Source organism: Panthera leo, chromosome A2 (assembly GCF_018350215.1).
Source record: "Panthera leo isolate Ple1 chromosome A2, P.leo_Ple1_pat1.1, whole genome shotgun sequence".
Lineage (NCBI taxonomy): Eukaryota > Metazoa > Chordata > Mammalia > Carnivora > Felidae > Panthera > Panthera leo.
In genome coordinates, this window is record NC_056680.1 from 11737975 (window position 1) to 11809457 (window position 71483).

At 46.1% G+C, this 71483-nt stretch overlaps 4 protein-coding genes and 1 pseudogene across 4 annotated transcripts; 3 read left to right on the forward strand and 2 right to left on the reverse strand.

Moving 5' to 3' along the window:
* Positions 1-961: 961 nt before the first annotated feature.
* LOC122213351 (olfactory receptor 10H3-like) lies at positions 962-1906 on the forward strand. The gene has a single exon (XM_042927476.1). It carries the CDS (start codon positions 977-979, stop codon positions 1904-1906), a length of 930 nt encoding a protein of 309 aa, XP_042783410.1. The 5' UTR covers positions 962-976.
* An 8067-nt stretch (positions 1907-9973) lies between these two features.
* LOC122213352 (olfactory receptor 10H1-like) lies at positions 9974-10933 on the reverse strand. The gene has a single exon (XM_042927477.1). It carries the CDS (start codon positions 10931-10933, stop codon positions 9974-9976), a length of 960 nt encoding a protein of 319 aa, XP_042783411.1.
* A 10381-nt stretch (positions 10934-21314) lies between these two features.
* LOC122213354 (C-type lectin domain family 4 member G-like) lies at positions 21315-28702 on the reverse strand. The gene is made up of 7 exons (XM_042927479.1): positions 28476-28702; positions 28036-28143; positions 27476-27529; positions 27290-27379; positions 24887-25038; positions 23913-24016; positions 21315-22512 (listed from the first exon to the last, which is right to left on the reverse strand). Exons 1-7 carry the CDS (start codon positions 28555-28557, stop codon positions 22374-22376), a joined length of 729 nt encoding a protein of 242 aa, XP_042783413.1. The 5' UTR covers positions 28558-28702; the 3' UTR covers positions 21315-22373.
* Positions 28703-39230: 10528 nt separating this feature from the next.
* Positions 39231-40175, forward strand: LOC122213353 (olfactory receptor 2Z1-like). Its single transcript, XM_042927478.1, has one exon. The coding sequence runs from the start codon at positions 39231-39233 to the stop codon at positions 40173-40175; it is 945 nt and encodes a 314-aa protein (XP_042783412.1).
* Positions 40176-66437: 26262 nt separating this feature from the next.
* On the forward strand, positions 66438-67635 carry LOC122213355 (annotated as a pseudogene).
* Positions 67636-71483: the final 3848 nt, after the last annotated feature.

A 71483-nucleotide genomic window follows, 5' to 3' on the forward strand; every position in this document is an offset into this window, starting at 1 on the left:
CTAAATGTTAATTTTGTAAATGTACTTACTTTCCTAAAAATATGTTACTTATATTGACAGTTTGACTTATATTGCAGTTTGAACAGGTTGACCTTTCTTTCTTTCTTTCTTTTCTCTCTCCCACCTTCCCTCCCTACCGCCCTTCCTTCTTCCTTCCCTCTTTCCTTCCTTCCTTCCTTCTTTTTTTCTAGGGAGAAGAGAGAGAACATGTGCAAGTGGGGGTGGGTAGAGAGAGAGAGAGAGGATATCATAAGCAGACTCAATGCTCAGTATTGATGCCAACATGGGGCTTGATCTCACGACTGTGAGATCATGACCTGGGCAGAAATCAAGGGTCAGACCATTAACTGACTGAACCTTCAGGTGTCCCATGAATGTATCCATACTACATATTTTCAGACAATCTCAGTGTTAATTTCTAATATGGTGAAAACGGAGAGTTGTACTGCACCCAAACAGGAACCCATCAGAGTCTCACATTTTCTTGAGTGTTAAGAAATCACCAGACCACAATGTTGGCGAGCCGTGTCTTTATAGTTTGTGTCACCGTTGGGAATGTTATCTTAGTTTTGCTTAAAGCTTATGCTTTGAATGATTACTGCTGGAGTAATTCTGTGAGAAATACTGAGTGTTGCGAGCCGATCTTGTCTTCTGCAGACTGTGCTCTCTATTGCTGTGGTACCTTATGTCTTCATTCTTTACTTTTTCTGGGTGAAGGAGCATGTCTCTTTCCTTCCCATCCGTACATACCTTCTTTCTTGTTCTTATTTATAGCACCGCTCATGACTTTCAGTTCCATGCTAAAGAACAGCAGAACCAGTGAGTATCCGGGTCACTTTCCCAATCCTAACATACTGCATCTATAGTCTCCCCATTTCATATATTGTTGTATAGACTCATGATTGTCATGATGGTCACCTTCATTCCTCTTCTGATCTCACCAGATGCAGCACCCGTGCCTGGTCAGAACTATAGCATGGTGACTGAGTTCATCCTCGTGGGATTCTCTAACTTCCCACAGCATCTCCTGCCCGCTTTCTTCCTGCTGTACCTGCTCATGTACCTGTTCACGCTGCTGGGGAACCTGCTCATCATGGCCACAGTCTGGAGCGAGCGCAGCCTGCACACGCCCATGTACCTCTTCCTGTGCGCCCTGTCCACCTCCGAGATTCTGTTCACCGTTGCCATCACCCCTCGCATGCTGGTTGACATGCTCTTCACCCACCGCACCATCACCTGGACGGCCTGTGCCAGCCAGATGTTTTTCTCCTTCACGTTTGGCTTCACCCACTCCTTCCTGCTCATGATCATGGGCTACGACCGCTACGTGGCCATCTGCCACCCCCTGCGCTACCATGTGCTCATGAGCCCCCGTGGCTGTGCCCGCCTTGTGTCCTGGTCCTGGGCCGGTGGCTCAGTCATAGGGATGATGTCGACCCTGATAGTTTTTCACCTCACCTTCTGTGGGTCTAATGTGATCCACCATTTTCTATGCCATGTGTTTTCCCTCTTGAAATTGGCCTGTGGGAAAGAAACAGCCTCCGTCACCTTGGCTGTGATCCTGGTGTGTGTCTCAGCTCTGATGGGCTGTTTATTCCTCATCGTCCTCTCCTATGTCTTCATCGTGGCCGCCATATTGAGGATCCCCTCTGCTGAGGGGAGGCACAAGACCTTCTCCACATGTGTGTCCCACCTCACAGTGGTCATTGTGCACTACAGTTTTGCCTCCATTATCTACCTCAAGCCCAAGGGCCCCCATTCTATGGACAGTAACACCCTGATGGCCACCACCTATATAGTCTTCACCCCCTTTCTCAGCCCAATCATTTTCAGCCTCAGAAATAAGGAGCTCAAGAATGCCATAAAGAAACGCTTCCAGAGAAAATTCAGTCCCCTAAGCTCCTGATGGCCAGTTGGTGGTGGGGAAAATGACAGTAGGGCTGGGGATGATAAGGTCCATCTCCATAAGACTGATGTAGGGATTCAATGTAAGAAAATACTGAGAAAGTATTGTTGGATGGGTCAATAGGTGTTGTATACATGCTGCGTATTTGCTTTTTCCAAGCTGTTTGTGCCTTTCTTGCATAGGTTCTAACAATGATGATCTCTTGTTTAAGACCCCATGTGATGAACTCCATCCCATTCTGTTTAAGAATGTGCTATCTAGCTATGGTTTGGAGGGAGATTCACATGGATGTGTCGGGCACTGATGCCCATGGTTTTTCTTGAATGGAGGATCAGGGGAAGACTTTCCTTTCTCTATCATAAGGATAAACAAAAGTAAGCATAATAAAAAATGCCACCAGAATGGGGGCTTTTCTTTCAGACACTGGGTCCAGTGTTTTATATACCCCTTAATATAAAAATGTACAAAAAGTAAATAAACTATTTCTCTCCAAGGAGCTGGTTGACTGTGTATAATTGTTTCTGCCTTTGTAAGGGATAGAGTCTAAGGGATATTTTCTACCTTGATCTGTGTTGAGTGAAGGATGTCAGAATGTGAAGTGAAGGGAAAGAGGAAGAGACAGAGGAAGGGAGGAAGGGAGAGGAAGAGAGAGAGGGGAGGAGAGGGTTCAGTGCTTGGATAAGAACACACAAAATGTCAAAAGGGTGTTGCTATCTGGCATCTTATGGAAATCCTTTTCCATTTTTCCCCAATTACTTTCAATAAAACATAGATTTCTCATTCCCATATTTACTTGAATCTATCTGCGGGATGTGTTAGAGGGTACAGTGCTATCTCAAGATGGCACAAAGAAAGGCCAAGGGTGTGGGTACCCCTTCAGGCAGATGAGAAATGTTGGTGAAGGTCACACAACATGTGAAGGAAGGGGTTACATGCAACTTTAGGTCTGTCTGACTCCCATGCTGGGGTTTGGGAAATCATATGTCTGAGGATCCATAAGGGGGTCTTCTGTTGGTGTAAATTCTTACTTAAACTGTAGCCAGATATTTGAGTTGCAGGCAGAGGATGCTTCATAATAATAAACCTAAGGAGGGTTGTCGTCACATATGAGTGCCTGCTGTTTGCCCAATGTTGTGTGAAGGGTTTCTGACGCATTCATTCTTCAGACTCTCAAATTATTCTTTCTCCACATTTAGATATGACTCACGTCTATGCCTATTCATATTTTTGAAATGCAGAAAATGCAAATCTGATGGATAATTTGTCCCAGGCCACAATGTACACGTGTGTGAAGTTGGTGATCAGGAACCCACCTCTCAGGTGTCTGCAGAGAGAAGTGAGGTCGTGACCTAGAGGAGAAAGCTGTCATTAGAAGGAAGAGACCCCTTTCAGGGAAGGAGGGCAGGTGCAGCCCTAGGCACACACCCCTTTCACACAGCCAGAGGGAAACACGGACTCCAGAGGAGTTTATGAGACACTTTGTCTCATGAACACTGACAACGAGTGCTTGGCAAAACCAGCTATGGCCGTTTTGGGGTTCCATTCATTATTTTGCTCATTATCGGTGTTACTGACGGATGCCCCCACCATTCCTAAGATGTGCTTCTCCAGAGCCTGTGGCTGCGTTCCCTTACCCAGCAAGAGGGAGTGTGCAGATGAGATGCAGTTAAGATCTGAGACAGGGGGATTACCCTCATCACCCAGATGGGCTGCTATAATTGCAAGTGTCCTTAGACAAGGGGGCAGGAGGGGCCAGAGACAGGGAGCAGCAGGGGATGTGACACCAGAAGGAGGAATCGGAGTAGCTGAGGCAGGAACCACGAGCCAGGGGATGCGTGGTGCCCTCAAAGCTGGGAAAGCAGGAGACACATCCCTCCCCGGATCCCCCGAAGGACGCAGGCCTGCTCACACACCTCATTGTGCCCAGTGCTTGCAGACCTCTGGGCCTGGGGCGGGCGGGTGCAGGGGGAGCCCAGCTTTGTGTGTGGCTACGACTGTTCCTGTGTACAAGAGTCATTTATTTCCACAGAGTGTGCGGGATTTTGCTAAGTTTGCTGGGGGGGGGAGGTAAACCCTCGGCTCTTGATGCTCTTAGCACTGGCACGTGGTGCAGAGACCTTGTGTGTGCACTGCAGGGTAGTTTGTATGAGTTATTTGCACTTAGCAGGATTGCCATACAGGACAGCACACATTGGTTCTCCTTTCCCCGGTTAACCTCCCCACTAGGATGCAAGCTCCTGGGGGCAGGGACTCTGTCTGGACACCATCACAGCTCCACCATGCTTGGCACACAGTAGGTTCTAAATAAATATATGTTAACTGCCTGGAAAACTCAATCTTGTGAGTAACTAATGTTCTAGTGCGATTACAATACATTATAGATTATAGTATGCTATAATTGTGTTGTTCCATTTTATAAAATACAATATGTATTGAACTATATATATTTTATACTGTGATATTGTATATAATATATATAATATACAATATTATATGGCAAATGTCAACACAGTATATAATATACTATATTAATATGGCATATATTAACATAATATATAGTATAGTATATATTTCATATATTGTATAATATATATTATATTTCCATATATAAATATAATTAACATAATTACATGGCATGATAACATAAAAAATAAAAATATATTTGATGTAAGAATATATTAAATAATTTATTATGTATTTTATATATTATTATTATTTTATTATTTTTATATTATTACACACTTTTAATATTAATAAAGCATAGTATTTTTCATACATAATGTATATACTTATGTTATGTATAAAATTTAATATAATTTATAATTAATTATAATTAATTTATATATTATATATATATATTATAATTATAATTAATTTAATATAATATAATTTAATTATATTAAATTTTATAATTGTATATTATTATTACATGCTTTTAATATTAATAAATTATAGTATTTTTCATATGCAATGCATATACTTATGTTACATATAAAATGTAATATAAATTTAATTTTATAAGCAATGATAATATGTAATCATTAATATATCATATAATAAAAACACAGTATATATTTTTATAATATATATGATTATATATTAATGTGATATTATATATAATACATTATCTGTTATGTATATTATATAATGTTATATAATATATTGTACAATAATAATTTTTAAAAATGTAATGCAACATAACATATAATATCATATTACATTATGTTATTGATTCATATGAAGATATTTATTATAGGAAGAAATAAGGAACCAACCCAACATTGGTTTGGAGTTTTGGGGAAGTACTGTTCTTTTTTTAAGTTTATTTATTTATTTTCAAAGAGAGAGAGAGAGAGAGAGCAAGGTGGGAGGTGCAGAGAGAGAGGCAAAGAGAGAGAATCCCAAGCAGCCTCCACACTGTCAGCACAGAGCTGATGTGGGGCTCAAATTCACAAACTCTGATGTCACGACCTGAGCCAAAAATCAAGGGTCAGACACTTAACTGACTGAGCCACCCAGGCACCCCTAGGAGCACTGTTTTAAAAACTACACAAATTTATTTAACTCATGTGGATAACATGGTAGAGTTTTGTATAAAAAGTGGAAAGCCACCACACAATTCTTACTAAGCTTGCACACAGCTCAGAGTTGATGTAGCATACAGGACATAGTGATTGTAAGATTTACAATATCCTTTCAAAAATGGAACGTCAACCAGCACCAGATTGTTCCAGTTCAACTTTAAAAAAATTTTTTTTAACGTTTATTTATTTTTGAGAGACAGAGATAGAGCACGATCAGGGGAGGGGCAGAGAGAGAGGGAGACACAGGATCTGAAACAGGCTCCTGGCTCTGAGCTGTCAGCACAAAGCCCAACACGGGGCTTGAACTCATGGACTGCGAGATCATGACCTGAGCCGAAGTCGGATGCTTAACCGAGTGAGTCACCCAGGCACCCCCCAATTCAGATCCTAGCATAATTTTTTTTAACAAAAGACTAGACTTGGGTTTTTTCTTTATTTTTCCATTCCTACTTAGAAAAAGGACTATAGGTACTGACAAGCTCTGAAGTGGGACTCAACCCAGATGTGGCTGCACAGAGACCCTGAGCTCCTTCCACTTGGATTTTAAATAGTAGTCATGAGAATAATTATTATTATTTTGAATTCTTACTATGCACCAGGACCCGTCTACTAAGCACTTGAGGGGCATGATCTTACATAAACCCCAAGCAGCTCTGTGAAGCACAGACCATTATCATGAACAGCATGTGGCCAAGGGACTGGCCATGGCCTGGGGGGTTGAGGGAGCCCCTCGAGGAAGTCCTTCCAGGCTGGGCTCCATGGAGACCCTGAGTGATGTCCACTGAGCTTTCTTCCCTCCTTCCCCAGAGGGACGGCCGCCATGCTGGGGCTACACCACAGTTCCATGTCTGAATTCCTCCTCACGCATTTCCCAGTCCACTGTAGTGGAAAAATCCAACGGAATCAATATAAAGGGGGGTGAGCTGTCAACGAGATCACATGCCGCTAACCTTTGGCACATTACCAAGCCAACTAGACATTTCGCCAGTAAAAAATCAGGGAGAAATGGGTACCCTGCATGAAAGGAAAACAAAATGTTCAAAGTGCAGATAGAAAGTAAAATGTGAGAGAAGATTCATTTCAGGAAATGGGAACCAGAGAGATAGGTATTGCTGTGCTGATTTTTGAAGCTCCCTGAGTAAGAGTGGGTAGATCAGAGAGAGTGTCAGTGGCACGTTGGAAATACCATCTACGTATTTTCTCTCTTCCTTGGTTTCCTTGCCTGTAGCAAACAGCCAGCTCGTTAGAGGGAATTCTACCTGTCGCGTGGTGATGGCCCCTCGCGTTTGTTTGCTCCGCTCCACATCAGGGTGACCCAGGGGGAGGAACAATAGACTCCCAAGGCAGCAAGCCTGGTTCCTCCTGGGTCCACTTTGAAGTCAGATCTGACCAAGGTGCATTCAGCAGACCAGTGCAGCTCAGCAAGGTCATGACAATGCCACACATTCGTGGGCAGGTAAGGAAGAAGCCTTATAGTCGATGTCACGTGGAAACTGTCTAAAACCTAACACCTGTGTTCTCTGCACCACGTTCGTGTCCAGGCTCTGAGCCATCGGCTGTCTCTTTCCCCAAAGATACCATCACTACCAACAATAGGGTCTTCTCCTCTCTCCCACTCTTTTTCCCACCCAGCGGAGCCCACAGCCCCATCAGGTGAAGCCACCGCTTCTTTCCTTGCCTTGCCTGGCTTCCTCTCTCTGTTCCACTGCTAATGTACAGAAAGAAACCTCTCTCTCTCTCTGTCTCTCTCTCTCTCTCCCCTCCATTCCCCTCCCCTGCCCTCTCTTGCCCTGCATCTTCACACCTAGTGCTCCATTTAGAAATAAGTTTATTCCTATGACTTCAAAGGCAGCAGGAAATTATAAATAATAAGACATTTTTTGTTGGCACAAATTGCCTTCCTCCCCCCCCCCCCATTTTCAGGTTTTTAGGAGTAAAGAAATGCTATCTTAAAAGTACTCAATATAGGGGAATTAGAGTGGTTCAGTCGGTTGAGCGTCCAACTTTCGGCTCAGGTCATGATTTTCAAGGTTTTGTGAGTTCAAGCCCTGAAAAAAAGCTCTCTGTTGTCAGCACAGAGCCAACTTTGGATCCTCTGTCCCCCTGCCCTCTCTGCCCCTCTCCCACTCGCGGACATGCTCTCTCTCAAAAAAAAAAAAATTAAAAAAATACAAAAATAATGAATATAGCATAATGCTCAACACATAGTATATATTCATATAGTGACTATTACTGTTACCATTGCTAGACCAGCATCAGTGACAGCAGCCCAAGAGCCAGAAATAATGCTACTGTTTGCTAATTCAATCCCACACATATGCGTGGGGTGACTTCCCTTTCCCCACATCCTTATAGAACCACAGGTATGGACAACCGATGGAAGTTCACAGACATGGTCATTTTCAAGGAGATGAACCCAGCCAAAACTAACATTCACCCCTACTTCACACTATGTTCAAAAATTAACTCCACGTGGACCAAAGACTTAAATGTAAGAACTGAAATTATAATGTTCTTAGAGGGCAACATAGCTGTGAATCTCCGCGACCTTGGACTAAGCAATAGTTTCGTAGACATAACACCAAAAGCGTAAGCAACAAAAGAAAATGCATAGATTGGATGTCATCAGAATTAAAATCTTCCGTCCTGCAAAGAATACCAACAGGTTCGTGAAAAGACAAGTCAGAATGCGAGACAATATTCGAAACTCACAGATCTGCTAAGGGCCTTGTAACCAGAAACTCTAAACAATTAGCCACAACTTAACAAAGAGACAAACAACCCGATTTTAAAACTGGGTGAAGTATCAAGGGCATTTCTCCAAGAACACACAGAAATGGGCACCAAGCATGTGATGAGATGCACAACGTGATTAGTCATTAGGGAAATGCAAGTCAGAACCACCAAGAGATAAACTTCACAGCACAGAGATAGCTACGATGAACAGGACAGATAATAGCCAGTGCTGGCAAAGATGTGGAGACGTTTGAACCCTTCTGCACTGCTGGTGAGGATACAGAATGGTGCAGCCACTTTGGAAAAGAGTCTGGAACATTCTTCATAATTAAACATAGAGGTACCATTGCATCCAGAAAACCCACTCCTTGGTATATATGCAATAGTACGAAACTATATATTCAAGCAAAAACCTTGTACACAAACATTCATAGTGGCAATATTCAAAATAGCAAAAGTAGAAACCCTGAGATGTTCACCAAGCAATGAACAGACACATGAAGTCCAGTATGTCCACACAATGGAATAGTGTCTGGCAATAAAGAGGAATGAGGTTCTGGGGCGTCTGGGTGGCTCAGTTGGTTAAGGGTCCGACTTCAGCTCAGGTCATGATCTCCAAGTCCATGACTTCGAGCGCCGCGTTGGGCTCTGTGCTGATGGCTCAGAGCCTGGAGCCTCCTTCAGATTCTGTGTCTCCCTCTCTCTCTGCCCCTGCCCCACTCGCCCTCTGTCTTTCTCTCTCTCTCTCTGTCTCTCTATCTTTCTCTGTCAAAAAAATAAATAAATATAAAAAAAAAAGATGGGGCTCCTGGGTGGCTCAGTCAGTAAGCATATGACTTCGGCTCAGGTCACAATCTCATGGTTAGTGAGTTCAAGCCCTGTATGGAGTTCTGTGCTGACAGATCAGAGCCCGGAGCCTGCTTCAGATTCTGTGTCTCCCTCTCTCTCTGTCCCTCCCCAACTCGTACTCTCTCTGTCTCTCTCTCAAAAATAAACATTAAAAATTTTTTTATAAAAAGGAATGAGGTTCTGATACATTCTACAACATGGAAGAAACTTGACATTATGCCAAGTGAAAGAACTCAGTCAAAAACATCCCCTAACATATACTTCCATTTGTAAGAAATGTCCAGAACAGGCAAAGTAGATGAGTGAGTCCCGGGGATGAAAGGTACAACATAGGGAATGTGTCAATGGTGTTGTAACAGTATTGTGTGATGACAGATGTATACAGCTGGCTGAGCATATGTTGTATAATTGAAACCAAGGTAACACTGTGTGGCAACTCTACTGCAATTAAAAATTTTAAAAATACATATTTTTTTGAAAAAAAGTGGTTTCCTAGGGCTGGGGGTTAAGGGGGTTGGGGAGGAAATGGGGAGTGACTGAATGGGAATGAGTTTCTCTTTTGGGTGACAAAAAAATGTTTCTAATTAATCATGGTGAGGATCGCATAACTGTGAATATACTAAAACCAACTGAATCGAGTGCTTTAAATAGATGAATTATATGGCACATGGACTATATCTCAGTAATGCTGTTTAATTATAAAATAAAATTAATATCCAAGACACAAACCAAGGGAGGAAGAAGCGGAAAAGTTCACATTTATTAGTACCTGCTCTGCCATGGGTGTCATCACACAAATCTATACCATTCTCACTAGGTACGCATTGTTAAGCCCACTGTACAGATGAGGGTATGGTCATCCTTCCCCTTCTTCAAAAACTGCCTCCACACTGGCCACTTAGATGCTGGAGGGATGGAGTTTGCTGAGGAAGGTCTTGGTCATGGCAGTCTTCAGCTCCTTGTTCCTGAGACTGAAGATGATGGGGCTGAGGAAGGGGGTGAGGACCGTGTAGGTGATGGCCATCAGGGTGTCTCTTTCCAGAGACTGGGGACCCTTGGGCTTGAGGTAGATGACAGAGGCAAAGCCGTAGTGCACAATGACCACAGTGAGGTGGGACGCACAGGTGGAGAAGGCTTTGTGCCGGCCCTCAGCTGAGGGGATCCTCAAGATGGCGGCCACGATGAAGGCGTAGGAGAGGAGGATGAGGAGACAGCAGCCCAGCAGGGCCATGATGCACACCAGCCCCACGCCCTTGGCCACTACTGGTACATCAGTTCCACAGGCCAGCTTCAAGAGAGGGGGCACATGACATAAAAAATGGTGGATCTCATTGGGTCCACAGAAGGTGAGGTGGAAAACGGCCGTGGTCACCACCAGCCCCGTGACCGAGCCACCTACCCAGGACCAGGCCACCAGGCAGGCGCAGCCGCGGGGGCTCATGAGCACATTGTAGCGCAGGGGGTGGCAGATGGCCACGTAGCGGTCGTAGCCCATGACGGTGAGCAGGAAGGAGTGGGTGAAGCCGAACGTGAAGGAGAAAAACATCTGGCTGGCACAGGCCTTCCAGGTGATGGTGCGGCGGGTGGAGAGCAGGTCGGCCAGCAGGCGCGGGGTGATGGCCAAGGTGTAGAGGATCTCGGAGGTGGACAGGGCGCACAGGAAGAGGTACATGGGCGTGTGCAGGCTGCGCTCGCTCCAGACTGTGGCCATGATGAGCAGGTTCCCCAACAGCGTGAACAGGTACATGAGCAGGAACAGCAGGAAGAAGGGGGGCAGGAGATGCCTTGGGAAGGTGGAGAAGCCCACGAGGATGAATTCGGACACGGAGCTGTGGTTTCGGCCCAGCATGGCGGCCATCCCTGGGTGGGGAGAGAGCGAGGGCGGCCAGGTGGGCAGGAGCTACAGGTGTGTGCTGAGCCCAGCCTGGGAGGACTTCCCCGAGGAGGTACCCCCTCACCCCACAGGCCATGGCCGGTCCCTCGGCCACAGGCTGCTCGTGACGACGGTCAGCACTCCTCTGAGCTGCACGGGGTTCATGGAAGATTGTGGGCCTCAAGTGCTTAGCGCTGGTCCTGGTGCGTGGTAAAAACTCAGTAAAAAATAATACTGACAATTATTATGACTACTATTACCATTATTGACTCCATGTACAACCACCAGAATTTTCTGTCTTTGAGCATGCGGCTCACTCCATGTTCTCCCCAACTTGTGACTCTAAATCCTTCCTGATTTTAAGAGAGAGCTACTCCCTAACAGCCAGCTCAGCTGGAAGTCTCGTCTCCTACGTGTCTTGGAGAGGACGTAGGCTCTGGTTAAATCTCAGCAGTATCCCTTACTAGCTCACCTGGAACATGGAATAATAATGCTTATTCCACACAGCTGCCGTGGCACGTAGGTGAAGGGATGCACATTCGGCTCTTAGCTACTGTGGTTGTTGTGCGGCCTGACTTGCGCGAGTCCCTCACAAGGACATGGTCTGACTGGCATCACCAGAGTCGCATTCTCTGACCCCTGCTGTATCGCTGATCATCTCACGATGCCATTCTCTGAATCCCCGCCCCTCCTTGAGTCCTAGCCACGCCGCTATCCCCAACCTCCTGCTTCCTGGAGCAAGCAAGGCTCCCAGCTACAGGTTCTCCCGCATCCTTCCCCAAGTGACAACAGACTCACATCTGGCCCAGCTCCTCGTGAAGGTAGCTTTCCTTCCAAACACCTGCTCCATCTGGTGTCCCCTCTCTGTCTCTCTGCTTTCCTTTCTCTGCCACCAACAGGCTTGATGCAAAAATGCAACATTTTTTTTTTTAATCGCAGGATGGATCAACAGATGAGTAGATAAATGAAAAGTTGCATGCCCATGTAACAGGATACCAAAAGCACAACACGTGGCCCATGCTACGACACGGTTGAACCTCAAAGACATTATGCTGAGCGAAAGAGGCTAGCCACAAAGACCACACATTGTAGGATTTCGTTTATTAGAAATATCCAAAGGAGATAAATGCATCAAGACGGAAAGCAGACCAGTGGTTGCGGGGGGGATGGGCGCAGGATAAGCGGACGGTGACTGTTAATGGCTTGTAGATCTCCCTTTGTGCTGGTGACAGGTATGGAACCAAATAGAGGTGCGTGTGTCACGACTTTGTGAAAGTTTAAATGGCAAGGATGGAGGCACCTGGGTGGCTCAGTCAGTTGAGCATCAGACTCTAGATTTTGGCTCAGGTGATGATCTTGCGGTTCGTGAGCTCGAGCCCCACACTGGGCTCCACACGGAGGGCACAGAGCCTGCTTGGGATTCTCTCTCAGCCTCTCTCTCTGCCCCTCCCCCACTCGTGCTGTCTCTGTCTCTCTCAAAATAAATAAATACACTTAAAAAAAAGCCACCTTTAGAATTGCTAACTCTATATTATGTGATTTTTGCCCCATTGTTTTAGAAAGCAAAATGGGACTGGGGTGCCCGGTGCCTCAGCTGGTTGAGCGTCGGACTCTTGATTTTGGCTCAGGTCGTGACCCCAGGGTTGTGGGATGGAGTCCTGGGTCGAGCTCTGCGCTGAGTGTGGAGCCTGCTTGGGACCCTCTCCCTCTCTCTCTGCCCCCCGCCAAAATAAATAAATAAACATTGAAAAAAAGATTCTCTCTCCCTCTGCCCCTCTCCCCTACTTGTGCATGCACTCTCTCTCTCTAAAATAATAATAATAATAATAATAATAATAATAATAAAAGAAAGCAAAGTGGGCCTTCCTTGGCCCCCTTCTACTTCTGCGCTGTTGCTCCCCTGGTTCACAGCCCAGACTGTCCCCAGAGAGGGAGAGGGAGGGTCTGAGTGCCCAGGGCCAGTCAGGAGCAGAGGGAGGAAGAACCCACCACCCCCCTTATGCTTTCCTGTTCCTTCTGGCAGGAGACCCTGAGCCTCTGCCCAGGTGTGTGTGAGAGCAGAAGGGGAGGCCCTCAGGGCCGCTCTGCTCAGGGGTGGGTGGGGGCCTCCTGTTCCTACGGACCTGGACCCCGGTGCCCCCTGTGTCTCACCAACATCTACACGTGGGTGGGTGTGCCCCCCCATCTCCACGTACCTGTACTCCACCTCCCGTCCCCTCCCACCCCGCACAGCTGCTGTGAGCTCTCACACCAGATATGCACACAGGGGGCCCACATGTACCTGCTGCGATCAGACCCGGACAGTTACTCAGATCAGAGACCCCGCCTGGGGAAGGACTCACACACCCGCGGAGTTGCGGCTATAGGCAAGCCTGCAGGCACACACAGACAGACGCTCTCACAGTAGAAGCCGGAAGACGGTGACTGACGCCCGTGTCCCTGACAACCTTCACCCTAAGATCTACCGCCACAGCCAGGATGCGCATCGGATGTGCGTGCACTGTGCGTACGCGGCCAGCCTGGGTCAACAATTTGGGAATCAGAGGCCTCCGCTCAGATCCTGTTTGCCTTGGACTTCGTTCGGCTGGGCTCTGGGTCCCAAGATCCACCCCAACACTCTGATTACCCACAGTCCTTCCCCACAACCCGGGCTTGCATCACCTCCTCCGGGAGACACCCAGGGGCACACCCTCCGTTGGCGGCGGCGGGAGCGCTCTGAGTGGGTAGCAGAGGGAGCCCTGGGTCTCCCCACTGATGCTCAACACCAGAAGCCCCAAAGTGGGGTAGGCAGGGCGGGAGGTTGCTCCTGCAATTTTCAAGCTCTTCTCCAAAGGCATCCCAGAGGAGATCTGTGCTGGGGGCGGGGGGGGGGGGGGGGGGGGATGGGGAGGGCACCCTCAGGGCCCCAGAGTCAGGAGGGGGCCTCAGGGAGACAGCCAGAGGCTTCCCTGAGATTAGCCCACAGGGGTACATGTGGCCTCCAAACCTTCCCTGAGGCCCTCTGTGCCCAGTTGGGAGCTGGGCTGTTCTGAAACCCCACAGAAGAGGGTTAGGTGGGGACAAGGAGGTACGAAGACGACCTCTAAGGGGACAGGGCAGGGAACACAAAAGGAGGTGATGCCCCTCCCCTTCCCTCTCAGGGAGTGTGGAGTGTGGACACCCCATTCCCAGTGCCCGAGCTCCATCCACACCCCACCAACAGGCACCCCAGGGCCTCCAGAGAGGATGCCTCCCAGAGCAGGCTGGTGCCCACTTTGGTGAGGAAGCCCCGCGTCCCAGACGCTGGCAGTGGTCCAGAGGAGGGGCTGACGTCCGGCCTCTGCAGAGGCAGAGGCACCGGGACAGAGATGGGCTCTCCACAGCATGGCCCTGCTCTGGGCCCAGGCTGCCCCAGGCTGAAGGACTGAGGAGGGAGGAGACGGTGCCAGGCCGCCCCAGCCACCCGCAGCCGGGCTGGCCTCGCTCTCGGGCCGCAACGCAGCTCAGCCTCCACTCTCCTCCTGGATCCGTGTTGTCACTTCCGACACGCCCACCTGGGGCGGGCACGTGTTTCCTAGAACACGGCACCAGCCCGTGTATTCATTTCCTGGGGCCAAGGAGACAAATGGCCACAAACTGCGTGACTCAAAACAACAGCGGTGTGCTGCCTCACAGTTCTGGAGGCCAGGCTTGGGCAGGGGGAGCCCCTTCTGGAGTCTCTGAGGGAGTCAGTCTTACGCCTCTCTCCTGGCTTCTGGTGGTCACCAGCACCTTGACTGCATCACTCCGATCTCTGCCTGTGTCTTCCCATGAACTTCTCATGTCTGTATATCTTCTCTCCTTGTAAGGACACCAGTCATTAGACACCAGCCATATCGGGGACCACCACCCAGGATTTCATCTCGAGATCCTTATCTATTTACGTCTGTAAAGACCCTATTTCCAAACAAAGTCACAATTCTGAGGTTCCAAAGCAGACATGCATTTCTTCTTCTTTTTTTTTTAATACTGTAGTTGGGTTTTTCCTGTTTTTTTAAAAAAAAGTTTATTTCTTTATTTTGAGACAGAGAGAGAGAGATTGCATATGTAAACAGGGGAGGGGCAGAGAGAGAGGGAGAAATAGAGAACCCCAAGCAGGCCCCATGCTGTCAGCACAGAGCCCGACTTTATCTCATGACCGGGAGACATGACCTGAGTGGAAATCAAGAGTCAGACGCTTAACCGACTGAGCCACCCAGGTGCCAAGAACACACATTTCTGAGTGATACTATTTAAACCCACTATAGCATCCCCCCTGCCTCAGTTCTCTGCTTTGGCTCTGACTTCTGCACCTGCTTCCCACACAACACCAGAGGGATCCTGCTAAACAAATCAGATTCCATCCTTCCCCTTGCTTAGAACCATCCATGGCTCCCTAGTCCCAGATGCCTCCCTGCAGCCAAAAGTCTGCTCCTTGTTAGTCCCTCCAGTTTCCTCTCAGCCCCCCCTCTCTCTTCCAACACCCACTTTGCATCTCTAAGCTAAAATGAGATGGGAGCATTTTCAATTTCTTGAATGTACCAGACTCTCACCCCAGGTCCCACCACATCCCTCATGCCTCCCTCCCATCTGCCTCAACTAACTGGTCTCAGATCACCTGCCACCTCCTCCAGGAAGCCTTTCGTGATTACCCCACTCCTGGCTGGGTCTGGTGCCTCTCTGACTCCTCACTTCCCCGGAGATCCCCTATCATACAGTCTCGTCCTTACCTGGTTATGGGTCGCTGTCTCCCATGACACTGTGACATCATGAGGGCAGGGACAGTGCCTCACTGGTTCCATGCTGTGTTCCCAACATCAAAAATGATTCCTGCACATAGTAAATGTTCAATAAAAATGCATTAAAGAAAACAGTGAAGGAAGGCATGCAGTGAGTGTTGAGAGACCCCACAGTGCAGGCGGCAAAGGAGGGACGGGCCATCTGAGCTGAACTCGGAAGGATGAAAAGTCTCCCGCACACAGTGCCAGGGACGGAACGGCAGGCAGAGGAACCAGCAGAGCCAAGGCATGGAGAAGTGTCCAGAATGGGCTCAGAGGAGGCTGGGGACTCAGACTGGAGCCAAAATGTGAAGGGACGTGGAGGCACCGCAGGACCGACCCTCTAGGGCCCAGGAGGAGAGAGTGGGCTGGAAGGAGGTGCCAGCCTGGACTGAGGTCCAGCCAACACTCTCCTCTAAGCTCTATCCCACTGGGACAGCAGAAGAGCCAGAATGTGGGGGGAATCTGGGGGATTTTCTGGCACAACTCAAATCGGGAAAGGCATCAGAGAAACACACGGTCAACCTAGAAATGAGCTCAGGACGAAGAAGAAATCTCTTTTACTGCTGCTTCTGGATGGCCAGAGAGGTCAGGATACCAGGCTAACATCGCACCCGGGAGTCAATACCAAGCCCCAGGAGGAGTGGAGACCAAGGTCTCCGTTCAGCTGCATGTTGCAGCCCTGCCTGGAGAGGGCGCTGTGGCCCCGGACAAGTGGTTTGGCCTCTCTGGGCCTCACCTGCTCTTCTGTGAAATGGGGCTGAATGAGGATAACAGACAGCATGTGTGCAGAGCTTGGCACCCAGTAGGTGCTTGGTCGACATGAGCCCCTCTCCCCGCTCAGCGCCCATTTCAAATGTTTTCTTGAACGATGGGCACCCTGCTTTCGTTTGTCTCACAGGTATTTCCTGCGCACCTGCTGTGTGCCCGGCATGAGTGTGTGGCCACCGGAGATAAATGACCAGTAACCAAAGTCGCTTTGAGCCACAGCCTTGCAGCTCTGCTCAGCCGTTCTCCAGGACAGGCCCGTGCATTTCTGGGTCTCGCCACCGGGTCTGAGCAGGGGTGACCGAGGAGCATTGTTCAAGTGGCTCTGTCCCCCAGACGACCATCAGCCCTTGCTGGTGTCAGAGTCTTTGCTCGCAGCTGCAGACGGAGAGGTGGCTCAGACCCAGCCTGTCCCCAAGAGTAGCGCTCTGCACCTGCTTCCCTCCACCGCACCGCGCCCCTGTGTCTGCCACCTGAGCCCAGACACAAGTACAGGACGGCGCCCTCTAGTGTTGGTGGTGAGTTCACTGTCAGTGGCTTTCCTTCCTGGCTCTTGGTACCTCGATGGCTCTCAGGGAGGTCGGGGGGCTGTGGCGTCCTGGGAGTCGGTTGTATCATCATGGCATTTATCTCCCAGATTTGAATGACCTCAGCGCTCGCTTGTCTCTCCCTCTTGTCCAGTTGCTCTTAGAGGTGGAGCTCGGGTCCAGTCACTTTCCATCTGTAGCACAAACCAGGGACACCGTGAGTGTTTATAGGACAAAACTCCCACTGCGGATTGCCCAGTGAAGTCAAGCTGAAGAAGTCTTCAAATCCTTGGTCATCGTCTTGCTTAAGAAGTCCCCCCTCATCCCCTCACGGTGCATGGGGGGAGGAAGCCTCATGCTTGATCTGCTCTTTGATAACTGGGTAAAGTCGGAACAGGGCACACCAGCTGCTTAGTTTGATAAGCATGTCCGGCCTCGGTACCCAAAGACTGTGCACGAGGTAACTCTTATCTCCAGCTCAGAGGAAGTCCAGCCCCAGCCAGCATGTGTCCAACAGCTGTGTATGCAATGCCTGAGCCCTTCGCCAGGGAGCCCACCGTGACTGACATACCTGCTCCTGTGAACGTTACAGTAGAAGGGCGAGGGTGGATGATGGATAACTGAATGGAGATGAGAGGGTGAGGAGTTTGAGGGAAGGAAGGCGGTTGGCTGTAGGAGCCCAAAAACCAATCCACAGAGCGTAGGGAGGGTAGAGGTGGGCATAGGGGAGCGGGTTCGTGGATAAAGTGACATTTCAGCTGCGACATTTGTTCCAGGGGCAGAATGAGAGGAAAGGGTACACCAGGCAGAAGGAGCAGCATGTCCAAAGGACCTGAGGCAAAAAGATGATTGTCCATCCAAGGAACAGAGTAAGGCCAACATGACATCGTCTTGGGCAGCAAGAGGGGTGAGTGGCTCAAAATGGCCTAAAATGGCAGGTGGGGATCAGATTACAGAGTACGTTACCCCATAACCCCAACAGGCATTAGACGACACACAGTTTACAAGAGGGAGACTGGCTGTGATGTCAGTGAATTTCAGATAAATTGGGGAATAGCCATTCACACCTCAGGGGGACCTTGCAGCACACGGACTTCCCATAGGGTTGTAGTGAGAGGCTAGTTTGTTCTCTCAGCCAGTTTTATTGAACACCTATTAGGTGCCCGGCTGGGGGGACACAATGCTAAGCAAGTTCAGATTGGTCCTGCCTCTCAGGGCTGCCAGTATAGTGGGGAAGGAGGGGCGGTGTTGGCCAGGTAATACCCATAACTACAGTGAGCCTGCTGCAGAAGTAGAATTGTCAGCCGCCCTCGGAGCTCTGGACACCCCCACCCGCATAGTCAGCAGCGCGGAGCGATCACAGCGGCCACGCTAGGCAGCAGGTGCTTTGCACGCTTGGGTTCTGCTGCCCGGGGCCCCAGTGTGCATGTTGTAGCATTCGGCTGTTTGCAGCTCTGGGAATCCTGTGGCTTGGGGGAAGAGAATGTCACCTCAGTTGCCACTTCTGTCTTTGATGTTAATCAAATGGCCAGCTTTGGGCTTGAGTCTAAGTCGGAAAACTATCTGGGGACCAGTTCTTCAGAGGGGGGTGAATCCCTGGCCTGTCTCCACCTTAGCCCTGGGCTGTGCATCAGATCTCATCTGCCTGCAGTGCTGTGGCTGATCCACAGGGACTCTTTAATTTCCACAAATGAAGTGGAGGGTGGGGAATTGTGAGCCAACTTTTAATGAGTCCCCAGTTGTCACTTGAAGTCCTGTGACTCTTTCAGTAATGAGCCCTATCTTGGCTTCCAGGGATTGGTATGCCAGGGGGTTTGGCAGGCTGTGCAGGGAAGGGGTCCCAGCGTGTTCTTTAATGCCATCGACCGACTCCTGATGACCCTAATTCTGTTCACCTCTCTGCGTCCTCCAGGAAGTGTGTCCAGGGGCCTTGGCTGATGAGGTCTAAACGCATGGGATGAGGCTAGGGTTGGTGGGTTGAGACAATGCTTCTAATCGCCTGCTACCCCAAGACATGGCTTCCAGCAAATTCCTGGGGCTTGTCGTTTACTTCTTTCAACAAAGACTAGCTGGCCACCAGTGCGAACTGTTCAGTTGTCTTCAGGTTCTTAAACACAGATTAATAGGCAAGGACAGATCTTGTGTGTGGTAACTTTGGTAGCCCTTGTGCCTCAGGGCACTGACTCACATCAGACCGACTCAGGTGGAAATCCTGGGAATGACCTCACCTCTCCGATTCTCTGTCTGAAGACGGGGAAGCTAATAGTAATAGCATCTACCTAACGTATAAACTGTCTGGCACTTAGCACATGTTATTATTTTGTCACTCAGGGGAGCCCTGTAGGACTGTGGCCAGAGGGAACGGAGGCAGCTCACTGTTGGCCTACCTTGCCCCATGCCTTTGGAACTTATCCATCCGTTCATTCACCAAACGTTATTGAGAGATTTCTGCGTTCCAGGCTCTAGAAATTCAAACACAGAGCAAGCAAGATGCGGTTCCTTCTGGTGTTTACCTTCTCAGGGGGAGAAACTAGTTTATGCAAATATGAGTTAAAGAGTCCACACGAGCAAAATGCTACTTTCTTGGGCTGGCTGTAGCATCGGAGTCAACAAATAAACGGATGTTCTCTCAGAGTCAGGGGGGGCTGCGATGAAATTATTTTCCTGGATTTGGATCCTTCCCCAGTGAGGATCAGGTCCCACTGTTGCTTGTTCAGACCCCCCCGTCGCGAGCACTCTATGGAGGCACGTACACACGTTGTGTGTGTCCCCACGGGGTCTGCTTTGTTCAGCCATACGGCAAGGTTAACGTAATTGTAAAGCAGGCTCAGGATTCCAAACTCGGTGACATTTTACTACGTGTTTAACTTGGCTTCACTCACGTCACATGAAGCAAAGTGCAAGACAAAGTCACACAACTAACAAGGCACCGCAAGGGGTAAGAAGTCAACAAAGCAAATGCGAGGTCAGTCCGTGAGTGCACAGCTGGGATGAGGCTTCAGTCTGGTCTGGGTCCGCTCCCGGCACATGTTATGTTATTATGTTCAAGTGCTGGAGGATGATCTCTGAACATCGGGCAGACCTTTTGTGGGCAGTCGCCTTTTCAATGCGGTTAGATGTGAAAGGGGCAGCATCTGGAGACTCTGACAGTTTGCTGCAAAGATACTCCCCCCCCTTTTTTTTTAAGAAATACCTAGAGTATTTCTTTTTTTTTATGTTTATTTATTTCTGAGACAGAGAGAGACAGAGCATGAGCAGGGAAGGGGCAGAGAGAGAGAGGGAAACACAGAATCCGAAGCAGGCTCCAGGCTCTGAGCTGTCAGCACAGAGCCCGACCCGGGGCCCGAACTCACGGACTGTGAGATCATGACCTGAGCCGAAGTCGGACGCTTAACCGACTGAGCCACCCAGGCGCCCCGGATACTCCCTTTTGAAAAAGAGCTGCATCAGTCTTGGGCCTCAGCAGACCTCTTTTGGCTCTGCAGGTTACCAGTTCTGGATGCCATCAGCTTGTGCTGGTTTCGGTGTAGGTCTTTGGCTGCATGTGTTCCTGCTTGACATAAGTTACTGCTTGACATGAGTGACTCCGTCTTGCTCTCTACCCCTGTTCTATCAGCTCCCCCTCTGCCATAAACTACAAAGCCCCATCAAGGCAACCTGGTGACAGGTGTGTCCACCCTGGTTCTTAATCACTGTCTCTGGCATATTATAGGTACTTGTGAGTTTTTACTGAATGAATCAGTTGCAAAATGCATCCAGAGAGAGCACATGGTTTGGTCCCCTTCGCCAAATCATTTTGAGACATCTGGTCAACGTGGCGACTGCATTTTTCTAATAGCTGAACTTCAGCTACACTTTCTGAAGAACAAGAGGCCACTCCTATTTTCTGACCACTCATCTCCATGGTCCTGGAAGAGAATCACATTTTATCTTTCTCTTCTCTGCAGCAGGGATACAGGCATGTATCTCATCCCCATACAGTTTCAGATTCTGACGAGAGAGATGGCAGGGACCAGACCAAATTGCTATTTTGGCCAATTCAAAATGAAACTTGTTGGAGAACAATTATTCTGACAGATCTTAACTTTCTTGTGCCATGACTATCTAGCCATGAGTGACACACGTATAAGGAAGAGAGCCTGGGCCAGGTGCAGGGAATGGCCATGCCTAATCCTAATGCCTGATGCCTGTACTTTCTGACAGATCTTGGTCTCAAGAATCCAGGCTTACAAATGTGGAGGAAACTGACATAGGTTTTGGAATTAACAGAAATGGCAAGACACAGTTAAGGGATTGAAGGATTTTTTTTTAATGGGTTAAGAATCCACTGCATTGTACAACGTAAATCATAATCACAAAGTTAATAAAGGTCTCTGAGAGGAAAGCAAGAGTCAGACTCTTGAGTAGCCCATGCAGATGGTACCAGTTGATTTGGGCCCAGTGAAGGATGAGGAAATGTCCCACAGGAAGCCAGGGGCAGGGAGCATTCCAGGCAAAGAAAACTACAAGAGCAAACACATGGAGGTGTGAGGGACATGAAGAAAGGGAAGTGGCCAGATGGTGAAGGGGCTTTGGAGATGTCTTAGAACAATCTCACTGGGAACCAGAGAGGAGACTGGCCTGGAGGGAGATGCTGAAGAGGAAGCTGGAGAGGCTGGCTGAGGTAATGGTAATGTTGAATGAATGTGAGGGACCCAATCGCCCTGTATCCACAAGCTTTAGGCTTTTTGTGTTGGAAGAAAGCCCTAGATCTTGGGGTTTTATGAAATGGAACTTCATCCCCTGTATCAGTCAGCATAAGTTTAGTATGCTGGCGGTAACAACTGGTGACCTCAAAATCTTAGTGGCCAATAACCACAAAAAAATTCACTTCTTGGTCATGTTTATGGGTCAGCAGAAGCTCTGCCTGAAGGGGATCTTCTTCACTGCAGGACCATATTTGAAGGAGCTGTCCTTTGTAGGGAGAGGTGGTCTTCCGACAAGGGCAAAATGAAGATGGCAGAACCACACAAGGCTCTTAAGATTCCTGCTTAACGTGGCACATGTCAATTCCCATCACATTTCATTGGCTCAAGCAAGATCGTGGCCAAGCCTGGATTTAATGGAAGTTAAGAATTATCATTCTCCTCCAGGGATGGGCCCAGGACTGCTTCTGGAACATTCCACTCAGCAGAAATCGGGAAAGGAAATAAAGGGTGAGCAAGCCCAATGCCAAGAAAAGGACACTAGGCTTTGGAGAAATGTCCTCTATTGTTGCCTCTGTGAACTCAGAACCCAGAGAAGGCAGGGATAGGGCTTGAGGCTGTATATCAAGGGTTCTGCGTCAGTCCCAGGAAGTGCGGTATAAGGGCTTGGTTAGCAGTTCTGTCGCCTCTCACAAATGAAAGCAAATCTCCCTGATTCACAAGAGAAGTTGCTCCAGTATCCATGGTTGTGTATCATCATGCAGGCGGGGGCAGTTCCATTATCATGTAGCTTCTCGGACTCCCAGTTACTGTCAAGAGATGCCCACAAATTCCTGAGTAGATGGGCCAGTGCCTGAGCCCCCTACCCTGCTCTCTATGAGTGAGGGTCTGGCCCTAAGGTTCTTGAGGCCCCAAGTGGGAATCATTTATTGAGCCCATCTTACAGTAGTCATCTGGTCAACCCCTTCCCATTTTTTTTTTCCAAGTGGAGAGACTGAGCTCAAATGGGAGTAGCAACAGGAAACAGTCTTCAGGGGAGTCTCCAAGTTCTGGGGCCACTTTCTCTGACTCCTTCATCTCGCTGACCCTCTCCCCTTCTCTGAGGTCCATTCACCCTGAAGCCAGATTCACCCTGTCCAACTTCTAGCTCTGCCACCTGTCATCTATGTGACCAGGGCAACAGTCTTAATATCCGAGCCTCTGTTTTCCTCTTTTGCAAAATGGGAGCACATTCTGAGGATGTGATGACCAGGGCATGTAAGGTATATGGTACGTGCTCAGACGGCAGGTGAGTTTGCCAAGGTGATTAATTATGCCCTGGGCCTGGACCCATCCAGAGCAGTTTGCCAGACAGGGAAGGGTGATGCTGGCAGATGGAAATGTCCAAAAGCAAAGAGTGTGAGAAGGCAGGTAACTGCCAGGAAGGTATAGTGGGTTCAGTGTTGTCCCCATTGAAAAGATATGCCCACATCCTAACCCCAGATATCTGTGAGTGTGACCTTACTTGGGAAAGAGGTCTTTGCAGATTAACTTAAGTGAAGGATGCTGAGAAGGGATCATCCTGGATTGACTGAGTGAGCCTCAATCCAACTATAAGTGTCCTTATAAGGGACAGAAGAGAGAAGACACAGGGGAGAGGAGAAGGGTATGTGACCACAGAGGCAGAGATTGGAGTGATGGGCCCATGAGCCAAGGAACAACTGGAGCCACCAGAAGCTGGAAGAGGCAGGAAAAGATCCTCCCCTACAGGCATTGGAGGGAGTGTAGTCCTGCTGACATATTGGTTTGGGACTCTGGCCTCCATAACTGTGAGAGAGTAAGTTTCTGTTGTTTTCACCTCCCAGTTTGTGGCTCTTTGCTACAGCGACTACAGGAAACTCATACAGTTGGCAAATGCTACATTATTATACTCCTGAATAGGCACATCCAAGGCTCTGAGAAGTCCTGCAACACAGGACCAGTTTGGCATTGAATCTACTGTTTCTCAAGCATTTTAAATGGGAACACCATTCCCAAGTAATAAAATAACAATAGCTGCTATGATAGAAAGGGCTTGTGTTTGGGGAGTTGCTTCAGGTAAATAGTGAATGAATGACAGGGGAACATCCAGAGTGGTCATAAAATCTCTCTTTAAAAGCCCTGCCAGTATCTTAGGGGAAGACTGTCTTGGGTGGTTAGGGACATCTGCATCACAGACAGGGAGACTCACGTGTAGGTGGGGGTTGAGCCATCCATCCACCTGTGGTTTCCTTTCTGGCCCTCTTTGAAGAGGCCTATCCAGGATGTCACCTGCTCAGTTGATGTCAGGAAGTCCTAGATGGGAGAAGGCACACTGCGAGGTAAAATTCCATCAGAGCTGAAAGGACAGAGGTTGGAGTGTCCGGGGACCGGAGGAGGGCTAAGGTGTAGAGGGGATTTTGGGTGGGCAAGCAGACAGAGGCAGCCACGCACAGCACTTTCTATCCTAATGCGAACTCCAGACCTACTATGTGCATATCGTATGGCCTCAGACATTTAATCCACCCCTTGGTTTCTTCATCTGTATAATGGAAAGAATAGAATCTCCACTTCATAGCATATTCTCAAGATCAAAAGAATAGACTGTGTGAGGTATGTGCACCTAGAAAGAAGCACTGGACAAATATTGGTTGTAACTGTTTTTTAAGGTCAATGCATACCAGAGCAAGGTTTGATCTTAGGCTGTAGGAATATCTCTGGCTGGAAACCCAGCTCAAAAGACACTCTTGATGCGTTTCTTCGGGCCAAGCCTTGCTTCTGGACCAGGAGAGCCAGATATTATTTAGATCCAGCCCCACACTTACAACACTGATGCAGTGTGAAGTTCTGTGGTGAAGGTCTCTGATGATGTCATGAGAGAATATGGAGAAGGGATGTTTGTATTGGGGTTTTGACAGGTGAGTAGGAGTTCTCCACACAGCAAGAGTAAGGGCACTGCAAACCGAGGGACCTACATGAATCAGAGCTTGGAGACAGGACCTCAGTGCACAGGGTCCATTCCCCACATGTCACAGCAGTGAGCTTGGGTTGAAGCAAGATGAAGCAGGTCTTGAAGACCATACTAGGAGTATTGTGCTAGACCCCAAAGGGGACGGAAATATGAACCCCCAAATTCTTTTATAATCCCTCTCCCAACCTGCTAAGATTCTACCTTCCGTTTCCCACCTGTTCTGCTCGGCTGTTGATGATAACCAGGTGAGCTTGCTTCTGGGCACAAGAATCGTTAGCCTGGGTCCAGGTGAGGTTGTCCAGGGAGAAAAAGTAGCAGGAGCCCTGAAAGAACTTCCAGTCCAGGGGGCAAGGCTCACATGAGGATTCTGTGAGAATGGAGCCATTAGCCAAGCTGGCATATCCAGTTTCCCATCCGGTGAAGGGGTGTGTCCCCCATCACCCCCTGGTCACATTCCCAGTGGTCTCCACTTGAACACACCCAACAGTTGGAAGCTCACTACCTGGTAAGATGGCACCCCCCATTATTGAACCTCATCAGATGGAAATAGGACAATGCTATAGATAGCCTATGAGATGGGGAAAAGGAACTCAAGGAACAGTGTGAATAATATCCTACTTTAGTGTAAAATAGAGGGACATAGGTTTTGACATTCCTCATTTGCTTAAAGAAACTCTAGAGCAGTGGTCTCCTTTGTGGGGAAAGTGATTCTTTCCCCAGGGGACAATGGCCAACACCTGGAGACCTTTTTTGTTGTCATAACTCACAGAGGGTTATCCCATCAGGTGGGTCAAGGCCAGGGATGCTGCATTACACAGGACAGTTTCCCCCCACTGGAAGAATGATTCAGCCCCAAACATCAATGGTGCACAGTTTAAGAAACTGTGCTCTGAAGAAAAACTATACAATATAACTACAGTGGTTCCTGGGGGTTAGGTGGGAACTCGGCAGCGAGGGCTCAGGAGTGATACAGAGAATTCTCACTGCATTCATCTATATCCAGTTAGTGAACGCACACACACACACACACACACACACACAGTGGATCTTTGTTATTTGCAGGCTCCGTATTTGCAAATTCACCTACTTGTTAACATTGATTCGTAACCCCCAAATCAATACTTGTGAGGTTTTCCTTGTCACTCACAGACCTGCACAGAGTGGCAAAAAGCTGGAGTCAGACGGAATAAGGCAAGTTCTGCCTTGCTGTTTCTTTTCTCATACCATAAGCAAGTTCGCCTTTGGTGGGCCATTTCGTGTCACGCGCTTCATGTTTTTATGCCTTCTGTGGGCGATTTTGCTGTTTACAAAGGCCCTCAAGAGTCGTGCTAAAGCACTGTCAGTGTTCCTACATGCGCAAGAAGGCTGCGACGTGCCTTACAGAGAAAATGCGTGCGCGTTGGGTAAGCTTCCTTCAGGCATGAGTTATAGTGCTGTTAGCCATGAGTTCAATGTTAATGAAACGATATCTATTAAATATATTTAAACAGGTGAGCCTGGTGGCTCGGTTGGTTAAGCATCCGTCTCTTGATTTTGACTCAGGCCATCATCTCATAGTTCTTGGGATCGAGCCACAGGTCAGACTCAGTGTTGAAAGCACAGAGCCTGCTTGGGATTCTCTCTCTTCCTCTCTCTCTTTCTCAAAATAAATAAACTTTAGGGGCGCCTGGGTGGCTCAGTCGGTTAAGTGTCTGACTTCGGCTCAGGTCATGATCTCATAGTTGGAGCCCCCTGTCAGGCTCTGTGCTGGCAGCTCGGAGCATGGAGCCTGCTTAGGATTCTGTGTCTCCGTCTCTCTCTGCCCCTCCCCCACTCGCTCTCTGTCTCTCTGTCTCTCTCAAAAATAAATAAACATTAAAAAATATTTTAATAAAAAATAAAAATAAACAAACTTTACATTTATACAGAAACACACAAAAACAAGGTTATGTATTGATCAGTTGACAAAATGTTATGACCAGGGGGTCAAGTAAAACTAATACTGTTATTTCTGCAATGATTCAGTATTCGCCAATCCATCATTTGCAGGGACCACATAAAACATAGCTACATGAATAATAAGAACTAAATGTACGTATACCGCATCTCACCCACTCACGCAAAAGTTATATAAAAAGTATGTAGCACCAAGAACACTCCCTCCAGCAGCATTCGATCCAGTAGTGTTGTTTGCTTGGGGCCCAGAAATTTACACTGTGGCAAGTTCTCCAGGTACTTCTAACGTGCTGGTAAGGACTGACCACATTTTGTAACACACTAGTGTGGTTTTTAAGAGTGGAGGCTCCAGATCCTGACTGTCTTAAAGAAGATAGTGTTAATTTCCCCCCACTTTACAGCTGAGGAAACTGAAGCTCAGAGTGGTTTAAATGGGCTGCCCAAGGTCATGCACAACCACAAGCCTAGACCAGATCTGGCTGTCTCAAAAGTCTTGTTTTCCTGGGAGCCCTCCACTCTAAGTGTGATCTGATCATGTCACTTGAACTTTCTGAAAAGATCTGAGGAGCCATTGGCATCGGGGTGCCCCTCTGAGAGCCACTTGCCAGAAGCCCCACCACTGTTACAGGTGCTGTGACGGGAGCACAACCCCTCCCTCTCACCTCCCCTCCCCCACTCCTTACCATTGCCTGCCAGTACAGCCTTCATTTGCCGGAACATTTCACCCCGAATGAAGTCCAGGTCGTGCCTAGCCTGCCCCAGTCCCTGCATCACTGGGAGGCCCAAAAAGAAAGGGCTGGTCAAGGTCTTGGCAGAGGGAGGAGATATGGTGGAGAGGCAAGAGGCCGACCATGTTGAACCCCACTCACCTTTTTCATTCAGTTGAATGACTTCCTTCTGCACCTGCTGTGTCCTCTTCAAGACTGGGGAGAGGCGCAAGTAAGTGTTCTGGACCCCAGAACCTTCCTGGGGTCTCTCCATGTTCCTCAAACCTCAAGGGGCCAAGACTTTCTCCCGTTCCCAGAGCAAGGCATTCTGGGGCTCTGAAATGCCCCGCCCATTTTTCAGATGAGGAAACTGAGGCCCAGAGAGGTAAAGATCCTTGTCTAAAGCATCCAGCTAGTAAGCGGCAAGACAGGACCTTTGTTCAGGTGTATACTTTTAGCAGGGAGGCTGGAGTTCGAGTCCAGTTGGGGGATGAGCTTTGGGAAGACACTCACCAACAACTCAGACTGACTTGGGCCCATGCAGGCCCCCCAGCCTGTTAGACTGGTGGGGGAGTGAGCTCCATTCTGTTGCCATTATGATCCCACTAGGGACACAGACCGGCCACCCCTGCACCAGCCCTGCAGACCTGCCTTTGCAGGGTAGGAGCCAAGGTGCTTGCTTCCCTGTGGTCACCCTGTCCCCATTGGCCCAGATGCCTTACCTTTGGGCAGAACCACACAGAGGATAATGAACATGAGAAGCAGGATCAGGGACACGGCCAGGCAGAGATATCTCCAGGTCTTATCCTTGGACGTCTGTCCCCATCGACCTGGGGGAAACCAGGTAAGCCTCCCTCTCCCCAAGGATATACACTCTCTCACCCCCTGAGATGCCTCAAACAGTCTTCAGGAAACTGCTGCATCCCCGGGGTATTCTGGGCTCACTACCTACCAGACGGGAGGACTTAGAAAGGGCTGGAAAAAGAAGGCCATCTCTCTAGTATAAGAAGTCACGGCGGTGACGGCGGATGGGCTGAAAAGGGGCTCAGGAAGACTCAAACCTGATATTCCCTTCCTCCAACCTGTGAGGGAATCAGGGCAACCCAGCACCCAGCTCTTCCTGACATGGAAAAGGGCCCCTGGTCCCAGCTCCCTGACTCACCAGTGTTCCCCGGCTGCGGGGGGAGTTTGGCTCTCAATGCGGTAATCTCATTGGGGTTTGGGAAGTTCCTGGCTTCAGCCATGGCTACAATTCACTCAGCTCTGAGATGCCCCTGCCCTGCAGGCTGTCGGGTGACTCTACCCAGCCCTTAGAAGGAAACCCCCTCGTCCCCAACCCTCCCACATTTGTCTTCCTTCCTGGCTCAGTGTGGGGCCCCAAGATCTCTAGATGGCCTGTGATCAAGTAATCTGATGGGGGAAGGGACCCGGGCACCTGGGGCAGAGGCAGCAGGCACCGAGCTTCCCCTGCAAACTTGATCTCCGCCCAAGGTGGTTAAGACACAAAACAACCCAGAACTGGATCCAAATCCCTATACTCATACCATCACCCCTCTCTGCTTCTAACAGCTTCGTGTAGACAGTCGTCCCAGGTTTGCACAGTAAGTGGTGGACATTTGGCCTTAGGAAATCACTTGTGTGACTCTTTTCTTGGCTACTGAGGCGGGTGTCACTTCCCAGCACCATTCATTCATTCATTCATGCATTCATTCATGCATTCCTCTAGTTAGCTAGCTGATTAACTATTATTTTAAAGTTGTAAAATGTTGAGTATAATGCAATGACAAAGGAAGAAAGAGTTGGTATTTACTGACTGCCCTGTTTGTCAAATACGATGAAATGCCGTTTCTTTTTTTTTAGTTTATTTATTTTTGAGAGAGAGAGACAGACAGACAGAGCATGAGCCAGGGAAGGTCAGAGAGAGAGGGAGACACAGAATCTGAAGCAGGCTCCAGGCTCCGAGCTGTCAGCACAGAGCCCAATGTGGTCCTCGAACTCATGAACCACGAGATCGTGACCTGAGCCAAAGTCAGATGCCCAACCGACTGAGCCACCCAGATGCCCCAAAATGCCCTTTCTTTATACATTCTATCCCATTTCATTTTCACAAAAAACTGTCCAAGATAGCGACTGTTCAACACAGGGTAGATGAAAAGCTTGGCATGGTGAAAACTCAAGGCTAATAAAAAGCATAGCTGGGATGTAAATCAATCCTTTCTGACACCAAGCAGTTTTCCCCATCATTCTCTGCTGTGTTACCAACATCAGCTTTATGCACTTGAAAGAAAGGAAAGAAAAGTTGCCTAGCCATCTATTATGAGTTGAATGGTAACCCTCTACCCACCCCCCAAAATTTATGTGTTAGAGCCCTAACCTCCGAGACCTCAGAATGGGACTTTATTTGGAAATAGGGTCGTTGCAGATGTAATCAGTTAAGAGGAAATTATATGAGGGGTAGTAGGGTGGGCCCCCTCATCCAACCTGGCAGGTATCCTTATAAAACATGGGAACTAGTCCACAAAGAGAATACCATGTGAGGATAAAGGCAGAGGTCAAGGTGATGCTTCTACAAGGCAAGGAACGCTGCAGATGGCCAGCATGCTACAAAAGCCAGGAGAAATGCTAGCAACAGATCCTTCCCTTACACCCCCCACCTCCCGCCCCAGAAAGAACCAACCTGCTGATGCCTTGATCTGGAAGCTTTATCCTCCCAAACTGTGAGACAATAAGCTTCTGTTGTTTGAGCCCCTCGGTGTGCCGTACTTTGTTACAAAAGCCCCAGGAAACTAACATACCACCTATTTTCCATATTGCATTGTAATCTTTAGCCGCACGCATACGTATTTCACACAATTATGACCATAGTGGTATATGTCAGAGAGTTTCCTCATGCTTCTAGGCAGTCCTGATAGTTTTTTAAATAGGAAAAAGTGCTCACATTTATTAGTAATCGGGAAAAACACAAACCAAAGGACAAGGGAATATTATTACATGCATATCAGATTGGGGCAAATCTTTAAGTCCATCAGGAAGTGTTGCTGGAGATACGGAGCGACTGGAACATTCCTATGCTGCTGGCGTGAGTGTAAATTGGTGCAGTAATTCAGGGCGCCTGGGTGGCTCAGTCGGTTGAGTGTCCCATTTCGGCTTAGGTCATGATCTCACAGTTCGTGAGTTCAAGCCCTGCGTGGGGCTCTGTGCTGACAGCTCGGAGCCTGGAGCCTGCTTCAGATTCTTTGTCTCCCTCTCTCTGCCCCTTCCCCGCTCATGCTCTGTCTCTGTCTCTCAAGGATGAATAAACATTTAAAAAAAAATTTTTTTTAATGGTGCAGTAATTCTAGAAAACAGTTGAGCACAGACGTCAAAGCTGAGAACACACATACCCTTGGAGTTGCACTTGTAGGTGTATATGAAACACAGCTGTGTGCTTATTTGCACGGGAGGTGTGTTCAAGAATGCTCATCACAATCTTTCGTAATGGCCAAAATTGAGATTAATCAAATAGAATAGAAGAATAAGTTGCAGTATATCCATATGATGGAAAACCAGAAAACATAAATCAATGAAGATGAGCCAACAAGAGCTGTATACAGCAGCTTGGATGAGTCTTTCATATTTTATTCTGATGGAAAAAAACCCACACAAGATTACATAAATTATCTCCTCAGAAGCTAAAGCAATTATTCAAAAACAATTTGTGCAACCCACTCTCAAATGGAAGAGCAATGAAGAGTATATGTGAGGTAGGTAGATGATAGATGATAGATAGAAGATAGATGATAGATAGATAGATAGATGGACACATGGACAGATAGATAGATAGATGGATAGATAGATAGATAACTCTGTAAAGTAAATATATCACAGAGTTGATAAATGGTGAAGCTAGACAAAGGGCACACAGGTTCATTGCGCTATTCCTACAACCTTTCTGTAGATCTAAATGTTTTCAGTTTGATGGGGCACCTGGGTGGCTCAGTTGGTTAAGCATCTGACTTCAGCTCAGGTCATGATCTCGTGGTTTGTGGGTTCGAGCCCCGTGTTGAGCTCTATGCTGACAGCTCAGAGCCTGGACCCTGCTTTAAATTCTGAGTCTCCCTCTCTCTCTGTCCCTCCTCTGCTCGCACTCTGTCTCTCAAAAATGAATAAACGTTAAAAAATAAATTTTTTCAATTTGAAATTTGTGGAGAAAAAGTTCAAAAATGTGAAACACTAATATTCTTAGCAGTTTTACTTTTAATAGCCTCAAGGCTGAAATAGCTAAAATGTCATCAATTCGTGAATGGATAAACAAATCATAATATCCACACAATGGAACACCACTGAGCAATGTAAAAGGAGTGAATTCCTGACCCATGCAACAACATGAATGATTCTTAAAAGCATGTTGAGGGGCACCTGGCTGGCTCAGTCGGTTGAGTATCTGACTCTTGATTTCGGCTCAGGTCATGATCCCAGGGTTGTAGGATCCACAACCTTCCATGCTGAGCATGAGGCCTGCTTCAGATTCTCTCTCTCTCCTTCTGCCCTTCTCCCCTGCTCACACACACTCTCTCTCTAAAGTACGTACATACATACATACAAGCAAGCATGTTGAATGAATCAGACCAAAAATACTAGCTTACTGTAGGTCTCATCTATACAGAGCTACCTATAACAACAGAAAATAGAATATAGTTGTCTGGAAATATGGAAATATTCTATATCTTGATTGTGGTGAAGGTTCTGTGCCAAACTCATCAAAATATATAACTTAAGGGGGAGCCTGGGTGGCTCAGTGGATTTAGCATCCGACTCTTGATCTCGGTTCAGGCCATGATCCCAGAGTCGTGAGATCAAGCACTGTCAGTGCAAAGCCTACTTGGGATTCTCTCTCCCTCCCTCTGCCCCTAACCCTAACCTATACATACATGTATAAATATGTATATATCTTAAGATGAGGTCATTTTAAGTAAACTATACATCAATAGAGTTGGGTTTTTTAATTTTTAATGTTTTTATTTATTTTTTGAGAGAGAGAAAAAGACAGAGCATGAGTAGGGGAGGAGCAGAGAAAGAGGGAGACACAGAATCCAAAGCAGGTTCCAGGCTCCGACCCGTCAGCACAGAGCCTGATGTGGGGCTCGAACTCACGGACCGAGAGATCATGACCTGAGCTGAAGTCGGAGGTCCAACTGACTGAGACACCCAGGCGCCCCTAAGAGTTATTTTTTTTTAATGGCAAAGCTAAACTATATTCTTTAGGGGTGTATATATACATGGGTAGAAAACTGTAAAGAAAATCAGTACATGATTATCAGAAATTCAGGATACTGGATAAGTCTGGAGAACTAACCCATGTGATGAGAGAGAACTATGTGGGGGCCTCTGGGTCTGGCGAGAGCACCTTTTACTGCACTTGGGTTGTAAATGTGGGAACTTTTATCATATAACCATCCACTGATTGTGCGTGTTTGTTTATACATCTTGCGTATATGCATTATGTTTCATAATAAAGGTTTAATAATGTAAAAAGGGATACAAAAATACTTTGCAAAGTTAAACTGCCATATGGTTGCTAATGGAATGAGGGACTTTTATAGTCCTCTTGCTTTTTGTGATTAAACTTAAAAAAAAAAAAAAAAGACGGCTTTTTCAGTTTGGAGATCCATCTATCAGAACGGTATTTTCTGAGGACCTATTTTAGAGGTCAGCACAACAACACTGTCTTACTCATACACAACATAGTTGGCTCCTATGTAACCACAAAGTCAGAACATTTTTGTGTCTGGTATTGAGCAATGCTGCCTTCTAAACGATTCCCATAAATTCTGTTTCCACCGTCCTGGAGAGAAATTATTCAAGGAAGGTCAAGGATAAGGACAGAGCCTTCCTATACCTGGATTCACTGTCTGGGAACTTGGAAGTGTTGGAAAAACAAAAATCAAAACCCAAAGAACATGGCAATTCCTAAATACAGAATTAGCTCAGTTTACTATTGAACAAAGAAAAGGCCCAGAATGCCTGCGGGTAGCCTGTAATTGGTTACAAAGATGTAAGTGTTCCGCTCTATTTACAAGGAGTTAAAACCACAGTTGACACACATCACCTTTTAGTAAACAGTCAGCAGTTACTGGATTTGCATTGGTATTTTGTATTAGTCGTGCCTTTTTATTTTCTGATGTGTTGACAGCTGGGGCCTTGCTGATCCTGGAGAGACTAGACAATTTCTAGAGATAGCAAACAACTCATCTGGGAGCATATCTTCCATATGCATATCAACCAATCCAAAAAAGCCCATAAACCCCAACTACCTCCTTTATCTATATACAAATTGCATAACTTATATAAACTTTATGTAACTATTTATAAATATTCATATATTTATTTTGTATGTATAAAGTATTTATAAGTACATTTTAAATTTGTATTCATACATTTATATTTAATATTAATCAAATATTTCTCAAAAGTCATCATATATGCTGTCCAAGAAACACTCAACAGATTCCAGACCTCCGGTTATGGGGCCCTCTTGCTCAACCAAGTTAAAACCAGAAAGAGACAAGACGGCTTAACTCACACACTAAAACCCATTATGCTTATCTCTTATCACACTTTCTCTAAGCATTGAGGAAGGTGTTTTGCAATGACCGGAACATTCCAACTGCCAGACCAGAAAAGCCCGCACCCCACGCATCCCCTTTCCTGCCCGAGAACCTCAGATCCCGTGCTGAACACAGACCCAGCCCCATCCCCCTCCACACCCTGATCACGTGCTCTCTGTCTGCTCTCTGCCTGCTTTCCTGCAGCAAACCAACCCCTCCACCTCTCCTTATAAAAATCTAGGACTCCTGGGGCACCTGGGTGGCTCAGTCGATTAAGCATCTGACTTTGGCTCAGGTCATGATCTCGCCGGTCGTGGGTTCGAGCCCCGCATCGGGCTCTGTGCTGACAGCTCAGAGCCTGGAGCCTGCTTCAGATTCTGAGTCTCCCTCTCTCTCTGCCCCTCCCCCGCTTGTGCTCTGTCTCTCTCTCAAAAGTAAATAAACGTTAAAAAAAAAAAATCTAGGTCTCCTTCTTGCTGGCACAGAGGTTGCCACCTGCCCCAGCTGTCAGCACCCAAAATAAATCCCCCCTTCTCTTCCAAACAAACCCTCCTCTCTTGAATTATTGGGGGCAGGAGGGAGTGGGGTGGGGGTGGAAGGAGGTGGGAGTAGGGGGTTGAAGGGGAGCGGGGGTGAGGGTGCACTGCTGGCCTGGGCAGTGTCCTCCCATTCATTTCCTGACTTACAGACTATGATTGATCATTCGGTGACAGCGCCTGCCCTCTTTGACTGAATGCAAATATGTGCCTGTGCATTCTGTGAGTGCCCTCAGAGAGACAGGAATTACTCTAGAATAGGCAGAATAAGTGGGGGCTATTTCCTGGTTATTCTTCTAACATCACAGCTTCATTATTTCGCTCAAAAAAATTCTCTAAAAATCAGAAATGTTAATTTTGTGTGTGTTTATGTTCATGTGTATCCATGCTTTAAAAAAGGCGGGGGGAGGGGGGATTCCCACATCCCCTTCTCTCACAAGGGGACACATAAAGACTTCTGAATTATCAGACACTATTGTTGGCCTTTAGATTCTTTGGAGAGTTCAGTTATCTCCCACAGTGCTTCCCACCTTCCTGGAATGGAGGGCTGGGCAAATGTATCTCCTGGCATAATTTCAGTCTCGAGGGCTCTAGCTCCCATGGCTATTGATTTTCTCTCTCTCTGACAAAAGGAGATAAAAAGAAGCTTTCTGATGTAACACAGTCCCCCAGGGCCTCTATCCTCAGACAATTTTGTCAGTCACCCCGTAGACCAAGGCAAGATTAATTAATCAAAGGATTAATTTAATGCTGGATTCTGGGGAGGTTTTATCAAGAAAGCGTCCAAGCATAAGAAGTGAAATATTTGTGAGGGCCTAGAGGGGGGTCTTTCAGACCCTGGCAAGTAGAAGTGAGAGCCCGGAACCCCACTGCTTGTGGAGGTTTCTGGACAGTAGGCATGGTTAGAGAGGAGATATTGAGGGCAAGAAAGAGCCTCAGAAGTTGATAGTTTTATATTCATTTTTATGATGGTGCAGAATTTGAGTGTATGCAGGCATTTTCAGGGACAGGGATTGTATTTGCCTCTTCACCTTCCCCGGCTCACAGGTGAGCATCTTACCATCTGTTTTATCTCGATCCGTCAGCACTGCCAAGAGCCTGAGAGTGCCAGACCCTGGGATGTGGGGGTGGGGTGTCTATTTTAATGTCCACACATGAACTTTCATAGAAGCTGCCCTCTGTCTGATGGAGGGAGGGTTCAGCCACGCTTCCTCATAGGGGAGTGATGGTGTGAAGGTTTTACTGGCAACAGGGAGTCCACTAACTCCAGGGCCTCTTCTCTCACTTTTCATTTCAGCAAAGGGCATCAGGTCTGAAATGCAAACAATAATGAGGGAAAGGTAAGAAGGAAGGAGTTTAAAAGTCAGCTCAAAAAACTGGTTGGAGAGGTGCCTGGCTGGCTCAGTAGGTAGAGCATGCAAATCTTGATCTCAGGGTTGTGAGTCCAAGCCCCACATTGGGTATAGAGCTTACTTAAAAAAAAAAAAAAAAAAAAAAAAAAAAAAAAAAGACTGGCTGGAGTTGGAGAGACTCTTGATCCTAAGATATGAGGGAGCTGGCTGACTTAGAACAAGGAGACAACACACCCAAAGCCAAGATTGGTCCCTGTCCCGTGCTTCCTGCTGCCTGGCTGGGGAAGGTGGGTTGAGTGGAAGGAAGCATCCTGTCCTGAAGAAAGAATGTGCACAAAGCCCAAGGCAAACAAACCATGATAGAGGGGCTCACAGACAGTCCTGTTGGAGAAGCTGCTTACAGGAGCTTCCAAAAGCCAGCAATGGGAGAGTGTGCTGCTCTGTGGATGTAGCATTAGCAAAGAGACCACTTGGAAATTCTGGAAGGGAAAGTGAGGTCAGGGAAACAGTGTTGAGGGTGAGGGAAGGAAGGGGGCCTTTACTGGGTAAGACATTGGGGAGATATATAGTCTTCAGAGATAGAGGATTCAAGGTACCAGGGCAAATGGTACTGAGTTCACATCACGCTCCAGACCAACTGACACTTCTTGGAGGTAAACCAGAGTTGATCTGCATGGTTTCTCAAGGTGAAGAGTAGGGGACTGTTGACCAATCCAGTGAAAGGACGACCATGCTAAAGCCAGGTGAGTGAGTGGGAGAGCTCCAGGGCAAGAGTATCCAAGACCATGGACCCACAGCTGGTGAGGTCCTGGCTCCTGCCTCAGGCCACACAGGTAGATAATTCTCCAACAGAAGAGAAGAACATAGCATGACTGGAGCAGGAAAGCCAAGGGTTTACCTAGAGAAGCAGGACCTGAACAATCCATTATTTTTTGTTAGAAAGTAGGATGTGAAGAAAAAAACATAGGAACCCTGGAATCGCACCAGCTATTGTTCAAAAGTTGATTCTACCACTTGTTTGCTGGGTAACCTTGGATTGGTGTATGAGTGTGCGGGGGTCACAAACTGGGTGGTCTAAAGCAAGACATGTGTTCTCTCACAGTTCTGGAGACCAGATGTCCGAACTCAAGGTGTTGACAGGATTGATTCTTTCTGGGGGTTCTGAGGGGGAATCTGTCCCATGGCTCTTTTCTAGATTCTGGCATCTCTGGCAACCTTTGATGCTCCTTGTCTTTTATCTGGGGCAGTCCAATCTCTGCTTCCATCTCCACATGTCCACCTTCCCTGTGCCCGCTCTTAGAGGACACCCTGAATCCAGGATGATTTAGGCTCAAGATGCTTAACAGTTACATCTGCAAAGACCCTCTTTCCAAATAGGGACACACTCCGAGGTTCCAAGGGGACATGAATTTGAGAGAAACATTATTCAACCTAATATACTCAGCTATTGCCCTTCTTTGAATCCCTGCTCCTTCACCTATACAAGGCAGATGATAATACCTACCAGCAAGATTAAGCTTATTCTTTTTTTTTTTTTTAATTTTTTTTTTTAACATTTATTTATTTTTGAGACAGAGAGAGACAGAGCATGAACGGGGGAGGGGCAGAGAGAGAGGGAGACACAGAATCCGAAGCAGGCTCCAAGCTCTGAGCTGTCAGCCCAGAGCCCGACGCGGGGCTCGAACCCACGGACTGTGAGATCGTGACCTGAGCTGAAGTCGGACGCTCAACCGACTGAGCCACCCAGGCGCCCCAAGATTAAATTTGAAAAATGCCTGTAACATACCTAAAATGATCTGGCCCAAAATGTCAATAGCGTCAATGTTGAGAAACCCTCAACTGAAACCCATCAGCCTTTCTCTGACCTTAGCAGGGTGTCTGATGCATAGTAAATGCTTAAAAGGAATTAGCTTCCTTTTCTTCCCTTAGGTGTATGGGTTGAGGGGGAGGAGATATGGGTGAAATGAGAAGAGCTAAGTACACTGTCCACTTGCAAATCCTTTGACAAGGTCCAGAGGGACTGTTTGGCTATGAGTTTGCCCCAAGGAATAATGATTAAAAGAATAAACCCTTCTCTATACAGAGTCATGGAAACAGTGCAGTTCTCCAGGGATTTCAGTTGGGACTAGTCTTATTAATATTTCCTTTAAAATGTATCTGGAAATTCAACTTCACAGATTAATCTCTAGGCATGCATGGGACACGAAGCTCATCTCTGTTGGATGACCAAGACAATGGACTCAAGAGATCTCCCAGAGGCTCAGCTCCAGGTCAGAGAAGAGTTGATGGGTATCAGTTGAAGGGTTTCTCGACCTTGGCACCATTGAAATTTGGGACCAGACAATTCTTTGTGGTGGGGGCCATCCTGTGCCTTATAGGATATTCAGTAGCATCTCTAACCTCTACCCACTAGATCCATTAGCACTCTGTCATGACAATCAGAAATATCTCCAGACATTGCCAATGTCCTCTGGCCAGGAAAGAGGGCTAAATTACCTCTGGTTGAGAACCACTGACTTAGGGTAAGGACAGGGAAATTGTCATTTCAAGAGAGCAGGACTGAGAACAAACTTGATCAGTTTTTGCCATGCAACTGGACAAGAATTATAATGTTGAATAACATCAACAAAAAGAGCTAATATTTATTGAACAGTACTACAATATCCCAGACATTGGGCTAAGCACCAGGCATACATTACCCGACTATAGCTGAATTTTTTTAATGTTTACATTTCCTTTACGATATGAGTAATAGTTGTGAACTTAAATCAAGAAATTACCACATGGTTGTCATTGTGCTGAGCTCTTTAATTCACTATCTCATTTGACACTCAGAGCTACTCTTACGAAGAGGTGTTATTTATCTCCATAGGCAGATGGGGAAACTGACTCCCAGAAAGGTTAAATAACTTGTCCAAAGTCACAAAGCTAGGACACAGCCGAGTTGGCATTCGAACCTTGCTCTAGCCCAGAGTATATTCTCTTAACTATATGCCAAACAATCCAAACACACTACATTCCTTCTCCAGCCTCATCCTCTCCTATTATCTTTGGCAAAGTCTCCCTAGTTGATATCTAATCTCTTTGGAATACAACCTCTGCTTTGGCTCCAGGACATCTGGGATGGGCGTATTCCAATATTACACTGGGATTGACTTGGACTCCTTAGCTTGGGGATAGAGAGTTTAACTGTAAGTACAGGTGGATAGGGCTTGCCTGGAGGGTAAAGGCAAGACTTTGCTATTCCCTACCTCCTGACCAAAGCAGATATAATGAATCAATTATTTTTTTTCTTACTGAGACTGTGCTCTTCATCCTTCTTGAGACTCCAGAGCAACCCTTACCAAACAATTCTATTTGGCATGCAAGACAAAACTACTGCCCACTGAGACTCCTTCCAAATATCCCCTTCTTCCTGCAGATGGGTGATGCCTCCTGGAGGATGGGGGAATCAAATCAGTCAGTGACCTCAGACTTCACTCTCATGGGGCTCTTGAGCCACTCGGGGCCACATCTGGTCCTATTCTCCCTTGTGGCTGTCATATTCACTATGGGCCTTCTGGGAAATGCCATCCTGCTCTTCCTGATCCGCACAGACTCCAGGCTCCACACGCCCATGTACTTCCTGCTCAGTCAACTCTCCTTATTGGATGTTGGCTTTCTACTGGTCACCATCCCCAAGATGGCAGCCAACTTCCTGCAGGGAGAGGGTTCCATCTCCTTTGGGGGTTGTGCAGCTCAGATGTTCTTCCTGATGCTGATGGGTGTCTCTGAGGGTGTCCTGCTATCCCTCATGTCTTACGACCGCTATGTTGCCGTGTGCCGCCCCCTGCATTATCCTGTACTCATGAGACGTCAGGTCTGCCTGCTCATGGTGGGCACCTCCTGGTTGTCAGGTGTGCTCGTGGCCTCCATCCAGACCTCCATCACCCTGCACTTCCCCTACTGTGCCTCACGCACTGTGGATCACTTCTTCTGTGAGCTACCGGCTCTGCTGAAGCTCTCTTGTGCAGACACCTCTGCTTATGAGTTGTCGCTGTCCATCTCAGGAATGCTGATCTTGCTTCTGCCCCTGTCACTCATCGCCACCTCCTACAGCCATGTGTTGAGGGCCGTTCTCTGCATGCACTCAGCAGAGACCCGACACAAGGCCTTCACCACCTGCTCCTCTCACATCACTGTTGTGGGGCTCTTTTATGGGGCAGCCATGTTCATGTACATGGTTCCAGGCACCTACCACAGCCCACAGCAGGACAACGTGGTCTCCCTCTTCTATAGCCTTGTCACCCCCACCCTCAACCCCCTCATCTATAGCCTGAGAAACAGAGAGGTTCGAATGGCTTTGGTCAAGGTTCTTGGCAGAACTGGCTTTATGTCAAAGAGATGACCTCATGGAGGATTCTGGGTTGTTTCTGGGACCCTCCCTTACAGCTGAGGCCTATCCTTCATTTACAATTCATGTGGTGCAAGGTGTACTATATCCAACTCCCTTTCTCTTCCAAGAGTTGCTTTTTCTCTTGGGGATTTATAGAAAACAAGAACCCAATCACTTAAATAAGAGGAGGAGTTGTTTGGTTGTTTGTTTGTTTTTTTTTTCAGTGTTAAACAGAAGGAAATTTTACTGAAATAATGTTAACCCAACAGCTTGTGGATATTTTGGTCACCTGTTATTGTTCTGGCTTACACCCTATTCTTATACATTTCTGCAGAGTGAGTGATGGGTCTGGGATCCCATCTCTGAAATCCGAGTAAGCCATGGTGGTTCTCAGTGGTATCTTTGTTTGAGTCATATTTTTAGGTTTCACTGAAATGGAAGACTGTCACTCACGATGACCCTGGTTGGACAGTCCAAGCATGTGTTATATTTACTATCTCAATTATTATGAAGCGGTTGTAAGATGGTGAAGACCACTCTTATCTGAATGCCCAGGCCTTCTAAGATTGGATGCTGCCATTTTTAAACTTTTGTTGTCATCACCATTGACTACAAGAGTTAAGATTACTCAATTAAGGATTTCCAGAAGAATGATACATCCCTACTCTTTGTCTTTGCAGAGATATTTACCTAATGTATCTTTGGGTTAAGAATCAGAGCTGTTATGCATACCAAGGCTGAGTTGACACGTTATCCTAAGCATTTTGAATGATGGGTGTCAATCTATGTGTGTGGAGGTATTGTGTGTGTCAAGGAAAGGAGTTATTGAGTGAGGGCTTTTAAGTATTTGAACTATGTCATCAAGCCCACATTTAAGCCCAAGTTCCATTTTCAGAGCTCTCTTGGACCAGTCAACATAGGTATCAGGGATGATACCTGTAGAATACTATACTACTTGTAGTACACAATATTGCAATATACTATCACAATTTGACTACAGTATAGTATCAGAGTAGTATAGTATGGTATTAGAGATGACCTATACTGGAATTTATGTGGGTGATAAACTTTTATTTATAAAGCCAACAGGGTTTCTATTGTCACAGCATATACCCTCAACAACCCTCTGAGTCCATACTGTTATTGTCTTATGTATAGATAAAGAAACTGAAACATGGGGAGTTTAAGTAACATACCCAAGATAACCCAGCTAGGAAGTTGCTAGGATTCTTTTTTAAATTTACATCCAAGTTAGTTGGCATATAGTGCAATGATTTCAGGAGTAGTTTCCAGGGATTCATTCCCTATGTATAACACCCAGTGCTCATCCCAACAAGTGCCTTGCTTAATGCCCCTGGCCCATTTAGCCCATCCCCCCACCAACAACCCTTCCAGCAACCCTCAGTTTGTTCCCCATATTTAGGGAGCTAGGATTCTAACCCAGGCTGCCCGAGTCTGTGTTCAACATATCACAGTGCTTCCAACAGGCAAATGTCTCCTGAAGACTAGAAAGGAAATTGTAAAAATCAAGGCAAGGAAATACAGCATTCTGGTGAGAATTCTCTTGTCTCCTACTGGCCACAGTCATCCTTGAGCTGATCACTCTGAGGTCATAGGTGAAACGAAGGTCAGGAGACATGAGTGGAAGTCCCTTATAATGGTTTTGCTGCTCTCAGGACTGGGCAGGTGAGTGGGGCGGGGAGGGCGTGTTTTGTGCAGTTTTACAAACCAGCAAGAATAAGCTGGCCGGGATCCTGAGTCTTCTCTATTGCTCTTCTCTTTAATTTCTACCCCCGCTCTTCCCAGACCCAGTAAAGCTTCCCTGAAGTTACAAAAAACAGACTGGATGTGTGTATATTTCTCCCCAAATTTGAGATACTTTTAAAGAAATATTCCATTGTAGAGACGCTTGGGTGTCTCAGTCAGTTAAGTGTCTGACTTTGGCTCAGGTCATGATCTCACAGTTCGTGAGTTCGAACCCCACGTTGGGCTTTGTGCTGACACCTTGGAGCCTGGAGCCTGCTTCGGATTCTGTGTCTCCCTCTCTCTGTGCTCCTCCCCTGCTCGCACTCTGTCTCTCTCTCCCTCAAAAATAACCAAACACTAAAACAATTTTAAGAAATATTTCATTGTACTCGATACAACAAAGGTAATATAGAAAAGAGTAAGGTTCTGTGAGGCTGATTAGTTTTATTTCTTAGACTTTCATGAACATTAGCATGAGAGGCTTTAAGCAAGTTCAGTGGGGAAAATGATGCCAGGCCTGGTTCGGGCTCTTCCTCTGCCTTCACCTACACCACTGACCTTGTCAGAAGAACTGAGTCTCTCACTTCCTCTCAATCTCATCACACCCAGCTGTTATCTCTAAGAGATGAGTGGCTTCATCATAAAGTACACACATTTTTTTTAATAGATATTGCCAAATTACCGTGCAAAGATTGCCACCCACACAGGAGACTGGTCATTTCCCCAACTATGTCAACAACATTTTGAATAATAAAACTTCAAAATTTTGCCAGTTTCTTGGAGGAAAATTCTATGTCTTCGTTGGTGTACTTTCAATTTCCTTGATTTCTAGTGAGAGGGAGAATCTTTTCCTAAGTTTATTGGCCATTCAAGTTTCCTTGGCTATGTATCTCTTATAAAAGTATGGAAAGCAAATTATGAAAATACTAATCATAAGAAAGGTGGCGTGTCTATATCAATATCAGGAAAAAAACCAGACTTGAAAGCAAGGAGAATTACCAGAGATAAAGAAGGACATTTCAGGGGCACATGTACCCCAATGTTTATAGCAGCACTTTCAACAATAGCCAAATTATGGAAATAGCCCAAATGTCCATCGATGGATGAATGGATAAAGAAGATGTGGTTTATATATACAATGGAGTACTACTCAGTGATGAAAAAGAACGAAATCCTGCCACTTCCAACAATGTGGATGGAACCGGAGGGCATTATGCTAAATGAAATAAGTCAGTCAGAGAAAGATATCGTATGATTTCACTCATATGTGGACATTGAGAAACTTAATAGAAGAGCATGGGGGAAGGGAAAGAAAAAAACATATACAGTTACAAAGAGGGAGGCAGACCATAAGAGACTCTTAAATACAGAGGACAAACTGAGGGTTGCTGGAGGGGAGGTGGGTGGGGGGTGGACTAAATGGGTGATGGGCATTGAGGAGGACACTTGTTGGGAAGAGCACTGGGTGTTATATGTAAGTGATGAATCATGGGAATCTACTCCTGAAGCCAAGAGCACACCGTATACACTGTATGTTAGCTAACTTGACAATAAATTATATATTTAAAACAAGGATACATCATAATGAGAAAAGGGTCGATTCATCAAGAAGATATAAATATAGATGTTGTGGAGGAATTCCTTCCTCATCCCCACTCACGGTGAAACCCTCTTCCATGATGTGTAACCCAAACCAAGCGCTAGGGGACGCTAGTGTTTCAAAATCAGGTGGATCATTCCCAAGATTTTCCAGAGGCATATTTCACATAACTTAGGGGTCTAACGAGGCCTTTATTTCTTTCCTCAAGCTTCAAACCTGGGCATTGCCCACTGGCCGTCTGCAGCATCCCAGGAGCTTCTGAACCTAACTGGGACCTAGGAATGAAAACAAAATTTTTTAAAAAAAGGAGAAAAGCAGAGTTTTGCTCCAAAGCACAAAAGTAAAACCACAAAGTTGAAATCAACAAGTGTTTAAAGAAATGACTGTCAAGTGAAATGTTACATCAATTTCACTCATTGTTGGCTTCGGAATTTATAAAAGTGACAATACAGCCCCCCCACACACACACACACACAAACCTGTACACAAATATTCACAGCAGCTATCATTTGTAATAGTGAAAAACTGGAAATGACTCAAATATCCTTCAACACATGAATGCTTGAACAAACACCGGGAAACCATACAATAGTATTCAACCCTCTGTATTAGTTATCTCGGGCTAACTGAACAAAGTACCACCGACTGGGTGGTTTAAACAACAAAAATGTATTTTCTCACAGCTCCAGAGGCCAGAGGTGTCTGTCTTCTTATGTCTTCACATCATCTTTTCTCTGTGTCTTTGTGTCCAACTGTCCTCTTCTTATAAGGACATCAGTCATAGGGGATTAAGGCCCACCCTCAGAGGTCATTTTAAACTTATTAATCTCTGTAAAGACCTTATCTCCAAATGAAGTCATATTCTAAGGTACTAAGGATTAGTACACCAACATCCGAATTTGGAGTGGGGAGCACAATTCAGCCCATGACATGCCCAGTAATAAAAAAAAAAAAAAAAAGGAATAAAATGTCATGATACATACAACAACTTGGTCACATTTCCAGGGCATTACACTGAGTGCAAAAAGCCAATCACAAAAGGTTACACATTGTGTGATTCCATTTCTATGACACCCTCAAAATGACAATTTTATCCACACCTGTGATTAAATTGCATACAACTATATAGATACATTGTACTAATGTGAATTCCTTGGTTTTGATTTTGTACTACATACTTATATACAATGTAACTGCCGGGTGAAACTGAGTGGAAGGTTTGCAGAATTCGATGTACTATTTTTGAAACTTCTCATGCATCTATAACTACTTCAAGATAAGTTTAAAAAAACAAAAAAAATTACTTTGGTAATAAAAACTCATTCTTGGGTTAAAAAAAATCCAGTGGAAGTCATTTATATTTTTGCTTTTTAACTTAATGGGAAAGTCCACTGATGCTCAAAGTATCCAGCTAAAGGTTAAATAAGCAATATACTCATGGTAACAAAATGATTTCAAGCGAGAAATACCCTTTTTCCTCAAGAGATCATTTCCTCCTCTTCTTTTTTCTTAAAGTTTATTTATTTATTTTGAGAGACAGAGAGAGGGGAGAAAGAATCCCAAATAGGCTCTATGCTGTCAGCACAGAGCCCGATGTGAGGCTCAATCTCACAAACTGTGAGATCATGACCCGAGCTGAGATCAAGAGTCAGACGCTTAACCAACTGAGGCACTCAGGCACCCCTCCTCTTTTTCACAGAGAAAAATACACATATTTTCACAGATAAATATATTTTTAATGTATATTGTTCTTAATTTGTCTTATAGAAGGATTGCATACTTGGTAAAGTGCACGAATGGCTTGAGTTATCCAGATTTCCCTAAACCACCCTCCATGTAACAGACAAGTAACTTAAAGAACGTTCCTTGAAAATAATCTGCAGAAAAAAATTAATTTTAAAAACGCAAGCACAATACCTATGAAAGTGACTGAGGCTAGGACCCTTCACTGGGTAAAATGTGAGAGGAAAATACCATAATCAGTGACATTGGCAGATTGCATTTTCCAAGGATGACCATACTAATATCTGCCGTCCCACATACTGTTCTTACAATGTGATGTTGATACTCTTCCATCAAAAAGTGGGGCGTAAATATCCTCCCCTTAAATCTGGGGGGGAGGGGCACTGTGACTATGTCAAAGTGGCCCCAATGTGACTTCCAAAGCTGAATCATTAAAGATCATACAGTTTCCACCTGGTCCTGTTGGGATGCTCACTCTTGGAACCCAGCTGCATGTTGCAAGGAAGCCAAGGTGTAACATGGAGGCACCACCCAGAGGTGTTGCAAGCCAGTCCCAGCCGAAGTCCAGCCGACATCCAGAATGCACTGTGTTCAATGATTCCCACCCTCAGCCTTCCAATGGAAGAGGTGAACTGGCCTTGCCAAGCCCGTCTCAAATTAAAATCCATAAGCAAACAAACACAGTTTTACTTCTTCCTTTCCAATTGGATGCCCTTTATTTTTTTTTTCTTGCCTAATTGCTTTGGCTAGGACTTCTAGTACTATATTGAATAGGAAAGGTGAGAGTGGGCATCCTTGTCTTGTTCTTGATCTTAGAGAAAAAGATTTCAACCTTTCACTGTTGAGTATGATGTTAGCTATAGGCTTGTCATATGTGGCCTTTATTATGTTGAGGTTCATTCCTTCTATATCCAATTTGTTGAAAGTTTTTGTCACAAAAGGATGTTGAGTATCGTCAGATGCTTCTTCTGCATCTAATGATATGATTATATGATTTTTACCTTTCATTCTGTTAGTGTTCCATATCACATTTACTTACTGTATATGTTGAACCTTCCTTACATTTCCGAGATAAATCCCATTTGATCATGATGTATGATTCTTTTTTAAAATTTTTTTTTAACATTTATTTATTTTTTGAGAGACAGAGAGAGATAGAGGATGAGTAGGGGAGGTGCAGAGAGAGGGAGACACAGAATTGGAAGCAGGCTCCAGGCTCTGAGCTGTCAGCACAGAGCCCGACACAGGGCTCAAACTCACAAACCATGAGATCATGACCTGGGCTGAAGTTGGTCGCCTAACTGACTGAGCCACTCAGGCGCCCCATGATGTATGATTCTTTTAATGTGCTATTGAATTTGGTTTGCTGATATTTTGTTGAGGAATTTTGCATTCATGTTCCTCAGAGATATTGTCTTGTATTTCAAAAAGATATCTGGATGTTGAAGTTCATTGCAGCATTTTTCACAATAGCTGAGATACAGAAACAACCTAAGTGTCTATCATCAGATAAATGGATAAAGGAATGTGATATACAGATGGAGATTTATCGATATAGATAAGAGGGAAATAATGCCGTTCGTGACAACATAGACGAACCTGGAGGACATTATGCTAAGTGAAATAAGCCAGGCAGAGAAAGACAAATACTGTATAATTTCACTTATCTGCCGCATCTGGGAGGGGGAAAAACATCAAACTTATAGAAACAGAGCAGAATGGTGGTTGCCAGGATTGGAAGGGAGAGAAATGGGGAGGTGTTTGTCAAAAGGTACAAACTTTATGAGTTATAAGATGAACAAGTTCTGAGGATCTAATGCACAGCGTGGCTACTATAGTTAATCCTTCTGTATCATACACTTGAAATTTGCTAAGAGAGTGGGTCTTAAGTGTTCTCATCACACAAAGAACTTTGGTAACTGCAAGAGATTATTGATGTGTTAACTCGATTGTGGTCATCATTTCACCATGTATACACATACCAAATCATCACATTGTGTGCCCTAAATATATACTGAATTATAATTCAATAAAGATGGGGGGGGGATTCAATCTAAAAACAAAAGAAAACAAAACAAAGATATTCATAAGCAAAATAAATGTTCTTATTGATGTTGTTTAAATCCACTAACTTTGGGGGTTATGTGTTGTAAAGCAATTGATAAATGCAATAGCAGGAATAGAAGTCCGCCTCCCGGCAAAAAATGTGAAAGTATCAAGAAGACTGTCTTATATACACATGTGTAAGCATTAATATTAACCATTATATGTGCCTGGACGTGTAAGCTAAGAATAATATGAAGCTGCCGTAATTATAAATCTACTTAAATAGGGTTCATTTTCTTCTTGCTTTTTGTAAGTTAGCATTTACAGGATGTGGTTCATAAAATACTGTATATTCTATCTGTAGCAGATGTATCTATTTATAAATAAGCATGAATATATGCTTACATGTTTTTTTTCCTATAAAAAGCTGTGTGAAAAAAAGAAGTGTGGAGGTCCTGCTTAAGGATGGGAGCCATGGTAGGATTTTGAGCAGGAGAAGAGCACCTTGGGTTTGTCACAGGACGCAAGGGTGCCAGGGAAGTTCTGCCACTTCCAGAGCCCTGGAAGAAAGTTCTCTCCAAGAAAAATGTCTCAGAGATCAGGGCCTCTACAGAAGTGGAGGAAAAGGAAAAGGAAAGAAATGATGAGAGTTACTCACTTTCCCCAAGAGGCCACATCTAGTGGTGGTTCTATACACGGCAGACGATTATTTGGCTTCTGGATCCCTAACAAGGCACTCAGGGGCTCACCCCCAAGGCAATGGGCTATGAGCACTGAAACTCCTTCCTGGGGGACCACAGACCTACCTCCCCATCACTCAAAGCCCCAGACCCCATTCTCCACGCAACCCAACTCACCACTTACCAGATACCTTCAGATCCAGAAGACAGAAGTGTATGGACCACCGTGGGCTTAGTGCCTGACATCATAGCTCACGTGCCAGGTGAGTGGGAAGAGAGGTAGAACAGGTGGGAGCAGAAAGAAAGAGCAGGAGTTCTGGAGATAGCCAGACCCGCTGTGTGACCTTGGACAGGTGACTTTGCCTCTCTGAGTCTTGACTAGTTAGTCTTCATATTGTACGAATGGGACTAGAAAGTCTTCATGTGTGTAAGCCGTGCTAACTCCTGGGCTGGGATGTTTTATACGAACGGGCTTTGGAAGCAAATGGACCTGAGTCATCTGACCTCCTTGCACCTCAAAGTCTTCTAGGGAATGGGAGTAATAGTTGCTACCTTGGAGAATCAGATACACAGAATCACTCACATAGTGAACCCTCAGTACAGGTGACCTCTTGGTAGGAAAAGCTATTGCAGGGTTGCTGGCAGGGAGGCATGTGAGGTTGCAAACAGGAGAAACTTAGCACGTCTGACTCCATATTCCTCCTATTTTCCTTGCTGCTATGATCCGTAGCTTAGAAACTTCTGATGAGCCCTGCGGGGAGACATGTTAATCATCAAAGGAATTTTGCTTACAGCTGAGATTTGCAAAAACTGCTTTTTTTAACCTGAAACCTACCTCACTTGAGATGAGAAAGGATGTACAGAAATGACTGCGCTAAGTTCAAGATTTTCAGGAACGATGTGAGCAGATTTCTGTATGTAAGGATCAGCTGACCAAGAACCAAGAAGTTTCACGACCTTCCTGGGATGTCGGTCACTTTTTGACTCCAACTTCCTCCTGTTTCCCCCTTTTGCTAACACAAAAGAAGCTCAAATTTCATGCCCAGGGAGATGGCTCTTTGGGACAGAGCCAGCCATCCTTGGCTCCCTACCCCAAACAAAGTCACTTTCCTATCCCAACATCATGCCTCTTGATTTATGGGCTTGTCGTGCAAGGAGTTTGGACTTAGTTACAAGGTTACTTTGGGGATTGTCCAGGGGACAAGAGAGAAAGGGGAGATAATAGAGTGACCAGTGAGGGCATAGAATGGTTGTCCAGGAGAGAGATGAGAGGCAGGGGGCTGGAAAGGAGAGTAGGGGACAGGAAGGAGGGATATTTTAGGAGGTAAGAGAAGCAGGGAGTGGTGACCTATTGGCCATGGAGGTGAGGCAGCACAGATAGGGGTGACAACACCCAGGCTCTGGTTTGGGGGTTCAAGGAATATCAGGGAGGCTGGGAAGTCCTGGAGGATGTCCACCAGTGGATGCCCAGGAGGGCGACATCAGCCCGAGCATTGTGGTCAGAACCCAGATACGGGCCAGTGGGCCCAGGCTACTTGTTGCTGTTCCCACTTTTTTCTTTGAGAATGGAAGACAGGAACCAAGAACTTCATCAAATGTGTGTGAGAGAGACAGACAGTCAGACAGAGACAGAGAGACACAGACACAGAGGCACAGAGAGAGAGAGATAGAGAGAGAGACAGAGAGAAACAGAGGCACAGAGAGAGACAGGGAAAGGAACAGAGACAGACAGACACAGAGACTTAGACCGAAACAGAAATACAGAAAGAGACACAGAGACAGTGAGAGACAGAGACAGAGAGAAACAGAGACATACACACGCACAGAGAGGAACAAAAAAAGAAGCCTTTGGATTTCAGGCATTCAAAAAAATGTTCAATATCTTTCTTGTGACCGGTTTCACAGGCCAAATGTATGCCATTCATCGCTCGTAAGGCACACGTCAAAAAAATAGTAATAAAAATCAAAAGGAAAAAAATTTAAAGTATAGTTTACAATAAACAAACATTAACCCTCCTCACAGGGGGGTGTCACAGATGCAACTGAGACCTCGTGAGTCCCTTCCCCTGTCCCATCGTTTCCCTCCTCCAAGGTAACCACTGTTCTAAATACGGCCTTTGTCATGCCCCTAGGGGTTTTACAATCTTTATATAAATACGGTCACTCTACACATCCTTCTGAAGCTTGCTGTGTTTTGCTTAGAACCATGTTTTTAAGATTTATATCAGCACACGTGGCTCTGGTTCATTTGCTTCCGGGGTGACAGTATTCTACCATGGGAATACACCCTCATGGATTTCTCCATCTTTCTGCTGAGGGTCATCTAGCTATTTTGTAATCTTCCACCATTATGAGCAGTGTTGCCAATGGTTTGCTTTCCAAATTTTTTCTTGTGGCTAAAATACACATGATGTAAAATTTACCATCTTAAGCATTTTTAAGTGTCCAGTCCAGTGGCACTAAGTACGTTCACACCACTGCGCGGCCCTCCCCACCATCTGTCTCTGGAACACTTTTCGTCTTGTAAAACTGCAACTCTGTCCCCGTGAAACACTGACTCCCCATCCCCTCCCCCAGCCCCTGGCTTCCCCCATCTACTTCCTGCCTCTGTGACTGTGACTCCTCTAGGGAGCTCACAGAAGTGGAATCGACCTGTGTTTGTCCTTTTGTGACTGGCTTACTTCACTCAGCATGATGTCCTCAAGTTTCATCCATGTTGTAGCCTGGGTCAGAACATCCTTCCTTTTTAGGGCTGTGTAGTACTCCATTACATGGATATACCACATTTTGCTAATGTATATTCCTTTGTTTTTAACGTTTGTATTTATTTTTGAGAGACAGAACATGAGTGGGGGTGGAGCAGAGAGAGAGGGAGACACAGAATCCAAAACAGGCTCCAGGCTCTGAGCTGTCAGCACAGAGCCCGATGCAGGGCTCAAACTCACAAACCTCGAGATCATGACCTGAACCCAAGTCGGATGCTTAACGGACTGAGCCACCCAGGTGCCCCATGCTGACGTACATTCCTGATCACAACCTCTCATGTGCTCACATGGAAACATATACCCCACGCTTCCCACAGGACACATCTCTATGTCCCATATCTCGGTAGGGTATAAAGCTAAGAATTACTAATCATAGAATAGTGCATTCTCAGCCTTTCCAGATACTGTCACGTTATTCTCCAAAGTGATCTTGTCCATTTGCTCTCCCTCCAGCAGTGGATAAGGGTTTCCTTGTCCCAAAGCCTCAGAAAACCTTGTTGTTGTTGCCAGACTTTTTCATCCACCTTGGGTAATGAGTGTGACACAGCATCTCGTAGTGGCTTCCCGCCCCCATTACTGATGAGGTTGATCATCCTTGTGTTTTTTCATGTGGCGTCTGGGTTCCCCTGTCTGTGATATTGTTTCTTTATGTCTCTGCTGTGGGTAAGGGTGGGATCTTACACTGGTCATCTGAGTGTCTGGTCATAGGTTTAGGAGTACCCCCAAATGAGATGCTCAATAAGGCCTTGATGAATGAATGAGGAAGTGGAGGCTGTTACAGACCCACCGGGAAGGGGAGAGAGACAGGCGGCAAGCAGAGGGGCTCGTGGGGACCAGAGAGGGTTTCTTCAAAGTCTGGACCAGAGAGGGTTTCTTCCTCCTCAAACGAAGGAGTTCTGCCACCGCGGCTGCCAGAGCCTCAGCCACCTGCTGATGCTACCAGGAGAGCTTCCAGCATTATGACAGCCACCTGTCTCCCTCTGATCTGACTTTCCTCTAACCTTCTGGGCCTTCATGAGACACTCCTAGTGGCAGAAACTCATTGGAAGCAAGCTGGAAAGTGAGAAGCACTGACTCAGAGAAACAGAGAGGAAAATGTGAGCACTGAACCAGAATATGTCCCTCCTCACACCCTGGGAAACACCGCATGCTCTCTGGCCCCCGTACGTAGCAGCCCCTCACACCCTCTGCCCACAGAAGCACTTGCCCAAGCAGCCTTTGCTGGCTCTTCCTCAGGACACTCCTTCCCTTGGTCTCCCCAGAAACATCCGCACATGAGATCTCCAGGTGCCCATAGAAGGAGAAAGAAATAGCATTGCGTGCTTCCTGAAACCATGAACCAGGGAGGACGCAACATGTCTGTGGTTCCTGCCAAACTATAACCTTGAATCTAATCATGATCAAATGTCCGATAAACCCACACTGAGAGACATTCCACATTAAAATCCACCAGAGGGTGCCTGGGTGACTCAGTCGGTTTCACTCAGGCTGTGATCTCACAGTTGGTGGGACACAGCCTGGTTGATGGGCTCAAGCCACGTATTGGGCTCTGCCCTGACAGCGTAGAACCTGCTTGGGATTCTCTCCTCTCTTGGCCTCTCTCTCTCAGTGTAAATAAATAAACTTAAACAAAAATCCACCTGTTTTCTTCAAATATGTCAATGTCGAAACTTTGAGAACCTTTGAACCAGGGTGGCAGGCATATCAGAATTCATTGTAATCAGGGAGCCTGGGTGGCTCAGTCGGTTAAGCGTTCGACTTCAGCTCAGGTCATGATCTCGCGGTTTGTGAGTTCAAGCCCCGCGTCGGGCTCTGTGCTGACAGCTCGGAGCCTGGACCTGCTTTGGGTTGTGTGTCTCCCTCTCTCTCCACCCCTGCCCTGCTCATACTCTGTCTCTCTGTCAAAAATAAAGAAACATTTAAAAAATTAAAAATAAATAAAGAATTCATTATAAAACTCTAGGAAAATGTATAATAAAAAATCAAGTATAGTTTTACATGTTTGATGTTATGAAAGAGCAAGAAAAGCTGAGAGGCTGGTCTTTATGAAAGGAGTCAAAAGAACCATAATAACTAGAAATGGATGCTTGATCCTGGACTGGATCTACATGCACCTGATCCTGCTTGTACCTTCTGGATCTTGGATCACAGGAGAAAACCACTATAGATTGTAGCCATGTGGGGACAATTGGAGACATTGGAATCCAGACTAGCTATTAGATAATAAAATGTGTCCGTGATGAATTTCTTGGATTTCATAAATTTTCTGTGGTCACATAAGAGAATACCCTTCTTCTTAGGAAATTCACATAAAGTAGGGGTAGAGGGGCATTATGTCTGCAAGTGGTTCAGAAAAACCCTCAAGTCGTTCAGAAAAAAAAAATGTATATATACAGAGATGGAACTATAACACAAATGTGGGGAAAAAAAGGTTAACAATTGGTCAAAGTAGGAGAAGGACTTGGAAGAATTCTTTGTAATATTCTCGCAATTATTTCATCAATTTGAATTTATTTTAATTTTATGTTATTTGTATTTTATATATTTAAAATTAGTATTATAAATCATTATAATTTTAAAAGCATGCATGTACACACCCATCAGAAGTTATCAAATTGCACACTCTAAATGTGGCGCCTAGGTGGCTCGGTTGGTTAAGTTTCCCACTTTGGTTCAGGTCAGCCCCACATCAGGCTCTGTGCTGACAGCTCAAAGCCTAGAGCCTGCTTCGGATTCTGTGTCTCCCTCTCTCTCTCTGCCCCTCCCCTGTCATGCTCTGTCTCTCTCTTTCAAAAATAAATAAACATTAAAAGTAATAATAATAAATACATAAATATGTGCCGTTTTCTGTGTAGCCATGATACCTCAATCTAGTTTGGAAATAAAAAAAAATAAGTAAAAGAATAGAGAGGGAACTTCCTTTGCAAAGACAGAGAGGCGTAATAGGAATCTTGTGCTGTGGAGAAACTTCCTTCTAGTCGCAATTTGGGTTTCACCGGGCGGGGACAACAATGACAGCGGGTGGGGCGAGCTGGGTTGCAGGTTGACTTTTCACAGCCCCAGGCCGGCCAAGACCCTGCATCCTTGCAGGGTGCGTTTCCCAGTATGGGCGCTGGGGGGCGCCAGTATGCCGACACGCCAGGAGATTTTTCTGGGAGTCTGAAAATGTTCAAACCTGGAAGAAAAAACTAAAAACTACACTCTCTGACGTTTGAAAACATAAAAGCAAGGCTGCACAATCAAAATCAATAAACGCTTGGAGGAAAAGTCTTCTTCCACTAGCATGATGTCAACACCTTTCATTGTGAACGGTAGCATTCCCCCAAAAAGTGGTTACATTTGGAAAGTTACCTGTGGGTTAGATGTTCTCTGTTTGCAAGAATCCCTGTAGAAGCACAGCAAGCAGGTGGTGCAGTAATTTTCATGGCCCCTAAATAATTTCAAAAGCAAAAGTATAACAATCTTTTCTACTTTTTATTTAAGTTCATTTATTTATTTTTGAGAGAGAGAGAGAGCACAAGACGGGGAGAGAGAATCCCAAGCAGGCTCCGTGCTGCCAACACAGAGCCAGAGGTGAGGCTTGAACCCACAAACCGTGAGATCATGACCTGAGCCCAAATCAAGAGTCAGACACTTAACTGAGTCACCCAGGCACCCCTACGATTTTTTTTTTTTTTTTTAACAGAGGAAGAAATGCATTTACTGCGAGTGGCTTGCTAAGATGTGTGTTATGAGGCAGAACGGGATCTTTGAGAGTGCAGGTGCCCCGGGGATGTCCTGCCTCCTGCCTTCACACCTGCTGTTCCTTTGGCCTGAATCACTCTTCCCTCTCTACTTTGGCCAACTCCACTCCTTTTCATTCTTCCCATCTCAGTTCAAGGCCACCTCCTCAGGGAAGCCTTCTCTGACCCCAACTCGGGCCCCCATTACCTTTGCTCTTAGCATCACATGGTTTATAGCCCCTGTCACGTTGTAACCATATATTTATTATTTGTGCAATTATTGGGTTTCTGCCTGCCTTCTCCATTCAAATGTGAACTGGACGAGGGACAAAGATGCTGTCTTTCCTCCCTTGGCCCAGGGTTTGGCACATACAGGTGCTCAATAACAATCGAATGAATGAATGAGTGAGTGAAGGAAGGCCGTCAGGAAGGTCCAAACAGGGGCATGAGAATGATAAAGCTGTTCCTGTAGGCTCTTCCCACCCAACTCAAAATTCATATGATTTCATTGCAAAACTCTGAATATTAGCTGTCAAAATCTTCTTCAAACTCGTGCTTAGGGACACCTGGGTGATTCAGTCGGTTAAGGGTCTGCCTCTTGATTTCAGCTCAGGTCTTGATCTCATGGTTCTGGAATCCAACCCCATGTTGGACTCTGCTCTGACAGCATGGAGCCTGCTTGGGATTCTCTCAATAAATAAATAAATAAATAAATAAATAAATAAACTTAAAAAAATAAACCCATGCTTATTATTTCAACAACAGACCACTCTTCTGCTGGCTCTCTTTGCTCAGCCTTGTGCTGAATACTGTTGGTGTGGCAGAGAAAGCTCAGTTCCATACTTTGCCCTTGAGAAGTTCCAGTCTAGAGACACAGACCACCCCCCACCCCAACCAGCACAAATGTTTAAGGATGGGTCAGAGTGAGGGTCCTGGGGGTTGATCAACAGTGAAGGAAAAATGTCCTAGAAATGAGGCTTGAACTTGGCATGGAGAACATAGTATAAAGAATCATTAGTCTGTAGAGATGGTGGCTTTCCCACATGTGCAAAGGCCCTGGGGCTTGAGAAAGCATGATTTTAGGATAGAGTGGAGATAGGAACTGGCTGTATAGGAGACTGGCAAGGTCCACTGGAGCTAGGTTGTAAGGAATCCTATTCCCAAGCAGGTGAGGGACAACATCCCACCACAAGAGAATAGATCAGCGTCCGCTGTTGTCAACCTGGGGCAGGCAAGATGCTCCAGTGAGAAACAGACAGGGCTGGCAGGAACAATGGAGTGGGGTGTGTGCACTGCACTAACCTCATGGGGGCGCCATTCACACAGACAGCAATGAGAATGGTTCACACACCCACACCCACACCCACACACACCCTCCACACTGGGGAGTTCTGCTGTATAGTGGCCCTGCATGTAAGGAGAAAACAGAATAACTTTCAAGTACATTCATTTTCTCTTCCAAAAACTTTTCAAATAACAGTAATCAGAGAGGTGCTTGGGTGGCTCAGTTGGTTGGGTGTCCAACTTCGGCTCAGGTCATGATCTTGTGGTCCGTGAGTTCAAGCCCCGCATCGGGCTCTGTGCTGACAGCTCAGAGCCTGGAGCCTGCTTCGGATTCTGTGCCTCCCTCTCTCTCTGCCCCTCCCCCGTTCATGCTCTGTCTCTCTCTCCTTCAAAAATAAATAAACATTTAAAAATTAAAATTACAATAATTAGAGAAAGGACAGAAGACTTGCACACACGAACACTTCACCAAAGAGGATGTACAGATGACAAAGACATGAAGAGACGTTCAACAGCACTAGCCATCAGGGAAATGCAAATTAAAGCCAAGAATGACATCAGAACACAACTATCAGAATGGCTAAAATAAAAACTCTGACAATACCAAGTGCCAACAACCAGGACTTTCACACATTTCTGCTGGGAATGCAAAATAGAATGGCCATTCTGGAAAAGGATTTGACCGTTTCTTATAAAGTTAAATTTACACTTACCACATCATCCAACAATCTCACTCCTGGGTAAAAACCCTTGAGACATGAAGACTTCTGTACACGAATATTCATAGCAATTTTATTTGCAAAAACCCAAAGCTGGAAACAGCCTAACTGTCCAGTGGTCCATCCATGCAATGGAATACTAATCAGCAGTGAAAAGGAGCAGACTATTGATACAAGTGACAAACTGGATGGTTCTCAACCTGGATGCTGAGTAGGTCACATACTGCCTGATATTATTTACAACTTTCTTGAAATGTTAGGATTATGGGGGTTATAGTGACCAGATAATGATTGCCAAGGGTTAGGGAAGGGGGGAGTATATTGACTGCAAAGGGGAGGCATGGGGGAGTTTCTTTGGGGTGATGAAATGGTTCTGTGCCCTGACTGTGGTGGTGATGGCATAACTCCATGCAACTGACAAAATTTCATAAAGCGTTTCAAACCAATTGAGGGCATATAAAAAGTGATGCATTCCAAAAAAAGGTATTTAGTTCATAGTATTGTGCCACTGTCAATGTCCTGGTTTTTATAATTGTACCATAATTATATACTATTAAATATACAGAATATAAATCTATAATTATATATACATATATGTTATACAATATATAATTATAACTTTAATACGCTTTTCATATATAATTATATAATTATAAGAATGTTTCTGTTGGGGAAAGCTGAGTGAAAGATACACGGAATCACTTCATCTATGTTTGTGACTTTTATGTGAGTCTAAAATTATTTCCAAATAAAAAGGGCTTAAAAAGTAACAGGGAAGTGTACTTTGCTAACATTTTCTATTTCACTAGATTGACTCTAGCTCTCAGCCTATTTTAAGGGGCATTAATGCGATTTCTGTGCGCCAGGATGAATTGATTTACGGGTTGTATTAACCATTTTTATATTAACTCATCGTCAAAAATGAACCCCTGTCATGAAAGACAGCATATTGGGACAATGTCAACCAGAAAATGCTGGTGGCATCATTTCTACCCTTAAAATAAACTCTGTGTCAGCCCCATTGTGACAGGGAAAGGCAGTGGCAAAGAAATTAGTTGTGATTGGAAAGGGTCTAATATTTTTCAGTTGTCAAAAAGCCCTTGTGATAAGGGTTTCTATCCACAACCTTAGCCATGAACTTGGTCCCAGGGTACCTTGAAGCATTAACCATTGTCAGGGTTAATCAGGGTGATCGGAAGTGACCAAGAGTTTATGTCATCCTCAGAGCTTCTCTTTTTTTTTTTTTTTTTAAGTTTTTTAATGTTTGTTTGTTTTTGAGAGAGAGAGAGAGAGAGAGATAGAGCATGAGCAGGGGAGGGGCAGAGAGAGAGGGAGACACAGAATCCGAAGCAGGCTCCAGGCTCTGAGCTGTTAGCACAGAGCCTGACGCACGACTCGAACTCACGAGCTGTGAGATCATGACCTGAGCCGAAGTTGGACGCTTAACCAACCGAGCCACCCGGGTGACCCTCTTTTTAACTTCAATTTGGGAGGAGTGTTTTATAATGCTCACAATAGTACTTTGTTTTTCAATAAATATACATGTAGCAGGGGTATGTGCCCAAATAGATTTTACCAGTAGCTATGCAAGCTCCGAAGTATTTGGAACATGAAAAGATGCACAACTGGATCATTCATGGAAGGAAATGCAAGTCAAAACCACAGCGAGATAACACTTTACACCCCTTAGCAGCTATAGTAAAAAAAGACGGACAATAACAAGTGTTGGTGAGGATGTGGAGGAGATGGAACTCGTATACATTGCTGGGGGGAACATAAAGTGGGAGAGCCACTGTGGAAAACAGTTTTGCAGAGTTCCCCAAAAAAGTTGAACACAGAATTGCCACATGACTCAACAATTCTGCACGTAGGGATGTACCCAAAAGAACTGAACGCAGAGACCCAAAGAGATATCAGTACATAGGTGTTCACAGTGGCCCTATGCACAATAGCCAAAAGGCGGAAATAACCCAAATGTCTATGGTGAATGGATAAACAAAATGTGGCTCATTCATACGACGGAATATTACTCGGCCGTGAAAAAGAATGAGGCACTGACATACACTACAATGTGGATGAGCCTAGAAGCTTCGTGCTGAGTGAAAGAAGCCAGACACGAAAGCCCACATGCATCATTCCATTTATATAAAACGAGCAATGGGGCGCCTGGGTGGCGCAGTCGGTTAAGCGTCTGACTTCAGCCAGGTCACAATCTCGCGGTCCGTGAGTTCGAGCCCCGCATCAGGCTCTGGTCTGATGGCTCAGAGCCTGGAGCCTGTTTCCGATTCTGTGTCTTCCTCTCTCTCTGCCCCTCCCCCATTCATGCTCTGTCTCTCTCTGTCCCAAAAATAAAAAAAATAAAAAAATAAAAAAACAAAAACGAGCAAATCCACAGGGATGGAAAGCGATTGGTGCTTGCCAGGGTCTGGGGGAGAGGGACGGTCAGTGAGTACAGAAGGGGGACAGCGTGTCCTTCTGGGGAGATAAAAATGTTCTGGAACTAGATAGAGGTGGTGGTCACACAACATTGGGAATATGCTACATGCCATTGAAGTGGTCGCTTCTGAATGGCTAATTCTGTCATGTGAATTTCACCTTAATTAAGAAATAAATGTCAGTAGGCTGTTGCTTCCAGCAAAGGGGAGCCACAGACATAGCCCAGTGGTGAGGCAGCTCCAGGCAGAGCTGAGGGGGTGGAAGGGGGAGTCTGTTGGGCTCAGGCCCCACAGGGAAGGTCCCCCGAAGAAGACCAGAGCCCCTGCCACCTGCAGCTCAGGAGTAGAGGGAAAGGCCCAGAGCAAGCTGCAGTCGCCCTCCTCCCCAAAGAGACAGGCCAGTAGGACAGAGTGTGGAGCGGACAATTAGCACATGCCCCAACATGACACTCGAGGACTCGGGGACTGGGCTCGAGGAATGGGATGGAGGGATAAATCTGACTCTGTCAGGTCCTTGAGCTCCCTCTTGTGAGTCCAATGACTTGCCTCTACATCACGTGTGGCCCACAATGCTCTCCCAGCAAAAGCTGGCTCACCTTTGGAGACACATCTCTGTGGCTAGAGGTGACACCTTCCGTAGGTGAGTGGGGAGAAAGGGAGGCAGACAGGGTAAACCACAAGCAGGGGACTGTGGAGTCTCCAGCCAGGCTTGCTGTGTGCCTCAGGAGAGTGACTTTGCCTCTCTGGGCTTCAGTTATTTGTCGGTATAATGAAAACAAAATAAAATAGGAAGTGTCCTGTGCTAAGAGGTCCTCACTGGAGAGCTTGAGGAGGTTTGGAGCAAAAGAAACTGCAAGGTGGGTGGTTGATTGTCCTTTCCAGGCTTGCTGATCCTATAAATGGAGGTAAGAGTGCCCATCTTAGAGGGTAAAGTAAGATGAAGCATGTTGAACTCCTTGCCGTGGCATGCACAGGAGGCATGTAAGAAAGGTTAACTGTTAGCAGCAGGGCAATGGGGAGCCAGTGCAGGGTTCTAAGCAAGGGAGAGGCATGTCATTTCACCGTGGTGGTGGCCATTATGGAGGCTCATCCAGAAGAGGAAATCTGGAACCAAAGAGCCCAGAGAAGGAGCAGGGTTGAAGTTGAAGAATGACAAGACAGGAACCCAGTAGGGTACTGGGAGGAGAGGAAGAAGAGAGGAAGCTCAGGTAGAACCTTCAGGATGCAGTGAGTGGGGCGGAAGGAGACCAGGCTACCACCCGCATCTCTGACCCAGGTGCCTGGGGGGGGTCAGTGAGGGCAGCGCTAAGCCTGGGCACAGAGGTAGAACAGGATTGGGGGTAGACGCTTAGCTGGGCTTGACACAGGGCCTGTGGGAGCCAGAGCAAGTTCAGCAAAGGTGGGGCACCCAAGAGATGTGTCTGGAGCCTTGGGATGGGAGCTCGAGGGACGCAGTGACCTTGACCTGAGAGTGAGGTGGAATCTATCATTTACTTACCCACCCATCTCTCCTGGTGAGTTCCTTCAAGGTATGTGGGGACCAGTGTGTGTGTGTGTGTGTGTGTGTGTGTGTGTGTGTGTGTGATATTGCATAGATCATGCTTCAGGCTGAAACATAGTTTGTATTCATCCTTCAAATGAAGAAGTAAAACATCCATGTACATCCCCCCCCACCATTCCCATATTCCCATACTGCCCATGTCGCTGCCCTCCCTACCCTTCTCTCTGACACACCCAACATCTACAGCTAGTGTTGATCACTCCCATACACATTTTGCACCTTTACTACAAGGGACATATCCATGAACAATCCATAGAATCATTTTGCATGTTTTTAAACTTTACCTAAACAACATTCTTCTTTATTTTATTTTATTTTATTTTATTTCATTTAAGTTTATTTATTTATTTTGAGAGAGGCAGAGACAGTGCAAGTGGGGGAGGGGTAGAGAGAGAGGGAGAGAGAGAATCCCAAGCAGGCTCTGAGCTGTCAGCACAGAGCCCAATGTGGGGCTTGAACCCACAAACTGTGAGATCATGACCTGAGCCGAAACCAAGAGTTGGATGCTCAAATGACCGAGCCACCCAGGTGCCCCTTTTCTTTATTTTTTTAAATTTTATTTAAATCCAAGAAAGTTGACATATAGTGTACCACCAGTTTCAGAAGTAGGATTTCATGATTCATCACTTACGTATAACACCCAGTGCTCATCCCAACAAGTGTCCTCCTCAATGCCCATCACCCATTTAGCCCAACCCCACCCACCTCCCCTCCAGCAACCCTCAGTTTGTCCTCCATATTTAAGAGTCTCGTATGGTTTGCCTCCCTCTCTGTTTTCATCTTATTTTTCCTTCACTTCCTCTATGTTCATCTGTTTTGTTTCTTTAATTCCACATATGAGTGAAATCATACAACCTTCTTCTTTTTTAAAATGTTTATTTATTTATTTTGAAAGAGAGCACAAGAGCTTGAGTTGGGGAGAGGCAGGGAGAGAGGGAGAGAGAGAGAGAAGCCCAAGCAGGCTCCGAGGTATCAGTGCAGGGCTTGGGGCTCAATCCCATGAACCGAGAGATCATGACCTGAGCCCAGATCAAGAGTCAGATGCTTAACCTATTGAGCCACCCAGGCACCCCATATACCACATTTTCTTGACCATCCACTGACAGATTCTTGGGTTGTTTTCCGTATCTTGGCTATTGTGAATAATGCAGCAATGAACTTGGGATTGCAGATAGCTCTCAGCTATTCTGTTTTCATTTTCTTTTTAATTTTTTGAGGAACCTCCATATAGTTTTCCATAGTGGTTGCACCAGGATTCGGAATTGTACTCTACATATTACGGGGAGGGGGAATGGAATGCTACACAAAGGACAAGATTTAGTTTACTTCTGTAAAAGCTCATCCTGCCTGCTTAACGAAGATGTTATTTTAGGGGCCAGAAGTGGAAAACAGAGCCATGTGGATATCTGGGGGAAAAGAATGTTTAAGCAGAGGGAACAGAAAGTGCAAAGGCCCTGAGGCAGAAGCATGTCTGGCTTGTTCCGGGAACATCAGTGATACCAGAAATGAGTGCAGTGGAGAGTAGGAGGTGAGATCATAAATGAGAAGGGAAAGATGGAAGGAGGTACGGTTCAAGGTGATTGTCATTAGGTCACTTGTAGCTTCAAAAAGTCAAGATTTCCTCTTAACATCAATACCAATGTTCAAGGTGCTGAGTCCTTTCTCACCTTTTTTTTTTTTTTTAATTTTTTTTAACGTTTATTTATTTTTGAGACAGAGAGAGACAGAGCATGAACGGGGGAGGGTCAGAGAGAGGGAGACACAGAATCGGAAACAGGCTCCAGGCTCCGAGCTGTCAGCACAGAGCCCGACGCGGGGCTCGAACTCACAGACCGCGAGATCGTGACCTGAGCCGAAGTCGGCCGCTCAACCGACTGAGCCACCCAGGCACCCCCTTTCTCACCTTCTACTGAACAAACAATTCAAATTGAAAGCCAAGTCCTAGCTCTTGTAATCCTGTCTGAGATTTTTATTATTCAATACCTCTTCACGTGATTAAGCTCTAGCAATGGTTTAATTGTCCTATTTATTTGAAGAGCTTGATTGCATTAACATTTGTTCCACAGAGCTGCGCGGATATACTTTGATCAACTCTTAGGATTCCATAAATGGATTTGTTTTTACTCGTGTCATCAAACAACAAATTCATTTTCATAAAATCTAGTCATGGACCTCCAAATAGTCTCCCATTCCCCGCACCTGGGGATTGATGTTTATTTTGTTGGTTTTCAGATAGCATCGCACATTTCTTCATTCTTGTAATATCTTTCACTTCTGTCTCGGTGGGGTTTTTTTTCAATTATTTTTATGTGTTCAGTTCTTTTTATACATCAAATTACCATCAGCTTTAATAACCCAACCAAACCTTTTTTTGTAAAACCAGAGTATTGATGTCCCTCTTAGAAATGTATTTATTAAAGCCAAATCTTAAACACTAAACACAAACCGAAAAACACACACCTTTCTTTTCTTTTTTTAATTTTTTTTTAACGTTTATTTATTTTTGAGACAGAGAGAGACAGAGCATGAACGGGGGAGGGCCAGAGAGAGGGAAACACAGAATCTGAAACAGGCTCCAGGCTCTGAGCTGTCAGCACAGAGCCCGACGCGGGGCTCGAACTCACGGACCGCGAGATCATGACCTGAGCCGAAGTCAGCCGCTTAACGGACTGAGCCACCCAGGCGCCCCACACCTTTATTTTCTAAAGGCTGACTCCTTTCCCACAATTTTATTGAGAAAAGGATTTACAAGACCTGACCTGATTTCCAGTCTGTTCTTTGCAGCTTTGGCTCCTCTCAGATTGTCCATTTGCGTCCAAATACGCCTCCAATTTTCACTATTTCCGTCTCCAGTTCTTCAGATACATTGGTTTATTCTCTGCATTTCCTGGATGCGTGGTGGCATATGTAAAGTTTTAAGAGAAATATTTAAAGTATTCCATTTTAGTTATATCTTTTTTGACTCATTCAGCAACAACTAAACAGAAAGACTTGAATGATACCAAATTAAAACATCCGGAATGTTTTGCACACTTTGCCCAAAACTCTGGACTTACATTATATCTGTACAAACTCCCAGAAAGTCTTCACATACATATTTTCCGTGGAGATGACATTTCTAAAACACCACCAAGCTGTCACAAGCATCATGTGACCACCTTTTCAGATCCAATAAATTTGACTCTATTTTTTACTTATGTCAGATTTAGTTCAAATGTTGTTCTGAAATAAATCACACAGCCTCGTGCAATCAACCACAAACCTAAAACTGCTTTCAAGGTCTTGAATTTCGCTTTTAAAATAAATTACAGAAACAATTCTAGTGACACTGATCATGGTTGAGGTTTTAGTTACTTGAGGTAATTTTTCACAAAGCTGTTTTTTCTTTTCAGTAAATGGGTTTCGCCACACACGGATCCACAAGTCTGAATGGTACTGTCATGCCCATATGGGTATTATAGTTTTTGAGGTTTTATTAATTATTTTGTTTCTTAAAAGTCTCAGTTACTTTTAACCATACATCGGAGTATTTTAAAAAGTCATATTGGGGCGCCTGGGTGGCTCAGTCGGCTAAGCGTCCAACTTCAGCTCAGGTCACGATCTCGCAGTTCGTGGGTTCGAGCCCCGCGTCGGGCTCTGTGCGGACAGCTCAGAGCCTGGAGCCTGTTTCAGATTCTGTGGCTCCCTCTCTCTCTGACCCTCCCCCATTCATGCTCTATCTCTCTCTGTCTCAAAAATAAAGAAACGTTAAAAAAAAAATTTAAAAAGTCATATTACTTTTGGGGCACCAGGGTGGCTCAGTCAGTTAAGCGTCCGACTTTGGCTCAGGTCATGATCTCATGGTTCATGAGTTCAAGCCCCGCATCGGGCTCTGTGCTGACAGCTCAAAGCCCAGAGCCTGCTTCCAATTCTGTGTCTCCCTCTCTCTCTCTCTGCCCCTCTCCTATTTGCACTCTGTCTCTCCCTCTCAAAAATGAATAAACATTAAAAAAAATTTTTTTACGGGATGCCTGGGTGGTTCAGTCGGTTGGGCGTCTGATTTCAGCTCAGGTCATGATCTCACGGTTCGTGAGTTCAAGCCCCACATCGGGCTCTGTGCTGACAGCTCAGAGCTTGGAGCCTGCTTCGGATTCTGTGTCTCCCTTTCTCTGCTCCTCCCTCACTCACGCTCTGTCTCTGTTTCTCCAAAATGAATAAACTTGGGGCGCCTGGGTGGCTCAGTCGGTTAAGCGTCCGACTTCAGCCAGGTCACGATCTCGCGGTCCATGAGTTCGAGCCCCGCGTCAGGCTCTGGGCTGATGGCTCGGAGCCTGGAGCCTGTTTCCAATTCTGTGTCTCCCTCTCTCTCTGCCCCTCCCCCATTCATGCTCTGTCTCTCTCTGTCCCAAAAATAAATAAAAAACGTTGAAAAAAAAAATTAAAAAAAAACAAAATGAATAAACTTGAGTGAACAGCTTGTGAGCAGTATTTGGATATAATACCTCTTTCACCTGTTACTTCCTATAAACTATCTATATTTTTATGGCTAAATAATTATTTGCCAAAAATATAAATTAGTTGTCATATTTTACAGTGAGTCTTACATCGAAGCAAAACTGTTTCAGGATGCTCTGACTTCTGCTATCATCAGATGTTGCAGGGTTACAATTCACAGTGAATAGCATTCCTCCTCTCCTCTCCCACAAATTCAGAGTACTGTTCATATTTACTAGGAACATGAAAAACTTATTGAAACCTTGTTGCCTTTTCATCCTGAATCCTTTTTTAAAAATTTTCTTAAATGCGTATTTATTCTTGAGAGAGAGAGGCAGAGCACGAGTGGGGGGCAGGCAGAGAGAGAGGGAGACGCGGAATCCCAAGAAGGCTCCAGGCTCTGAGTTGTCAGCACAGAGCCTGACGAGGGGCTTGAACCCATGAACTGCGAGTCCCTGACCTGAGCCAATGCCGGATGCTTAACCTACTGAGCCACCCAGGCGGCCCCTGGATCTTTTCTTTTTAATGTTTTATTGTAAACTTGATTTGATCATTATCCAAGCATCGCACACTTAATCACTTACGCAAAAGTGACAATGCACAAATGGTAAACGCCGAAGTAAATCTCACCTAAGACCAAAGCCCACCTCGGATTTGAGGATACTGACACACTGGTACCTCTCCTACAGTGCAGAGCATTTCATGAGCACATGACCATGCCGCTCGCAGTGACAATAGCCAAACTGGCAAAAGGTTTGGCAAATATTTCTCAGATGTTGCCAATGTATCAGAGCTCATTGCAACCTTCAACAGCAATGAATTGAAGTATTGAGCTTATGTTATGATTTGTATTGTTGATTAATTTTACTATTCTTTAGAAGGACTATAAGCGTATGCTCTAGCCTGTGCCAAACATTTCCGGATTTTATCAATGGACACTTGTGCCGGCACATGCTGGCTGTCTTGGAGGGGTGGTGGGGGGTCATGGCTCCTCTTGACGTGTAAGAACAGGCAATGTTTTTGAAAAGTATGGCAGTCCAGGGAAGCAGGGAAAGGGAGCAGTAGCTGGAGAGCTTGTCTTTGGGACAAAGAAGGGATTCTCTCAAAGATGGAAGAAATTCTGGAATCCTTGAGTCTTCCTTTGGATTCTCCCCACAGCAGGTTCTGAGTCAAGGACTTGAGTGCAAATAGTTTCGTTAGGAGGTAGTCCCAGGAGAGCCAATGAACGTTTGGGAAAGGGAGGCATGGATGAGTAGATTCCCACTTCGGGGCAGCTGAAGGGTGATGTTCCTAGGGATCCCAGAGAAAGCACACCTCAGCACTGCATCGCTCAGGAGTGATGCAGCCAGGGGAGCCGCCCAAAAAGCCCTGTCCTTTGCGGGCTATAAGTCACTCCAGGGAATGTTAATGCCCACATCCCCACATGTGCAGGCTGAGCTCGTGACTGTACCCAGATGAAGCCCTGGGGCATAGAGGTGTAGGGGGTGAGGGTGAGAAATGGGCCCGGTGCTTGGCAGCAGTCCACCCATCTGCAGGTGGATGATGGGGAATGAACGGTGTATTCACTGATGGAAATCATGCAGCAAAGAAGGTGGGTGGGCGGGGGGTCCTGTTGCGGGAGAGCATGGGAAGAATGGATGAACGCCTGGAACTAGCCAGAGGGCATGAGATCCAGGGCTCGGTGCAAGGGCTGGCCGAGTCAGGACCCTGGACAACTCCTGGGTTTCCTTTCTGATTGCTCCAAGATGGCGGTGGAAGGGGCAACTCTCACCGGGGTCTCTCAGTTCCTGCTCCTGGGCCTCTCAGGGAACCGCAAGCAACAGCAGCTGCTCCTCATACTCTTCCTGAGCATGTCCTGGTCATGGGACTGGGGAACCTGCTCATAGTCCTGGCCATCGCCACCAACTCCCAACTCCACACGCCCACGTATTTCTTCCTGGCTAAGCTGGCCTTTGTGTACATTTGCTTCACCTCCACCACCATTCCCAAGATGCTGGCCAACCTCGCGTCAGGACACAAAGGGATCCCTTAACGCAGGCTGCCTGACCCAGATCTTCTTCTTCATCTGGTTTGCTGGCATCGATAGCTCCCTTCTGATGGTCATGGCCTATGGCTGCTATGCGGCCATCTGTCACCCTCTGCACTACACTACGCCGTGTCTGTGACGCCACACCTCTGTAGCCTCCTGGTGGCTGCATCCTGGACTGCAGCCTTCGGGAACGCCCTGACCCACACAGTATTACTGACTCGCCTCTTGTTCTGCACCCACAACCGGGTTCCCCATCTCTTTTGTGACCTCAGCCCTCTGCTGAAGCTGGCCTGCTCTGACACCTTTCTCAATAATGCAATGTTGTACACCAGGGGCACCCTACCCATCATCACCCCCTTTGTGGGTATCTTGGTCTCCTACACATGCATCTTTGCCTCCGTGCTGAGGATCCCATCCACGAGAGGCAAGCAGAAGGCTTTCTCCACCTGTGGCTCTCACCTCTCTGTGGTGTCCCTGTCCTACGGGACACTCTTCGGGGTTTATTTCAGCCCTACATCCTCCCACACGGCCCAGAAGGACACGGCCGCTGCAGTGATGTATGTGGTGGTCACTCCCATGCTGAACCCCTTCATGTACAGCCTACACAACAGTGACAGGACGGGCGCCTTGGGGGCCCTCATTGGTAGGAAGCCAGTGTTTATTCAGTGACCGTAACATTGGGATGTTTCAGTGTCCAAATCTGGGGCCCATCTGTACTAAATGGCCCTGTATAGTTCCAATCTTAGATATTTCTTTCACTTCACTCTTGGTTCTGTTTATTACATCATCCTTCCAACAGCTATTTATTGGACATCTATTACATTGCAGACACTCTTTGAAGGGCTGAGGGTCCAGCAGGGAACAAACAAAACCCCTGACCATGTGGTGCTCACACTGCAGCCTGAAGAACACATCACAGCTAAAAGAGAGTGCTCTCTGGGGCATCTGGGTGGCTCAGTCCATTGAGTGTCCGACTCTTGATTTCGGTTCAGGTCATGATCCCAGGGTCGTGGAATCGAGCCTCGCATCCAGCTCTGCGTTGACTGTAGAGTCTGCTTAAATTCTCTCTCTGTCTCTCTCTCTCTCTCTCTCTTTCTCTCTCTCTGTCTCTCAGGGTGCCTGGGTGGCTCAGTTGGTTAAGCATCTGACTTCGGCTTTAGTCATGACTGCACAGTTCATGAGTTTGAGCCCCACATCAGGCTCTCTACTGTCAGCACAGAGCCTGCTTCAGATCTTCTGTCCCTCTCTCCCTCTGCCCCTCTCCCCTGAGCTCACTCTCTCTCTCTCTCAAATAAAAATTTTCAAAAAAGGAAGTGCCTAAAAAAAGGAAGTGCTCTGCTGATGAGAGAGACCAGAACACAAGCCCCACTTTGGTTAAGATTCAGGTTAAGCAACTATAATAAAAAGACCTGATTGCAAAGGCTCAAGAGTTATAAGATTTTGCAGACTGCACTCTTTGTTTCTTTAACAACGTAGTTCCTTCAAAAAGCTTAGAGTAGACATCTGGTCTTGTTGTTTCCAGTGAGTTCCATTGCTAGGCACCAGATCCGATGGGCTTTTCTAGCCAGAGCTCTTGTGTTTATTTAATTTGCAATATTTGCTTCCTTGAACTACCTACACTTTTGTCACTCCCTGTTAATGGTCACCCGAAACAATAGCCTTAGGTGGGAGGCAAGATCCTTATTTACACGGTTTTGAAGGAACAGGAAGCTGTTGGCTCTTCTAACCTTGTGATGTTTCTGACTTTGAAACGTGGCCAATTCTCCTCCAAGATCATCTCTTTCTTGTGATTCCTTGCTGCAAGCGGCAAGCAGCAGCCAACTCACAGTGACATTCTAGCTCTTTCCAATCCTGCAAACACAGGCTCAGGAGACATATGATCTACCTGTCAGGTTGTCACCCATGGCGGTATTTCTGGACGAGGTTCTTTGGCATAACAAGGGTTACCAGCTTTCCCAGCCTGCAAAATTTGTGTCCTTAACCACCGGACCAGGCAGCTCATTCAACTGGTTCTTCATTTGTGGGATGGCAACATCTCACTTCTGGTACCAGTTCCTATATTGGTCAGGATGAACAGCGTATGGGCTGTATTAGTTTCCTGGGGATTCTGTAAAAACAAACAAACAAATAAAAAGACCAAAACCAACCAACCAAACAACCACAAATGAGGTGGCTTACACAGAAATTTGTTCTCCCACCGTTCTGGAGGCCCAAAGTCCAAAATCAAGGTGTTGGCAGATTGGCTCCTGCTGAGGCTGTGAGGGAAAATCTGTCCCAAGCCTCTCTTCTAGCTGGGGAGAAGCTGGTGCTTTGCTGGCCATCTTTGGTGTCCCTTAACTTGTAGATCATGTCTTCGTCATTACATGGCATCCTCCTGGTGTGCATGGCTGTCTCCAAACACCCCCTTTTTATAAAGGCACCAGTTCTCTTGGAGTAGGAACCCACCCTACTCCAGAATGACATCATCTTAACTATTATATCTGCAACAATCCTATTTTTAAGATATGAATTTGGGGAGGAGACATGAGGCAACCCATAACATTTTTTTAATGTTTATTTATTTTGAGAGAGAGAGAGAGAGGCAGAGAGAGAGAGGGAGAGAGAGAATCTCAGGCAGGCTCCACACTGTCAGTGCAGAGCCCAACTCGGGGCTTGATCTCACGAACCATGAGATCGTGACCTGAGCTGAGATCAACTGAGATCAAGGAGATACCCTTCTGAGGAACTCTGCAGCTGTCATAGATTTTGATTCCTCTGATGCAAATTAGTGCCAAAAGGCACAGGCGGGGGCCCTTGATTTCGAAGGAACTCTCTAGAACTCTTAGTAGGCTATTTGCTTTGAGTCAGTAACCACGCCCAAAGTTCTTTCCCAGACAGAATGTTTGCATTCCTTGATGTGCTCACGTCTCTCTAGCACATTAACGGTGGCTACTTGAGGTCATTTGAAAACAAAGGTCTTGGCAGACCTGTGTGCTGGTCTCAGCCCACTGTTGGTGATGCTCTGGCTAGGAATGCCTAAGGCACTCACCTGAGCCTGTGCTATTTGTGAGGGTGGCCACAGACATTTCCCCCTCGACAGGAGTCAGTGTTGTGGTGGAACAGCCCTCATGGTTCTTGCTACAATTACAAGGTACACCTTAGCAACAACTATTGAGGAACTTTGAAACAAATAAGACTCTTCTGCATATTTCTGGAGGGTACACAGCACACCTGGGGGCCACGCAGCAAGGTTATAGGGAGACAGAGAACGTAGACTTCAGGCTCTGTGTTTACTAGGGTCCATGGATGAGGTGCCTTGGGTTTGGGGGGCTCACTCTCTATTGGCTAATTTAGAATTTTTTTTTTTTTACATTTATTTATCTTTGAGAGACAGAGACAGAGTGCGAGTGGGGGAGGGGCAGAGCGAGAGGGAGACACAGAATCCGAAGCAGGCTCCAGGCTCTGGGCTGTCAGCATGGAGCCCGATGTGGGGCTCAAATCCCTGAACCGTGAGATCATGACCTGAGCCGAAGTTGGACGCTTAACCCACTGAGTCACCCAGGTGCCCCTGTATTGGCTAATTTAAAGCATAAGAGCAAGAATTAGGGAGTTGGAAGGGGAAAGTGGGGTCACTCAAGTGGCCCATTATTTAGATTATCCAGAGGTTTCTAAAAGGGGAACTTCATGCTGAGGGTTCCCTAATTCCTCATCTGGTGGGTCCATTAGTAACTGTGTCACGTTTTTTCAAGATGGGTGACTTATTTGGTCATGAAAAAGAAGGAAATTCTACCCCAGGGCAGCCTGGGTGGCTCAGTTGGTTAAGCGTCTGACTCTTGATTTTGGCTCAGGTCATAATCCCAGGGTTGTGGGATCGAGCCCCGCGTCAGGCTCTGCGCTGAGTGTGGAGCCTGCTTGAGATTCTCTCTCCCCCTCTACCTCTCCCCACCTCTTAAAAAAAAAAAAAAAGGAAAACCTGCCGTTTGCACCAAGATGGATGACTCCAGGGCATTGTGCTAATTGCAATAAGTCAGAGAAAGACAAATACTGTTTGGTCTCACTTATATGAGGAACCTAAAACAAAACAAACAAAAAAAAAAAAAAAGAAAAAAAATTCCTAGATCCAGAGAACTGATGGATGCTTGCCAGAGGCTGAAGGGTGAGTGATAGGGAAAATGGGTACAGGTGGTCAAAAGGTACACACTTCCAGTAATAAAATAAATAAGTCATCGAGTGCAATGTCCAGCCTGGTGACTGTGGTTAATGATACTCTACCATATATGAAAGTTGCTAAGGGAGTGGATCTTAAAATTTCTCTTCACAAGAAGAAAGGAGAGTATAACCATGTGTGGTGATGACATTAACGAGAGGTACCGTGGTCTTTCACAATATATACAAATATCGAATCATTAGGTTGTACACCTGAAACTAAAAACAAACAAGTAAGCAAACAAACAAAACAATCTGAGTCAGGACAAGAGTCAGCGAACTATAGCCTATGGGCCAAATCTGGCCCACCACCTGTTTGGGTAAATAAAATT

Bases quoted from the DNA above. Each gene is read 5' to 3' on its own strand.
- LOC122213351 (XM_042927476.1), top strand. From the start codon at position 977: ATGGTGACTGAGTTCATCCTCGTGGGATTCTCTAACTTCCCACAGCAT.
- LOC122213352 (XM_042927477.1), bottom strand. From the start codon at position 10,933: ATGGCCGCCATGCTGGGCCGAAACCACAGCTCCGTGTCCGAATTCATC.
- LOC122213354 (XM_042927479.1), bottom strand. From the start codon at position 28,557: ATGGCTGAAGCCAGGAACTTCCCAAACCCCAATGAGATTACCGCATTG. The intron at 28,144-28,475 runs GTGAGTCAGGGA...GGTTTCCCCCAG, and splicing joins CCCGCAGCCGGGGAACACTG to GTCGATGGGGACAGACGTCC. The intron at 27,530-28,035 runs GTAAGGCATCTG...GCCTCTCCCCAG, and splicing joins CTGTGTGGTTCTGCCCAAAG to TCTTGAAGAGGACACAGCAG.
- LOC122213353 (XM_042927478.1), top strand. From the start codon at position 39,231: ATGGGGGAATCAAATCAGTCAGTGACCTCAGACTTCACTCTCATGGGG.